The 72089-nt window shown below is 28.6% G+C and overlaps 5 protein-coding genes and 1 pseudogene across 6 annotated transcripts; 4 read left to right on the forward strand and 2 right to left on the reverse strand.

Moving 5' to 3' along the window:
- Positions 1-7621: 7621 nt before the first annotated feature.
- On the reverse strand, positions 7622-12348 carry LOC145945646 (aminopeptidase Q-like). Of its 2 annotated transcripts, none has more exons than XM_083054716.1 (4): positions 12296-12348; positions 9147-9599; positions 8121-8316; positions 7622-7767 (listed from the first exon to the last, which is right to left on the reverse strand). In XM_083054716.1, the coding sequence occupies exons 2-3, from the start codon at positions 9593-9595 to the stop codon at positions 8232-8234; spliced, it is 534 nt and encodes a 177-aa protein (XP_082910842.1). In that variant the 5' UTR covers positions 9596-9599; positions 12296-12348; the 3' UTR covers positions 7622-7767; positions 8121-8231. The 2 variants fall into 2 exon arrangements, with proteins under 2 accessions (XP_082910842.1, XP_082910841.1); XM_083054715.1 differs by lacking the exon at positions 12296-12348 and adding an exon at positions 10190-10553.
- Positions 12349-19683: 7335 nt separating this feature from the next.
- Positions 19684-23664, forward strand: LOC145945072 (cytochrome P450 4C1-like). The gene is made up of 10 exons (XM_083053904.1): positions 19684-19891; positions 20145-20251; positions 20476-20566; positions 20840-21025; positions 21647-21719; positions 21955-22081; positions 22153-22216; positions 22576-22670; positions 22746-22814; positions 23470-23664. Exons 1-10 carry the CDS (start codon positions 19717-19719, stop codon positions 23662-23664), a joined length of 1182 nt encoding a protein of 393 aa, XP_082910030.1. The 5' UTR covers positions 19684-19716.
- Positions 23665-24031: 367 nt separating this feature from the next.
- LOC145945384 (cytochrome P450 4g1-like) lies at positions 24032-25166 on the forward strand. Its single transcript, XM_083054348.1, has 2 exons — positions 24032-24204; positions 24283-25166. The coding sequence occupies exons 1-2, from the start codon at positions 24072-24074 to the stop codon at positions 24381-24383; spliced, it is 234 nt and encodes a 77-aa protein (XP_082910474.1). The 5' UTR covers positions 24032-24071; the 3' UTR covers positions 24384-25166.
- Positions 25167-29012: 3846 nt separating this feature from the next.
- Positions 29013-31872, reverse strand: LOC145945383 (juvenile hormone acid O-methyltransferase-like). The gene is made up of 6 exons (XM_083054347.1): positions 31674-31872; positions 30581-30791; positions 30294-30465; positions 29996-30131; positions 29479-29623; positions 29013-29352 (listed from the first exon to the last, which is right to left on the reverse strand). The coding sequence occupies exons 2-6, from the start codon at positions 30765-30767 to the stop codon at positions 29132-29134; spliced, it is 861 nt and encodes a 286-aa protein (XP_082910473.1). The 5' UTR covers positions 30768-30791; positions 31674-31872; the 3' UTR covers positions 29013-29131.
- A 2363-nt stretch (positions 31873-34235) lies between these two features.
- Positions 34236-36344, forward strand: LOC145945324 (juvenile hormone acid O-methyltransferase-like; annotated as a pseudogene).
- Positions 36345-51070: 14726 nt separating this feature from the next.
- Positions 51071-54160, forward strand: LOC145945073 (serine protease inhibitor 88Ea-like). Its single transcript, XM_083053906.1, has 2 exons — positions 51071-51101; positions 53562-54160. The coding sequence occupies exons 1-2, from the start codon at positions 51071-51073 to the stop codon at positions 54158-54160; spliced, it is 630 nt and encodes a 209-aa protein (XP_082910032.1).
- Positions 54161-72089: the final 17929 nt, after the last annotated feature.

Consider the following 72089-nt stretch of genomic DNA (forward strand, 5'->3'; position numbering starts at 1 on the left):
TATATATTAAACGCATAATTTGAGGTCACTAACAGATGGCGCCACTAATACTATAATAATGAAAATAGAGTCCTCCGCGTGGGAACGATGCAGAATACTCCCTGCTTGTCTTGCAAGAGATGATTAAAATCAAGTTTAGGAAAATTATTTACAAATAATAAAGCATTTAATGTAAGAGAAAGGACTAAGCTATAAGTTGCATAAATGTATGGTCTCAAATGATGCATTTGTCTTATGACCATATAGTATATAAAACATATAGGATTTATTTTGCAACTTGGCATCAACTTGCATACTTTATACGCTGCTTTCAAAGTAGAGATATTGATTTTGTTTTTTTTTAAACATATATAAAACGTTTTTGCTTATCTTCAATAATACAGAAATATGAAGAACATAATAAATAGTAAAGAAATAATTGTAGATGATATTAATGATCCCTACATGGATATAACAGCCTGTTCCGAATTAAAAGAGTCAATAAGCTAGTTCTCACGGCTATTTTCTTTATATTTTCTTCTATATTTATATTTATTTTTTATTGTCAATAAAAAACATATAATGTGACTTCAAATTATGCTTTACATATACACTAAAATATTTATACTCATATATAAAATATCAATTTTGACATTCAAAAACTAAAATTTTCTGTTTAAGTTTCAAAAGTATTCTACATGTAACATTTGCATATTTTGGAGTCATAACATGTATCAAATATACATATAATTTGATACCATAAATTGTATTATTGAAGATAAGCAAAAACATAACATGTTTAAAAAAAAATCATTAGATCAATATTGTCCCTTTCTTTAAAAATAGCGTATAAAGTATGCAGTTGATAAAATAAATCCGTAAAAAAATGTATTGCATACTGTACGGTCATAACATAAGGCAAATGTATAATTTGAGACCATATATTTTATTATAGTAAATGTTAAAATATTTAAGGCAATCTGAAACAAATTAAAAAATCTATTTATTTATATTTGAATAATATTCTAAAGTCTTTTATTGCCGGTTTATAATCATGTTGTACGCTGACCGGCAGGAATAGTGTCCGTCGCTCCTTGATCTTCGCCGCGCTTGCTATAAGGGGAACAAAATCTCAAGCGTATGCATGCTTTGGGTACATTTGTATACTTTGGGGACAGGCTTCAAACGACACGTTCAGTCGCGTTACGTATGTGTGCGTGTGACTTTCGGTTGCATACACGAATACACATATCTAACGCCGGACATCATTCCTGTCGTTGCGTGTTACGTGTACACGCACCGGCAGGAATGGTGTCCGGCGTTAGATGGGCGAATACGTGTATGACAGCCGAAAGTTATACGCACACATACGTAACGCGACGTACGTGTCGCTTGAAGCGCGGCGGAGATCAAGGAGCAAAGGAGAAAATAGTAGGGGGTACTCCAATTTTGCATCTCTTTCATACATCGCACGATTGAGAGAGAAAGCAATGCAAGACGTGATAACCGCTAGTGGTGTCCAATAGCTGTCTCACTCACTCGACTGTCGAACGGAGGGAGTGCGAGTGAGACAGCTATACGGACACCGCGGATTGCGCTGTCATTCGGCTGTCATACACGTATACACACATCTTAACGCCGGACACAATTCCTGCCGGTGCGCGTACACCGAGTGCCGGCATTCATCCTCAATATTAAAATTAATAATTATTGATTTATTATTTATTATTATTATATATAATTTATTATTCTTATACTTATTATATATACAGGGTGTCCGGTAATAGTCGCATCAACCGTCGTATGCAGGTAGAGCTAGTTAAACCGAGTAGAAAAGTCCTCTACCATTTTGCGATATTCTCAATAATAAGAGAGAAATAAATTAAAGAAAATCAGCCAATTCGCGCGATGATAAGCGTGCGGCGAGAAGAGACAGCCCACTCGGAGGTCCAGAGTTAGCGCTACTCGTATGGAGTTACTGTGTTTTGTAAAGTGCTCCTCCCCGCTTCATCGCGCGCTTAGCAACCGTGTAACATTATACTGTTTCTTTTCGCCGCATGCTTGGTAACGACATAAAACTGGGCTGTCTCTTCTCGCCGTCGTCACGCGAATTGGCCGATCTTTATTAATTATTATCTCTCTTATTATTGAGAATATCGCAAAATGGTAGAGGACTTTTCTACTCGGTTTAACTAGCTCTACCTGCACATGACGGTTGATGCGACTATTACCGGACACCCTGTATATGTCGTGAGCATATAAGGGGAACAAAATCTCAAGCGTATGCATGCTTTGGGTACATTTGTATACTTTGGGGACAGGCTTCAAACTACACACATATCAAACACGCGTGATTCGGAAACAATCTCTTATATATATTAAACTTATAGTTTGAACACCTATCAATTACTAATGATGACTTCACTGAATAAATTTGAAGTTATAAAAATATTTCAAATATTTATATTAAAGTGACCTCAATGTATGTTGTGTGATTATTATAGATAATTTGTCTGATAGATTCAATAGTTAAGAGATACGGAGGTAGCCAAAAATCACACAAAAAGAATATTAATTTTCTACAAAGACTATGATAACAACTATATTTTTGCTTGCCGGGCTTTAACAAACTATACACTGTTCATGTCATATTATATATAATTTTAAAAATAATTATATTTTTATATTAACATGCGCTTATTATTTTAGATTATTTTCTTAATATTAATTATATTTTCAAAATTATATTGTTTATTAATTTTATATGCATTTTTATTGAGTTTGTTGCCGTCGGCTACCGGTATTCGACACGGCGCCAAACAAAATGTATTCAAATTCATTCAGTGAAGTCATCCATTAGTTGATAAAATTCAAGGTGTTCAAACTACGAGTGTAACATATATAGGAGATTGTCTCCGAACCACGCGTGTTTGATATGTGTATAGTTTGAGGCCTGTCCCCAAAGTATACAAATGTCCCCAAAGCATGCATACGCTTGAGATTTTGTCCTCGTTACATTCTCACGATATATATACATATATGACTTTTTATTCAGTTTAACCCGTTTTATTTCTATGACGGATAGAGCGATTAACTTGAGACATCCTTTATAATAATAAGATTTATGAAATGAATTTATTTCTTCAATTATCAGTTATATGTCAAGCTGACCTCCACCTCCGCCACCAGTGACCAACACCGTACATTCCAATTTGGTACCGTGTCGAATATACCGGTGGCCGACGGCAACAAACTCAAGAAAAATGCATAAAATCAATAAACAATATAATTAATATTAAGATAATACTCTAAAATAATAAATTATCTATGAATTATACAACGCATACATTGAGGTCACTTTGGTCACAAACCCTGTATAGAGTGTCCCAAGTCAATTGCTTTATCCGTCATAGAAATAGAACGGGTTAAACTGCATAAAAAGTCCTCCATTTTGCTACTTTCACAATAATTAACGAGAAATTAATTTAAAAAGATCGGTCAATCCGCGAATAGAAGCGCGCGGCAAGAAGAAACAGTCCGCTGTAACTTGATACACGGCGCACGGTGAAGCAAAGGAGCGCTCTACGGAAAACAATAGCTATGTACGAGCGATTTCGTTGCAGTTCCAAAATGGACTTTTTTACTCATGTTTACCCATTCTATCTCCATATAACGGATGAGGCGGATTGGCTTGGGATGCCTTGAAGAACTTTTTATCTATATACATATATCCATAATTTTTTTTATAAATATAAGAAATGAAAAAATCCGAATAAAGCTTTCTTTCTTTTTAATTTCGATTATTTATTTCATTTGAATCAGTCAATATTTTTTGTCAACTGCTCTTAAGAAATAGAATAACTAACTATTATAATATTACAATGTTACAATAAATTTATTATTTTTATTATATTTTTTAATAAATAATTAAATAATAAATTAAATATATGCATCGCATATTTTGAGGATATATACTTAATAAAAATATTCGGATTTTATTTCATATATTTATAAAAAAGGAATTGCGGATATGTATAGATAAAAAATTCTACAGGGCATTCCAAGTCAATCCTTCTCATCTGTTATATGGAGATAGAATGAATTAAACGTGAGTAAGAAAGTCCGTTTTGACTGCAACGAAATCGCTCGTACATAGCTATTGTTTTCCGTAGAGCGCTCCTTTGCTTCACCGTGCGCCGTGTATCAAGTTACAGCGGACTGTTTCTTCTTGCCGCGCGCTTCTATTCGCGGATTGACCGATCTTTTTAAATTAATTTCTCGTTAATTATTGTGAAAGTAACAAAATGGAGGACTTTTTATGCAGTTTAAACCGTTCTATTTCTATCACGGATAGAGCAATTGACTTGGGACACTCTATACAGGGTTTGTGACCAAAGTGATCTCAATGTATGCGTTGTATAATTTATAGATAATTTATTATTTTAAATAAATATGATTTTTTTTTTTTAAACGACCAATAGAGCCAAGCACGAAAATTAATTCTAATTTTTAGAACTGTATCTCTTGGTTTGAGATTACTAAGTTCCATCAATTCATAATCCTCGAACTTTACAACGGGAAAATAGGCGAGAAAAATATAGGTCCGAAAAGTCGCTGAAGCGGGAATTGAACCCGCGTCTTTCGCTTGCCGGGCGATTGCTCTTACCACTAAGCTATTCAGACCCTTTCGATCCTATATTTTTCATTTGCCTTATAATGGATGTTAGTAAATAGCGCCATGAATTAGGCCCAGACGCAAATAAATGAATTTAAGAAATATTTTTATCGGCTCTCAGTATTTAATAAATATAATAAATAAATATGATTTTTTTTAAAAAACGACCAATAGAGCCAAGCACGAAAATTAATTCTAATTTTTAGAACTTTATCTCTTGGTTTAAGATTACTAAGTTCCATCAATTCATAATCCTCGAACTTTACAACGGGAAAATAGGCGAGAAAAATATAGGTCCGAAAAGTCGCTGAAGCGGGAATTGAACCCGCGTCTTTCGCTTGCCGGGCGACTGCTCTTAGCACTAAGCTATTCAGACCCTTTCGATCCTATATTTTTCATTTGCCTTATAATGGATGTTAGTAAATAGCGCCATGAATTAGGCCCAGACGCAAATAAATAAATTTAAGAAATATTTTTATCGGTTCTCAGTATTTAATAAATATAATAAATAAATATGATTTTTCTTTTTAAAAAACGACCAATAGAGCCAAGCACGAAAATTAATTCTAATTTTTAGAACTGTATCTCTTGGTTTGAGATTACTAAGTTCCATCAATTCATAATCCTCGAACTTTACAACGGGAAAATAGGCCAGAAAAATATAGGTCCGAAAAGTGAATTGATGGAACTTAGTAATCTCAAACCAAGAGATACAGTTCTAAAAATTAGAATTAATTTTCGTGCTTGGCTCTATTGGTCGTTTTAAAAAAAAAAATCATATTTATTTATTATATTTATTAAATACTGAGAGCCGATAAAAATATTTCTTAAATTTATTTATTATTTTAAAGTATTATTTTAATATTAATTATATTTTTAAAATTATATTATTTATTTATTTTATGCATTTTTCTTAAGTTTGTTGCCGTCGGCCACCGGTATATTCGACACGGTACCAAATTGGAATGTATGGTGTTGGTCACTGGAGGCGGAGGTGGAGGTCAACTTGACATATAACTAATAATTGAAGAAATAAATTCATTTTTCATAAATCTTATTATTATACAGGATGTCTCAAGTCAATCGCTCTATCCGTCATAGAAATAAAACGGGTTAAACTGAATAAAAAGTCATATATATGTTTATATATATCGTGAGCATGTAACGAGGACAAAATCTCAAGCGTATGCATGCTTTGGGGACATTTGTATACTTTAGGGACAGGCCTCAAACTACACATATCAAACACGCGTGGTTCGGAGACAATCTCCTATACATATTACACTCATAGTTTGCCAACACCTTAAATTTTATCAATTACTAATGGATGACTTCACTGAATAAATTTGAAGTTATAAAATTATTTCAAATATTTATATTAAAGTGACCTCAATGTATGCGTTGTATAATTTATAGATAATTTGTCTGATAGATCCGATAGTTAAGAGATACGGAGGTAGCCAAAAATCACACAAAAAGAATATTAACTTTCTACGAAGATTAAAATAACCACATTTTTTAGTATAATATATATAGGAGATTGTCTCCGAACCACGCGTGTTTGATATGTGTATAGTTTGAGGCCTGTCCCCAAAGTATACAAATGTACCCAAAGCATGCATACGCTTGAGATTTTGTCCCTGTTATATGCTCACGACATATACATATATACACACATATCGCAGGACATCATTCCTGCCGGTCATGTACTTCATGATTTAGCCACGCAAAATGTGTGCTCATTTTCACCCCTTTAATTAATATTCCAATAATTATTTCAAAAGTTGCATAATAAAAGATTTCTGTTTAGTTTACTGCGATCTACACATTCACGAGCGTTGGTCCAATCTTTATCAGATACCTCGTACATAATAAACGAATATTTCGGGAAGAGTTCCTGAATTATATATTTCACATATACAATAGAAATTTTTATCTTGTCCTCGAAGCATGCCTGAAATTTAAGATCTTTCTTATAATAATCATATACTTATTGTTAGAGGACTTTTCTTTTTATACCATTAAAATTATTTATATTTGTTAGTTTGATGTTTTATTATAAACAGCAAATGAATTATTATATTTTGCATTTACATAAAAAAGGAATATGTGCAACTTGCACTTCATTAATCCTTGATTTTTAAATAAAATAAAGTATTATTCAAAATATTTTATTTGTTCAAAGAATCTAAAACGATACTCAAAACATATTCCTTATTTATAAATGCAAAATATAATAATTCATCATTTGTTATTTATAATATAATATTAAACTAACATATATGGATAATTTAGTTTTAATAATATAAAAAAAGTTTTCAAGATATGCGATTATTATAAAGAAAATCTCAAATTTAACGCATGCTTTGAGGACAAGGTAAAAATTTCCATCTTATATGTAAAATGTATAATTCAAGAACTCCTCCCAAAATGTATTCGTTTATTATATACTATATATATATATATAATAGTCCTCAAAGTATGCGGTTACTATAAAGTATACCTTTTTAAACGCATGTTTTGGGGACAATGTAAATATTTTATCATATGTATGTAAATTGTATATTTCGGGAACTGTCCCCAAAGTATTCGTTTATTATATACACGTATATATATAATAGTCCTCAAAGTATGCGGTTAACATAAGGAAGACCTCAAATTTAAACGCATGCTTTAAGGACAGGATAAAAATGACCGTCGTATATGTGAATTGTATGATTCAAGGACTGTCCTTGAAATATTCGTTTATTATATATATATTAAGGTCCCCAAAGTATGCATTGTATACTAAAAAGTTATGTAATTTTAAAATTATTGCCTTATAAAAAATTTAATAACTTTGGACATGTTACTGTGACAATATTACACACATTAACGCAAAAAAAATGGGGTGTTTCAAACTATGCGCTTGACATATATATATATATATATGTATATATATATACATACATACCTATGTGAGGAAAAGTTAAAAATGGATTAATTTGAAGCATATCTCTTGCATGTTTCATATCATTATTTATAGCAGATTTAGCATAATAATTGTTTAGACGACGAAATTCATATGTAGCTTGGACTACGAACAAATCCATCATCCGGGAATCTGGAAAAGCCTGCAGACAGATTGGTTTAAGCAAATTAATATATAATATGTAACTTTTTGACTTAAAAAATATTATTAAAATTATTCAAAATATATACTTGCAAAATTTTTTAAAATTATATTACAAAAATTATATTAAAATATATATGTTATCGCTCTTTAAAGGTTTTTTTTATTTTCTAATGTTTTTCTAATGCTTCTTCTAAATAGTTAAGTAATTATTGTAAGATATTAAAAAGAAAAATAATATATCGATATTTCTTCTATTCTAAACAAATGGAAGAAAATTTCAAAATTTTTTATATCATCACGGATAACATTAAAAAAATTTTCCTATAATTAACGTTAGAAATGTAATACAACCTTGTCGACGATATATATTTCGAGGAACTTAATAAAGCCTTTGTTTAACCACTCGTTACAACGACATGACGGATTGAAGAGCTCACCAAACCATTCATATATTATATCTAGTTATCTCTGAGCTATTGAGAGCCTGAATGTAGTTTCATATGTAACAGAATAGAAATTATCTTCCTTGTAGATAAGATCTGTTTCACTGAAAATTGTAAATATTACTGTAATTCTTCTTTTTGTTGTAGGCTTGTATAATTTATTTAAAGAAAAATTAAATATATTGTACATATATTAGTGTAAAATAATTCAAAAATTATCAAGTAAAAACAAAATTTTAATTATAAGAATAGATTAGTCAAACTTTGATAAATAAAAAAAATAGTTTTCTGTAATAATTTATTAAATATATTATGTTAATTATATGTAATTATTTTGTTTAACTTTATGTGCACATCTCTTTCTCGTTCTTTCTCAAATATAAAATAAGCGATAATTTTACTTTCCAATATTCTCTTCACATTTTTCTTTCGATGTGATAAAATAAATCTTTTAACAATTGATTAAACAAAAATGTAAAATTTATATTCATATAATGAATTCAATAATAACGGCATACTAAACATATGTTCTTAACATTATAATTTAAAATTGCTAAAGCAAGTTAAAAATTATTTTAAATCTTGATTTGATAATATAATAACAAAATAGTTTTTGAACGTATAAATCTAACTACTACACAATATATAAATGTAAATTATGCTGTAATTTTATTATAATATTACACATGTGTCATCGTGATTTATTAAAATCACTTAATTATAGAAATTACTATAAGCATAAATATAAGTCTATATTTTTGAATTATAAAACTCCCTCTATATATGTAAATGCTATTATAAATCTTTCTTTAATTAAGCCAATTCTCACAATAAGCGTAGAGAATGCACATTCTTTGTACTTTGAAATTCTAATAGCTATAAATAATATTACATTTTAATTAATTATAATTATAATTATTTCTCAAATGTATACTTGTAAAATACGAATCCCCAAGTCTGCCAGATTTTGTCCTCAAAATTGGGAATAGCGATGTAATCAACTTTTTGAACGCTTTTTATAATATCCCAATTCTTCATTAAATATATAGTTACATTTTCAGCAACACTTTGCATGAATTTCATGTGTGATGTCAAATGCTTTCTACACCAGGTTCTGATCACAGTCGAATCAAGAACCGGATACATTTGGCCAATCTCATATATTATAATTGTTACATCGTTTGGAGAAATCGAAGGTGTCGTATGGAAATAAATAATTATTGTCGTATTCAAATCTTCAAATTCTTGTATCAACATATTCGACATAGCTCTATATATTCTCTCATGTTCTACAGTAATGTTAAAAGTGGCACTTAATTCCGGCTCGTCCAAACATGGAAATAATTCTCGAGCTCTTTTCGGCTGGTTTAGTGTCGCGATCATCCACCTACGACATTTTAATGGCATACTTTAGACAACTTTTTAGCAATTTTTGTGTTAACATCACAAAGTACATAATACTTTAGACAACTTTTTAGCAATTTTTGTGTTAACATCACAAAGTACATAATTTAAAAAAAACAATTATTTTCAGAAAAAAAATTTTTTTAAATAGCCTTCCTTTTTAACCCTTACACAAATTTCTCTCTTAAAGAAAATACGTTTAAAGCAATTATTTATTTAATTCGATTATTAATATTTATTATATGTAAAGTATAATCATAACTTAGAGATAAAGAAGTTTTACGTTTTTTACATTGTAAAATAATATATTTTATTATAAAACTCACAACAAAAGTATGCATATTAAAATTTTCAATGATAATATAAATAATTTGTAAAATATAATAAATAATATTTACAAAAATAATAATATACAAATTATAATTAATATAAATATTAATATATGATTAATGTATAAATATATGTATACGTATAATGTATTGTTATTATATATATTTATATACTTTTATATATTATTTTTATACATATATATATATATATATATATAATTTATTTTTATACTTTTTTATTTACCCACTTTTCATCTTCATTTTTGTTTATGTACCAAGTTCGTGAAAACTTATTCGAGATGTGTTGATCGGTTATAAAATTTAAAAATTCTATATTCACAATATAAGCTTCATATTCGAAATTATTTACAAGCCATAGTTGATCGGCGAAATTAAGAACAACAGTTCCATCTTCAAAATTTTTTATATACTTTGGTGTATAGATCTTTCCACTCTCAACCGATATTAAATTTATTTTCATTATAGTTATATAAGTTGATACATGAAAAGTTATGTTCTGTGTTGCACAATTAATGGAAACTGTGATATTGGATTCGCCCTTTAACATGTGTCTTGATTCCAGTTTTAGCTTCAAATCATAATGAAATGGTACCAGACAGTTTGACGAAAAAGCTATTGCCATTACAACAATGTGTAATAAAATACTTAATGACAATTTTAGGAACATGTCAGTTTTTGTTTCCAATATCTGTAAAATATTTTTATTAAGAGTAGAATAAAAAACAAAAATGGACCACAAGTTATTATACAGAAAATGCAAAACTGTCAACTTCTGTTCGAGGAAAAGGAAACATATCAAAAAATTGCAACAATTTAGAAAAATATACAATCTATTTAAACAGTTGTAAACTTTTATGAAAATTTTTTTATATACATTGCGTTTAATATGCTTGTATTACACAATGTATGTTAATCTTAAATCGATAAATTTATGTTTTCTATAAATTTAATTTTTTAGAAAGTAAAGAATATTGATATATACGTCTTATAAAAACACAATGTAAATTCTTTGGGAAAAAATTGTAAAATTCAATATCTTATAGTAATATTTTTTTCTATTAGTCATATCTCACAATACGGTTTATACTTTATCTTTATGTTGTATTAAAATTTTTTTCTACTTTTTGTAATTATCATACTAAAAACGCTAAACATTATTTGATTCATTATGTGATAAAAGCAATATTTGATTTTTTTTACTTGAGTTACTAAAAACCTTGTATAGCTTTCTTGTATGTCTAACAATAAGTATGTATATCGATTTCGAAAATTGACGATACTTTAATGTGTATTTGTGTAGAACAATATGTATGTTTCTAAGAGTGATCTCGATGTCAACACAGAAAAATTAGCACGAGCACATGTTGTGTCCAAAGCCATTCAAGAAGCGATAATACAAATGATCGGAAATGAATGAGTTAGATTTTTCCTAGAAATTACATGGTAACGAAAAGGCAAAAATTATTATTAATTAATATGGAATTTTGCCCAATAAATAGAAATCCATGTATTCAAATTATTAGTTATAATTCCAGCTAGTAAATTATATTGTGTATGTACACTTCTCAAATTCTCTTCAAATTAAAGAAACTAAACATGTTTTAATTCGCAAGCTTATTTTTTTTAATTATCAAGTTTATGAAATGTGTTTCTTTTTATATTTTTTTAATGCAATTATGTACATATATATATATTTTTTTATGCATATTGTAATATCGTACAAAACAATTGATTGAGAGACACAGTATAAAAAAATCTTAAATTAAATAAAATATATATATATAAAAGCACAAATAATTATAAAATATCTCAAATATGAATGATGAAAATTACATTGGCTATGCGAGCCAAACGTGGATGTCAGTACGTATGCTTCCAATGAAATTAATTTTTTCGTTGGAATTTAATTCATTGTGCACGAGGCACGAATTTTGCTTGGTACTTATGCCAAGACTTTATTTGGGAATAATCTCAATTCGAGATTTAATTTCCCGAATCCCCTCTAACCCCCCTACAGAATTATAGGCGAGAAAAATATAGATCCGAAAGTCGCTGAATCGGGAATCGAACCCGAGACCTTTCGCTTGCCGGGCGACTGCTCTCACCATCTGAGCTATTCTGAATTAAATGTTTTCATGTTAACTGCAATATGCAGAAAATAAAGACAACAGTTAAAATAGAGAAAGGAATATGTGTAAATACTTTCTTCGAAACTAAGTAAAATTGTATTTAAAAAAAAAAAAAAAAACTATAAATAATCAATGCCTTCTCTACATATTTTTACATTCATATGTAATAAAAAAATCTAAATGTTCAGTATTTTACTTACACTGTTAGTTGAATCACAAGCTGTTATTTTATATAGCTCTAAAAGTATATCGCTCAATCTTGCCTCTTCGAACGACAATCGAAAACTGACGACAATATCATAACATATGAAGTACATAATGTTATGTAAATATCTTCTTAAAGCCCATGTTTACACTACGAATCGTCGATACTACCTAATCAGAACGAAGTAGCCTAAGGATCTGGATTACAAATCCTTTCATATGTTCAAGAAGTGAATATATGTATATAGTTTATTTTATTATAGGGGGGATATTTTATACTTCAATTTAATATAATTTTACATAAACTATGATCTCGCAAAATATTTATTGTCTTCGATAATGTTATTTCTATACTTTTATATATAAAAAATATAAGAGATGTAAAAAAAATCAATCGATTTAAAAAAAAATACATAGTCGTTTTTAATAAACAATATATAACTGCGAGTTGCAAATGAAATATACTAAACTGTAAAATGATATATAAACATTTATTTAAATCCGTTCAGCCTGAAAATTGTTTGGATAATGAAAATGAAATCTTACTATCGAGCTTAACATAATGCTGTTTAACAAATGCTAAATTTGCGATTAGTTTAATTTATATTAATGATAATTAATTAAACTGATGATAATCAAACTATTAGTTATTTCTTTTATATATAAAGAGTCTTCTATATATCAGAACTATTTTATTGATAAACGGAACAAACGTTACAAAAAAAGGTGAAGTCGCTTAGTGAGAGAAAAGGAACGAACTAACTAACAAAGTTTCTTAGCGCAATCACATGCAAAAGAAAAATATATCTAGCGCTGAAGCGCCGCCAATCACTGTCGTCAACTTAGTTACATTAACTCAATTGGTTGCGCGGGCTATTTGAACTCGCTAGATTATACATATATCCAACACTCCCGCTTAATCTAGTGAGCAAAAAAAATTATTGTGTAACATTTGGCATGCTTAAGCCTAGACCTTTAAGACAAAATGCGTGTTTTGTACCATTTAAAGGCTTGGTAAAAATATCAGCTATCATTCTGTCAGTGGACATATATTTAAGTGTAATCTCATTCCTTTCAAGAGTTTCTCTGACAAAATGATACCTAATATCAATATGTTTGGTTCTATTATGAAATACTGGATTGCACGCTAGTTTTTGAGCACTTTGATTATCATTATATAAAGTTATGGGTTTATTAAGTTTGATTAGCTCATTTAACAATCCTTTCAAATGAATAGCTTCTTTGGCAGATTCAGAGAGGGCAATATATTCTGCCTCTGTACTTGATAGAGCTACCGAACGCTGTTTTCGAGCTTCCCAGGATATCGGTCCATTTGCAAACATAAATACATAGCCTGTGTATGACCTGCGATCAATTACATCATTCGCCCAATCTGCATCTGCATAGCCTGTTATTTTAATGTCACCAATCCCTTTATAAACTAATGAATGGTCGAGGGAACCTTTTAAATATCTTAGAATTCTTTTTGCTGATTTCCAATTCTGATCAGTATGATCTCTATTAAATTGACTTAAAAAACTGGTTACAAATGCAATGTCAGGCCTAGAGTTGACAGCTAAATACATTAACGCACCTATCAATTGCTGGTATGGTACATTATTAATACTTTGTTTGTCATTACAATCAATTTTGAAACCTGCCTCCATGGGAGTTGAAGTACATTTTGCTTCTGACATACCGAATCTAACAAGCAGTTCTAGAATATAATCCTTCTGATTTATGCTTATTATTTTTGACTTTCTATCTCTGTCAATATTTAGTCCTAAACATCTTTTGGCTTGTCCTAAGTCTTTGATCTTAAAATTCTTCTTTAATTGTTCTTTTAATTTTACTTTTTCAGTTTTATCATTAGAAAATATTTAAAAATCATCGACATATAACGCAATAATTATAATAAACTTATTGCTTATTTTGAAAAATATACATGCTTCAAACTTTGATTTTTGAAAGCCTAACCTGAGCAATACTTCTTCTACCTTTTTATTCCAAACTCTAGAGGATTGCTTAAGGCCATAGATTGCCTTTTTTAATAGACATACCTTATCTTTATTATTGGGATCAATAAAACCCTCGGGCTGATTCATATAAATTTCTTCTGATAGCTCACCATTTAAGAAGGCTGTGTCTACGTCTAGATGATCTATGTCTAGGTCTAATTCTGCGGAAAGAGCAATTAATAGTCTTATACTAAAATGTCTTACAACAGGCGAGAATGTTTCGTAATAGTCACTGCCAAATTCTTGGGTGAAGCCCTTTGCCACTAGACGTGCTTTATATTTTATTGTGTCACCGGCTGAGTTTCTTTTTGTGCGAAACACCCACTTATTTTTGACTATCTTCTTACTTTCTGGACAGTCCACCAGGGTCCAAGCTTTATTGATCGCCATTGATTGAAGTTCTGCTTTCATTGCCTCCTTCCATCGAGCACTATCCCCCTGTTTGACAGCTTCTTCAAAATTCATCGGGTCATTCGGTTCATACATGGTTTGATATAGCATGTGGTCCGGATACTCCTTAGGATTTCTGTTTCTTTTTGGGTATCTTCTGTTTTTCTCTTCAGTTTCCAGGACCGCAGGAGATTCATCCGCCGCCTCTTCTTCTGTTTCTGTGAGACTTCCATATTTCTCTTTCTCTTCTTCTTCTTCCGAATCATCTCCAATTTCATTCGATTGTGTTGATTTTGAATCCTCTGTCTCTGGGAGATCTTCTGACTCTTCCTTATCGCTTAATAATTTAGTATGAGCAATACTTTTATTTTTTTCTTCTATATCATTTATCGAAAAAATATTCTCCAGAAAAGTTACATCTCTTGCTCTGATTATCTTTCCTTTTTCTTCGAGATCAAATAGTCTGTATCCTTTCGTGTCTTCGCAGTATCCGACGAATATACACGGTTTTCCTTTTGCGTCCCATTTGCTTCTCAAATTCTTCGGAATGTGTACGTATGCCACGCAACCGAATACTTTCAAGTGACTTAGGTCAATTTTTTTGCCTGTCCATACTTCTTCTGGTGTCCTTCCTTTTATTGCTTTGTGAGGAGAACGATTCTTCAAGTACACTGCAGTGTTCACTGCTTCTGCCCAAAATTTCTGATCGCAATTTGCATCCTGCATCATGCACCGAGCTCTTTCAACGATTGTCCGATTTGTCCTCTCTGCCACGCCATTTTGTTCTGGCGTGTACGGAACCGTGAGTTGATGTCTGATGCCCTTTGACTTGAGATATTCTTCAAATTCTCTGTTTATGTACTCTCGACCATTGTCCGAACGGAGAACTTTTATGGTGTAATCGGTTTCGTTCTCTACTAGACGTTGATAATCTTTGAAGGTCGAGTACACTTCACTTTTTGACGCAAGGAAGAATACATGGATTTTTCTAGAAAAATCGTCAATGAAGGTTAGTATATATCTTTTTCCACTCCACGAATACTCTGGCATCGGACCACATAAATCTGAGTGTACTATACCTAATAGTTTATTAGCTCTTCTTGCATTTTTATTCCCGAAGGGCTTTCTAGTTTGTTTGCCTTTTAAGCAGGCAACACATTGCTCACCTCTTTCTTCGGCAAAGTTGACTCCTGTTGCTAAACCTTGTTTGAGTAGATTCATGCTTACTCTATTAAGATATCCTAGTCTTCTGTGCCATATATCCTCGCTGTCAACGTGCTTTGCAAGATTTGCCTCCTGAGAGATAGTGTCCAAGCGATATAAGCCTTTGTGATTGGAGGCTGTGACAACAACTTCTCCCTTTATCGAGCAGTCTTCAGCGTCATAGACTTGACAACCTGTTGAATTGAATACTATGACATGACTATTTTTTATCATTTTACTTACAGAAAGCAGGTTAGTCTTCAAGCCCGGAACGTAAACTACACTGGAAATGTTCTTCGGGCCATCTCTTGTGGAAACAACTACTTTTCCAGTTCCATGTGCACTCAGTGCCTGACCACTTGCAACAGTTACGTTGTGATTTCTGTCTTCATTGTAGTCTTGTAACCAATCCTTCCTATTGGATATGTGTGTAGTTGCACCCGAGTCTACGTACCATTCTTCAGTTGCTGAGTCCTTTGCGTTTGATACAAACAACGCTTTGTCCTTCTTGCAGGCGTCACCCGCTGCTTTGTCCTTCATTTTATTAGCCTTTTTGTTGGTAGGACATTCACTCTTAAAGTGACCTTCTTTATTGCACTTGTAGCACACTACTGTCTTTCTTTTATAGTGTGTTTTATTTCCTTTCGAGTAAAAGGCTTTGTCATCAGAATTTGAACTATTTGAATGCTTCGTGTCCTGCAGAAGTTTAGCCTTTACAAAGTCACTTGTTAGTCTTACATTTGCACTTTCCAGGGCCATTACCATTGGATTATAATCTTCTGTGAGTCCACTCAACATAATAACCGCAATGAACTCATCATCTAAGAGAGCATCCATGTCAGCTAGTTTTTGTGAAACCGATATTATTTCATTTACGTACGATTCCATATTTTTGAAACTTTGCAACTTAATTCCAGCAAGTGTACGTAATAAGGTTAACCTTCGTGACAGTCCTTTGTCTTCGTATGCCTTTTGCAAATTTAGCCATGCCTCTCTCGCACTTTCTGCCGATCGAACATGGGCGTACGCACATGGCTTGATCATCAAGCAAATCTTTGCTAGAGCCTTCTGGTCCTTGCGTTGTCTTTCTGGCTCCGACGTTGAATCTTTCTCTGGATAACCTTCAATTGTATGCCATAAATTTTCGTGGATCAAAGCCATCTTCATGCCGAATTTCCAGTTATTGTAACTCTCTCGACCGTCCAGCTTCTCGAAAGCCAAATGTACTGCTGAGTCGGCCATATTTACTTCCTTTTATGGCTAGCACTGACGAACCTTTTTGTAAGTCCGATTTCAATATTCCAATATAACAGGTACCTGGCTTATTTATTTTATTCTCCTTAAACCTGAGGCGCCTGGGCCCATAACCTATTAGTTATTTCTTTTATATATAAAGAGTCTTCTATATATCAGAACTATTTTATTGATAAACGGAACAAACGTTACAAAAAAAGGTGAAGTCGCTTAGTGAGAGAAAAGGAACGAACTAACTAACAAAGTTTCTTAGCGCAATCACATGCAAAAGAAAAATATATCTAGCGCTGAAGCGCCGCCAATCACTGTCGTCAACTTAGTTACATTAACTCAATTGGTTGCGCGGGCTATTTGAACTCGCTAGATTATACATATATCCAACACAAACTAATAATAATTAAGAATTATTTATTAATGTTAACTGTTAAAAATTTATGTAATTTGTAATATGCAACTGCGTACTTTTTCTTAAAAGCAACTATGTGTTTTCTTTAGACAAATTGATTGGTCTTATTATTCCGTGCATAAAAGTATTAAGGTGACATTACCGAAAACTGAATATTTTACAAGATATTTTCCATTTTATGTAAAAAAATTGTTAACTTCAAATCTTATAACTCACAAAAAGTAATTTTAAAAAAATTACTTTATTATAGTTTTGGAGAGCTCTCGAGATAAGCTACAAGAATATGCAATGAAAAATAATAGGTTCCATTTAAGAAATTGAAGATGACCTTTATGTGATCTTCAAACGACTATCTTATGTTTCTCTCGAAGTCAAAAAATTTTTGTATAAAACATTTTTTTCTACGATCGCTTCCTGCAAAGTTACGAGGGGTGATAGATTAAAATTGGACACCCTGTATATATATATATATATATATAATATTATTACTTAATAATAATTATTATTATTATTGTTATTAACAATATAATATATTTTACATTAATAATGATTATGTAATTGTTTAACTATGCATTGTTTAACTGTATGTACTTTACATTAAAATATATGATGTATTATTATCAAATATAAATTAAATATTGTATAAAATATTAAAATAATACCTTTTCTAATATTATCTTCATAATCAAGATCGGCGGCGATGCGAACGGAAGCAGTAACATTGGTGACGACAGAAACAGTACGAAACCGACAATAATAGAAATTTGAGCGTCTGAACGATTACTTAATTCTAATGTCAATTATAATAATAATAATGATGATGATGATGAAATATGATAAAATAAAAATAATAATATGACACTTACGTTGCGTCAATAATGTCATTTAATAATATCCATTTCATGGTTATACCTTTTTCTTATAAGAGGCTTTCTTATAATCAATGTGAAGCACCGATATATAAAAAATGGCTGTTTGAAGGACATCTCCAATTGGCTAAACAGTCATACATTAGGGACAAACTCGCTTTGCGTGTATGCGTGCGAAGTTATGTATGTGAGATCTGAAGACTGAAAGTCTTAAATATTACTTTTTTAAGTACGAATTTTCGAGTTCTCGGGATTGACTGCACCAATCATCTTTAAACTGATCGCAATCGAAAGCTTATATTCACATTATATAAGCAAAATGCTTTAGTTCTGGAAATATTTTGACAGAAAGATCATTTGACAGGAAAACTCCGGATAAGCTACTTGGTAGCAACGCGATATCTCTGACGTTAATCGAATTTTTTTATACATTTGGCGTCGCGTCGCTTGATAATATCTCCATTTATAAAACACATAGAGCAAAAATAAAGACGCTTTTTATATAATTCGAACTCAATCTATTGATTGATGAGCGTAGTAAGAACTCGATTGCTTTAGCCGTTATTGCGTAACTGCGAAATCTATGATACTCTCAACTGTCCGATTTACGTAAAGAGACACGGAGTGCCTCTTGATGTGATGCATATTGTTCATCTTGACACAAAAAAGTGAACAAAATACTTGATGCAAGTAATTATGGACTAGCTCAAGATCTATTAAATTACGCAATTAACAAAAAAATGTTATGGAATTACTTGAAAACAAAAAGTGCGAGATCACATAGCATACAAAACATATATTAATAAATACGGATAAGGACATTATAATATATGCATATATGCCAATGTTAGATTGAATTCTTTTATATCTTCATTCTTTTGTAAAGATGATAGCTAATATTACATTAAAATAATTTAAACAAGAATAGAAAAGTGGAATTTTTTGTGGCGCATAACATCAAAATTATGATTTTGCTATATCCTTATCGATGATGATTTTAAACTAGAATTTATTTATATAATTTTTAATTTTATTTAAATGTTTAAGAAATTCTTGCAATCTTCCACGTATTACACTTGACCTTTTAAGAATGATTAACGACTTTTCAATCTAAAAACTGTAGGTATTGATTATTGCGTAAGATACATTTTTATTCGCATTTGTTTGAGTGGGGAAAACATAATAAAAGCAATAATGAGTCAAAGATATCGGCACATTTGTGTAGTAAGATAAATATAAAATTATATTATTATTTTGTTGTTATCGTTGTTTGTACAATGACATTTATAAGTGTTGTACTAATTATTCTGGCATGTATTGCTACAATAAGTTACTTTATCTTAAATTACCATCGCCGACAGTCTTCTATTAAAACAGTAAACACTCTACCTGGTCCAAAAACATTTCCGCTTATTGGAAGTGCCTACTATTTTCTGCAGCGGAGTTCTGATGGTAATATTAAAAATATGCTTACTTATAGAAAAATGCTTATAATTTATAGAAAAAGGAAGAAGGAATTAATAAAATTTTTAATATATTAATAGGAAGAAGGAATTAATAAAATTTTTAATATATTAATATTCTATCAATAGAATAACAATAAATTATTGTTAACTTTGCATTAATATGTAATAAATATAATGAATATAATGAAATATAGATAAATTATTTCTTTCACATAATATAGCATAAATTATTTTTTTAGAAATTTTGGATACTATAGTTAATTTAGCAAGAGATTATTCATCTCCATTTCAATTTTGGATGGGCAACAAGTTATTCCTTATAATATACGAATCAGATCAGATACAGGTAGAAAGATAACATATGTTTTACTGTTATAAATTACTTACATCTTTTATAAATAAATTAGTATCTATATTTTTTATAGAAAGAAAATCTATTTAAAATAAATAACTTTTATATTTATAATATCTAATCAAAGTGATTTTCTGAAGTGTATGTTAATTGTTTGAAATGACACAAATAAATGTGTATTGGAAAAATATTTTTAAAAATTTTATATAACATTGTAGACAATTTTACAAAACAGTCGATGCTTGGATAAAAGTACAATATATAAATTATTTGAACCAATATGTGGCAAAGGAATATTGACAGCTCCTGGTAAGATGTATTTTTAAAAAGATAAAACATAATTAGTTACTTTTAGAAAAATATTTATTTTTAACAGATTTAAAAAGTACAAAATTCTTTAAAGTAATATGACTTATTGTTAGAAGAATTTGTAGCGATTCAAAGTGCGCGTGATTCAAAACTATAATACATGTGAAAATCAGAGTGATCGGTGACTTAATAAATTATTTTTTAATTTATTTTTAATTTTTTCGTAAAATTTATCTTTCTTTCTTTATTATCTTCTTATAAAATTAATTTCAGCACCTATATGGACTGAATATCGAAAAATGATGGCGCCAAGTTTTAATACAAATATGTTACAAAAATATTTTAATATATTTGTCGAACAATCCTTAATATTGACGGACAAATTAGAAAAAGGAATAAACGGGAATGAAGTTTTCTTTCTTCAACCTTTATCAGAATGTACTTCAACTATTGCAAGTGGTAAGGTCATGTATCTACTTTAAATTAATTGTCAAACATCTCATATCATAAATGGCATCATAAAAATTTTTACAAAGTCACGAAATTCGCTAAGGATGAAAAAACTACATATCGTATACAACAGTAATTACATTTTATAAATTGAATAATGTTAAACGCTATTTGTTTAAAAATAAGATTTTAAAGATTATTAAATTATGTACTAATTTTATAACAATAGAATCAGATTTATACATTTTATTCGAGTTAAATATAATTATACGCTTGAAATATGTATAAAATATAATATAAAAGTGTCAATTTATGAGTTTTTGAGTTTATGTTTTCATTTTAGACATTCAATTCTAATAATAAAATATGCTGTAAAAGATTCCCCAATATTTGAGACACTAATATAAATTAATGTTGCAAAAATTACAATAAACTACAATGACATAAATACAGTCTTTTACAGCTGATTGTTATTTTCAAATACTTGTTAAAGAAGCATCCATCTGCTATTTTAAAATTACATATCACATTTATTTGGTAAATTTAATGTTTAATAAGTAACTCAATATAATTAGTCAATAACTATAGCTATTTTGAATAATGAGTTCACTTTTATTTGACATTATAAAGTTGCAATGACGGACCTCAAAGAGGAATATATAACGGATCAAATAGTAAACCAATATTTCAAAGCAACAGAAAGGTAAGATAAGGTTTGATATAAATAAAGATAATTAAATTTCTTTTAAGAGAATATTTTATAAAGGAAACACTTGAATTCTAAATAAAATTTTTGTTATATAAATAGATTTATTGACATATAAATTTATAGAAATTAATATTTATTTTTAATTTTATTGTTGGAACTTAATAAACACGATTAGTTAAATATGCTTCTATATTTTACAAAATATTATTTAAACAAAAACATTTTTCAGCTTCAAAGAAACTTTCAAATTACGATTAAAAAATATACTTCTATTCCCTAATTTTATATTCAATCTCACTGCTGTGGGACGAAAACAGCGAGAAACTATAAACATCGCAAATTCAGCTATGGATAAAGTAAATATTGCAAATATTATTACTCTTGCTTGCATAGCATATTATATACTACACAATTTATTATTACATAGGTAATACAGCAGCAAATGTATATATTAAATGAAATGAATACCAAGACTAAAGATAAAACAAGTCGTAAGTTTGTTGGTATTTTATTTGTACGTTTTGAGCTCTTTGCATTTTGATATTGCACAGATAACAAAATGAGTTTCTTTTATGTATAGCTTTAGATAAAATATTATTATAATGTGTTTTATTATTAAAATATTTAATATTTTTCATTGTTGTAAATTCATTGTAGCGTCTTTTTTTCATTCTTGCTTTATTTATTTATTTCTTTTTTATTAATTTTTAAATAATTATAAAATCTTCATCATAAAATTGAGAAAATAATGAACATACTTACATATACATATATACATATATACTTATAAATGTACATACGCATGCACTTAAACATTCACAAAAAAGCTTATATTCCTTAAATTATATAGATAGGTCACTTCTTCATGTTTTATTGGAAGCATTTTATAAAAATAAGTTGACACGAAAGATGGTACGCGATAACTTAATTAATATGCTACTTGGGGTATGTAAAGTATTTTTACATATATGATTATAATTGTATATAAAAAATAAATATATATAATTATTTATTTATCAGGCCGCCGACACAACTGCTGTTACTTTAAATTTTGTGATCTTAATGTTAGCAAATTTTCCAGATATACAAGTATGTACAAATTAAAATTTACTCAATAATAATTTATTCACTTGTTTTAAAAAGTATTACAAATGATATAGTTTTAGGATACAGAAAAAAAATTTTTTTTCTAAAACAATACTAAAGGAAAATTAAATTTTTTATTGTGACAGTTCAGATTAGAATTTTGTTTTGCATAAAAATTTATTATTTGTTAATACTTTTGAATAAATAATGGTCGACAGTTAAAACTTTTTGAAGATTATTTAGGATGATTTTGACAACATATATATTAAAATCAAGATCTCCTTTATGCTTCATCTAAATTTCAAGTAATAACGCGCTTATTGTTAGAGTATCTTTTCATATAAAAATAACTTAATTTGTTATAAAATTATAAATTTATTTAAATAAAAACTTTGTGTATAATGTTTTAATAAAATTAAGAATCTTAATAAAGCCGTAGAAAAATGTATACATTAATATTTATCACTGTCAGTATTTATATTCCAGAATGATATATAAATAAATGTAATTAATAAGATTGCATAATAACTCATAAATATAATTAATATGATTGCATAATAAGATTACATTTCTCTTACGATAGATATTTCATATGTTTATATTTATATAATATTAAGTATCTTATATAATTTTATAATATAGAATAATATATATATAGGAAAACGTATATAAGGAATTATGGAAAATTTATGGGACGAAAACTCTAAAATCTGTCCCAGTTAAATACGAAGATTTACAACATATGGATTATTTAAATCGTGTTATAAAAGAAACTATGAGAATATTTCCTACTATTCCTATAATTGCGCGATATCTAACGGAAGACGTACAAATGGTTTACATTCAAAAATAAATAGTTTTATATGCATATTATTATTGTATGTATATAGCTTAAATGTAAAAAAATTTACTTTTAAAGAAACTATATTTTATAAATAATGTATCTTCAAAAAATTATTAAATCGAAAAAGTCGAATATAATAAATCAAATATAAAAAAGATCACAAGAAATTGTGCTCATTAAGTTTAATACAAAAGAAATTTGAAAAAATTATTTCTAATTTTAACAACAAATATTGTTTTGTAAATCAAATATACACGCTTGTAGAATAAAACAAAAATAGATTTTATATTACTATTTCCTATTGTTTTATTTCATAAGCTATTTGTTATGCGTCTATTATAATAACATTAAAAACAAAAATATATGTTTCAGGAGAGGTTATTTTACCAAAAGATTCTAATGTCGTTATAAGTATTATGACATTACATCGAAGCGAAAAATATTGGCCCAATCCGTTGGTATTTGACCCGGACAGATTTCTCCCTGAGAAAATAGGAACATCTTATAAGAATTACATGCCATTTAGCATAGGAACCAGAAATTGTATAGGTAAATATGGACAAATCATAAAACAGCAGCATGTATGACAATAAAATTGAATTGCATATAACTTCTAAACTTTTGCAGGTACAAGATATGCAATGATTTCGATGAAAGTTATCCTAGCAACTTTGATACGAACATTTGTGTTCAAAATAGATAAAAGTAATGAGGCGCAGATTATTTAAGGTGGAAGGCGGTACAAAGGGAATCAGTAAAAGCAACTGTAAATTACGTATATTTAAAGCGTGAGCTGAACTCTTAGTACAGTACAGTGAAGTGGTAAAAACGGAAGTGTAGTACTTTCTACACGTGTATATAGAGAGCAGAGTGTAGATGCGCGGTGTGTGAAAGAGCGTGTATATTGTAGTTAAAATTGACCGTGTATTGTGACCTCTAACAAAAAGTATCCCGATAGATAAATTAAAATTAAGTATGGACCTGCTACTATCTACTGTGGAGCCTATAAAATTCAAAATTGAAAAACGAAATCTGTATTAAAACGGAGCAAAATTATTGGAAGATAATACAATATTTTTTACAAACACATATATATAAATATACATATATAATATTTTATATATGGTATACGGATACGAAGGGAAGAAGATAAATCGCAAGTTAGTTACAACACGTTTACAATTAAATTAATATTTTTTTATATATGATTTTTTTATATATAATATAGTATAGTATATGAGCACAAAAGGAAAAAGATGAGTAATTTATTTATGATTAAATAAGTCAACAATAGCGCAAATAGTTGGAAAAAAGAATCTACACCCGTGTTCTATGCAATAGCTGAATGGCATTTAGTAAATGTTATTAAAATGAGCGAGCAAAATGTTTTTCTGTTGCGAATAACGATAATTATAATTCTTCGCTTTCTAATTAATATAATACTTAAATTACAAGAATTATTAAGTACATTTAATGTTCAGTTTAATCATTTTTTGTTTAATTTAAATGTACGATTAAGTAAAATCTAAACAAAAAATAAACAACTGTGAAAAACGAAAATTATTCCCGCAGCCAAACTTTTAAGTTTCTTGCTAAAATTTGAATCAAAGCACGAAAATTTTTATAAGTCTAATTTAATTTTTAAATTATTCGAGAAAAATTAAGTCAGAAATAAATTATATCAAGTCATTCTATTAGAATATGGAGAGATTATATAAAAAATATATTCAATTATTGTAATTTATTTTTAGAAATAAACTTATTAATAATAAAAAATTATTTTTTGCACTATTTATCACACTTATTTATTAATGTGTGCATACACACACACGTATATACTTATATAGAGTGTTTAAGAAAAAAAATAATTCTATATTTCTCCGCCAATTTCCGCTAATTTTGCTTTTGCTAAGAATACATGATAAAAATATAATTATTAAAATATAATTATTAAAATTACTTTTATTAATTACTATAAGTACATCTATTTTTCAAAATTGTTTTAGATAATTATTTTAGTACTTTATAAATTTTCATAAAATATTTATTGATGTATATAATTATTTCTATAGTTTTGCTATTATTTTAATAATTTTATTTCAATTATTTTAGTAATTATCATTATAATTATCTAATTTATAATACAGCATTAATAAATTATATTTTGTCATTTTCCATTATTGTGATGAGTACACCTTCCACAAAATCAATTTTTTCTCCACTTTCAATAATTTAAAAAAAAATTTCTATATAAGAAACATATTTTAAAGTATGTTAAAACTAATAAAATAGTTAACGATCTAGTCAAATTTACCTTGTGTAGACTATATAAGCTTGACGTAATCTATTTTTCTAGAATTATAATTATTATTTTATACAATAAAATTATATTCTATAAAGTTAAAATGACATTATTTTTTAGACCAGTTTTTTACAGTAATTTAAAGCACACTGTTTTTTTTTGTATAACACTTTTTCACGTGGCGCGTGAACTTGGCGCCTTTTTTTTACCTTTTTTTTAAAAAATAGTAAGTTTTTAAGAATTATTCTACTCACACCATTGTTCTTAAAAAGAGAGAAAATCAGATGATGGTGGGTTCAGAAACTTACGCTTGTTACTTTTTGCTTCGATATTATTTTTTATTCAGCTTTTACACAATTCTTTGCGTCTCTTTAGCCAGACTTATTAGTGGCTATATAAAGAATTATTTTTGCCAATAAAATGACATAATTGTAAGAACTTACTAAAATTATTTTTAATTGATAAAGTTAATTTTTCTGTTTTTTTTTTTCAAAATCTGATTCGCTATTTTATACAGTTTTCTTCCTATTGTCACCAATTACCCAAAACATAGAATTACAATTTCAATAAATTGATATATTTTTGATTGTATATTATCAAGAAAGAGAGAAAAGAAAGAGGCGACGTCAGAGCTAACATAAAAAACCACTCCACATTAACTATAAAATTCGTATTATTTTTAATATAATCAAAGTTTGAGACAAATATTTAATTCTAATATTTTTCAGAATGACGCCGCTTAATTCGTAGAACGTAATAATGTTACTCTATATAATTTTCACTGCTTTAAACCTTCCACAAAGTCCAATAACTTTGAAAGAAGTAGAAGTAAAAGAAAAATTTAATAATATACTGCAGAGGAAATACAAAACGAAAAAGTTCAATTAGAAGACGAAAAAACTTTTGATTTTTACATATAAAGTTCCAGAAGCGGAAAGAGTTGATCTATTAACACAGATGATGATAATGTATATCTTCCGGAGAAAGTTATTCGTAGTTCTATTGATAAAGCCAAATCAGATGATTATTAAAAATAAGCACTATGTGAACGATTTTATTTTAGGCGTAAAAAGAAACAGAAAATATATTCGTGAACATTGCTTAATGATTTATTTCGACGCACTGTTTGATTCTGTTTTGTGCACACGGCACTTCGGATATCTTTTTCTTTATGTACTTCCATCGCATATTATGTTATATATTAACAGATCAGCGCAACTGAAGAAAAATAATGCAACAGCGTGGCTCCTATATCACGACGTTGTCATTTCATTTTCCCAAAAATTGAATCATGGAAACAATATTAATATATATGGATGGATTTGGCATTCGATGCTCTTCAATTTTTGTTTGAACAAAATTCTTAAATTTCGTAAAATAATAAGGAGGGGGAAAGAGTGTAAATTAAAAAATTTGACGTTTTCAAAAAATATGATTAAGCCATTCTAAAGAATATAAAATATTACAAAACTTTTGTATAAAACATTTTCTTATATTCCTTATATTATTACAGATATTCGCTGAAAATATATAAAAATCCGTTATTTTCAAAGGGTTGTTTCAGCCCTTAAACGTTGAGATAAGTACCTAAAAAAAATATAGATCAAATATTTTTTTATGCTCTACAACATATCCAAAGTGTATCAAAATTGGTGAGGGACACTTCCCTTGTAAGAAAAATTATGAAAACGTGAAACATGAATATAAATCTAAACTTATTTTTATGTATATTTATTAATCTTATTTTCAATCAATCAGATTGCTCTATACGTGTTACTGAAAAGGCATTATTAATACACTAGTTATTTAATCATATGTTCAATAGACTCATCGTCCACGTATATATAAACAATATATATAAATATATAAATTATTTGTTGGATTTACAAAAGTAACAATGTGTGACAAAATATCGATTTATATTATTAAAATTAAAGTTTTGTTGTTTGTCTGTTAATATCGCTTTATATCGTGAGAAAGTGCATCCTACCTTAGACGAGACAATGGGTGCATACTTAAAAAGTATCAATTTTTCCGATTTTTAGTGGCACAACAACTGGCTGTTCATTTTCAGAAATGTTAATTAAAATATAAAAGCAATTATATTTTTTGTTAATATTGTGGCCATTTTATTTCTTATCCGGAATGTGAGGCTGCTCCATATTTTTTTCGTACTTTTGACAAAATATTAAGAGAATCGCATAACGAAATTCCAGATTATTCTAATTGTTTTATTGGAGATATTATGGAAGTAAAATTGTTTTTAACTATATGCAAATTTTCTTCAAGATTACGGTTAAAACATTATTTTGCAATTTTAATCGAAATAGCAACAACAGGATACATTTTGATAAAATCAATTTTATTGTGAAGTAATAAATATTAAGATAAGATATTAAAATATGATATAGAAATGTGAAATATAGAAATCAAAATATAAAAATATAATCATTTGTTTGATCTAATAATTATGTTTAATTATCATTCAACTACTATTTATTATGAATTTATTATCAGTTCTGAAAATGAACAGCCAGTTGTTGTGCCACTAAAAATCGGAGAAATGGATTCCTCTAAAGTATGCACCCATTGTTTCGTCTAAGGTAGAATGCACTTTCTCACGATATAAAGCGATATTAATATGAGGTACAAACATGTATCATAGATAATTATTAAAGAAAACGCAATAGAAAGTAGTCCATCTTATGAATATATTTACAAATACATTGTTTGTATGCAATAAGAACATACATGATGTTATTTAAAATTGAACTACGTTGTGTGGAGAGTAAAAATAATATTTATTTTACAAAGTACATATATATACAATCGTTATGAAATCTGTCGATCTATATATGTAAATAGAAAATATTTCTTTTTTTCGATACGTACATATTAATGTTAAAAAGAAAATTGTGTATTAAATGATTAATACCATATATTATATACATCTTATATAATATATTTTGTACCATATATGAAATAAATATAAAATATATAATCAACGTACTTTGTAATATAAATTTGTTAATATATATTTTTTAAATTAGTCTATAAAGAAATACAAGTAAATATTATCCAATCGTTTTGTAAGCAAAAGGTAGAAAGAAAAAAATAGGAAAGAAAAAAATTATAATTATTTTTTCCGTAGATCATGGAGAGATATCTATACAACTATGAAACATTCTTTTGTGCATAAATAATCAGTACAGAATATATAGCAGGAATATCCGTTTCTTCACTTCCATCACGTAGCTTAGAATTATTTTGACTTTCTCTATATTCTTTAACTTTTATTTCCGTAAACCTACGTGCTAACTCATTCTTGAATTCCTCCCTTAGATTATGCGGCATCTTGTCCAAGAATGTAAAAGTATATTGTGAAGTAACCATGGCTATCGAATTGAACAAAATAAGATTAATTTATTAATTACAAAATAAGAAAAAGTAATATAAAAAAATTATATTAATCACATAGCCTAGAATTTTATTTCTGCACGCATGACAAGGAAAATACTTACATATAAACTTTTCTGTATTCACACAATTTTTCATCTCCCGAAGACTGCAATGATGAATTTGAAATCCGATATCTTCAAGTATTTCTATTACCTCTTCACGAGGTCGAGCCGAATAATGAAGTGCCCCAACATATTTTTTTTTGTCCTGTATAAAGATAATTGACAATCAATAGTTAAAAAATTGCAATAAAAGTAATACACACACACACATAATATTTATATATAAAAAAAAGTGATTTCATAGATAATGCCATTTGTGCTATATATTTGATATCGATATCTTCGCAGACCGATCAGTGTGTAAAACAAAAAAGTGTATCCAAACTTGATACTGTAATTAATAATGTCGAATAATACAAGTTTTTATGTAAAGAACTGAATCTATTTTATATGTCACTCATCTATAAGTGTGAACTCGAATTATTTTAAAATATTTCTAAAGATTGAAATTTTACAATTACGCAGAAGTTATGCTACAATACAATTTCACATCATAGTTCAATGTAATAATATTCACCTCCATATACGATGCATATTGCACATCTTGTGCCAAACATTCCAAGGTTTCAAAGAGGGCTTTGTCGCGCGTTATATTTAATATCAGCATAGTTTTATCGGGTCGAAGCATACGATAAATATTCTCAAATGTTTGGCTGTTAAACAACAAAAATGTATGTTAACTATTGTAATTTTGAAAATATATATTTATTAGAATTATTTTTCGAAACATATATGTCAAAATATATTAGTAAAATTACAAGTTCTTTTCTACAAAAAAAAATATTAATTTATTTTTATTCAATAATTTTTCTTACCGAATGTCATGGCACCAATGCAAAGCATGAAATGAGAATATGTGATCGAATTTCGAAATATACTCCTCGGGCAATTTTTTCGTTTGAATATCCAACACTTCGAATTTGAGTCGTTCCTTGTCACCGTATGTTTTGTTTGAGTATTCGATCACATTCTTCATAATATCTGTACCTTTATAATATATATTTTAACAATAATTAATATTAATTGTTATTACATTATTGTGTGTATGTTTGTGTGCGCGTGCGAGTGTTATAATCTTTCGTAATTTATTATTTTCTCTTACCAATCATTGTTGCTTTTGGATCAAGTGCCGGAAGAAGAATATCCTTTGTTATATCTCCGGGTCCACAACCAACATCCATACATTTTCCAGATATATTTTTCAGTTCTTTGGCGAACTCGTTGATTATAAGTGATGCATTGTTTTTGCACATATTATCAAATAAAACGTACTGCGCTGGTTGTACCATGGTTTTATGATAATGTTTAAATAACTAGAATATAAAAAAATATATAAAATATGAAAAGATATATAATAAGATTGAAGGAAATGAACTAATAAAAGCCGATGCGTCGGCATTTTAATACGCAAATATTTTGTTTGTAATTATTCTTTATTTATTCAGAACGTTTCTGTCTTTTCTTTGTATCATCTTCAGCTTATCGTTTAATAATACAAGTGTTCGGTATAATGTATAAAAACAACACTCACTTTTAATACAATAAGCTGAGGATGGTACAAAAAAGTACTAAAATATTCTAAATAAATTAAGAATAATTACACACAAATTGCGTAATAAACCATGAGAATTTTTCGTAATTAATTTAAATGAATAAATTTATAATACGTTTTAATTCCGACGCACTAGCTCTTATTAGCTCATTTCCTTCAATTCTTTAATATTAATATATAGAGTTTATTTTCTCTATCATAACTAGAATATAATAAAAAATTCAATATGATATGTAGAGTAAAAAGAATATTTTACAATACTTTATCGGTATACAGTTAGAAATAAAATTTTGTTCTAAATAATAGTATTCTCTCACTTAAAAGCAAAAATTGATTAGGATTTTTGTTGTCATACGAGGAAGAGGATGTATTTGAGAAAGGAGGGAAAGGTAGATACATAACTTGAATTAAATAGCAGTCGAAATGTCAATGTTATTTTTAGACGTTTGGTTAGTGATTATTCAATCAAAAAAGTGTAAGCGCGAATTATGCAAATCGAAACCTATATCGATCTTCCATCTAGCGTAAGGAATCTATATTATAGCGGCTTGCCGAACTTTCGGAGCAGGGAGCGCAGAACCAGCAGTTAGCGAAGGACTGCCTAGCTCGTCAGACGTATGTGAACGAAGGACAGTTTACCTACCCTGAATATATACCCCAGTGGGCATTCCGAGTTTTCCGTTTTACTTTATTTCTTTTGTAATTGCTATAGTTGTGAAGCCAGATAAATGTGAATCTGTTAATTAAAGACTCACTGAGTGAATATCAAAGAGGAACGAAGGACATACAGTTTAAATTTTAATGCTTTATATCTCCTCCCTGTGACCCCCGTCCCAATTACCGGATACTACAAAAGGATATTAAAAATAAGTCATTTTTGGTTCCTTCGACTAACCTAAACTATTTATTGGAAACTGTTTCTAGAATTTTTTAGAAGCAGAAACTAACAATTATTTGTTTAACAGGTCTGGGAAAAGTTATTAAAATCAAGATTTATTATCGATTATATTATTGGAACAGTCATATATGAAGTGTATTTAAAGTTTAACCCTTGATGTATCTTCAAAATAAAATCAATTGTATATTTATTTATTGAAAAATAAGTAGTAGATGTTGAGAATTTAATGTTTTGATATACATAATTTACATTACACATATACAGTGTGTGCTAAAAGTTTGAAAATGGTTGAATACTTCATAAACTAGGCATTTTAGAAAAAATCTTTCAAACAAAAGTTGTAGTGCTCAAAAATATCTATTTACTATATATAGTCTTGTCAGTCTTATCCAAAAGCTACTGGTTGACTTTCAAATAATGTTGAAAAACGAATAATGCAGAATTATAATTTACTTGAATCTAGATTTATGTGGAACACGAGATAAGTTTAAATAAATGGTCACAAGAATTAGTAGAAAGGAATCGTTACGAGTTACCTGAGTAAACTTGTCTCCGCCGCGATTCGGATGAAAATAATAAAGAACTTGTGAGAACGTGAAAGTCATGTCTTAACCCATTTTTATATGATCCTCGAGATAATCAATTCATTTTGCGCCGAATTTAATATTATAATTATGCAAAAGAACTAGTAATAATTATTACGAGTTATTTGAATAAATTTGCCTACAAATTAATTGCGACTGGGTTAAACATGCACTTTTTTGTAAGAGAGATTACGAAAACGTGAAACATACTTCTAAACTTATTTGTATACATATCAAGCAACATTCCTGACAGGATTGTCCCTACAAAAAAAATATGCTGAGATTGCAATTTCCGCGAAATTATCGTCATACAATTTTTGTGGTGGGGGATCGAAGGCGTCGCTTCAGATATCGGCCCGAAAAGGTCAACTAATTTCGAGCACTGATATAAATCATATTAGCATTTTTTTATATACTTGGCTTCGCACTAATACCGCTTTGCTTGATACGTATACAAATAAGTTTAGAAGTATATGTTTCACGTTTTCGTAATCTCTGTTACAAAAATGTGCATGTTTAACCCAGTCGCAATTACTTTGTAGGCAAATTTAATCAAATAACGTAATAATTATTACTAATTCTTTTGCATAATCATAATATTAAACTCGGCGCAAAATGAATTGATTATCTCGAGTATCATATAAAAATGGGTTAAGACATGTCTTTCACGTTCTCACACAAGTTCTTTATTATTTTCATCCGAATCGCGGCGGAGACAAATTTACTCAGGTAACTCGTAAAGATTCTTTTCTAATTTTTTTCTACTTCTTTTGACCATTTATTTGAACTTATTATCTCGAGTTTCACATAATTTTAGTTTCATGTAAATTATAATTTTGCATTTTTCGTTTTTCAACATTATTTGAAAGTCAACTAGCTTTTAAATGAGACAGTCAAAACTAGTAAATAGATATTTTTAAGCCCTACCACTTTTGTTTGAAAGATTTTTTTCTAAAATGCATAGTTTATGAAATATTCAACCATTTTCAGACTTTCAACACACACTGTATGTGTAATGTAAATTATGTATATCTAAACATTAAATTCTCTACATCTAGTACTTATTTTTTAATAAATAAATATACAATTGATTTTATTTTGAAGATACATTAAGTGTAAAACTTAAAAAACACTCATATATGATTGTTCCAATAATATAATCGATAATAAAACTTGATTTTCATAACATTTCCCGGACATGATAAACAAATAATTCTTAGCTTCAGTTTCTATAAAATTCTAAAAACAGTTTCCAATAAATAGTTTAGGTTCCTCGAAGGACCCAAAAATGACTTATTTTTAATATACTTTATTGATTGAATAATCACTAACCAAACGTCTAAAAATACCACTGACATTTCGACTGTTAATTAATTCAAGTTATGAATCTACCTTTCCCTCCTTTCTCAAATAAATCCTCTTCCTCGTATGACAACAAACAATCTTAATCAATCTTTGCTTTTAAATGAGAGAATACTATTATTTAGAAAAAAATTTTATTTGTAACTAAATATACCGATAAAGTATTGTAAAATATTCTTTTTATTCCCCATATCATATTGAATTTTTTGTTATATTTTAATTATGATAAAGAAAAAAACTATATATATTAATATTAAAGAATTGAAGAAAATGAGCTAATAAAAGCTAGTGTGTCGGAATTAAAACGTAAATTTATTGATTTCAATTAATTACGAAAAACTCTTATGGTTTATTACGCAATTTGTGTGTAATTATTCTTAATTTATTTAGAATATTTTAGTACTTTTTTGTACCATCCTCAGCTTATTGTATTAAAAGTTAAAAGTGAGTGTTGTTTTTATACATTATACCGAACACTTGTATTATTAAACGATAAGCTGAAGATGATCCAAAGAAAAGACAGAAACGTTCTGAATAAATAAAGAATAATTACAAACAAAATATTTGCGTATTAAAATGCCGATATCGGCTCTTATTAGTTCATTTCCTTCAATCTTTTTATATATCTTTTCATATTTTATACATTTTTTAAATTCTAGTTATTTACACATTATCATAACATCATGATACAACCAGCGCAATACGATTCATTTGATAATAACAAAAATATTACAACACTTTTAATGAACGAGTTTGCCAAAGAGCTAAAAAATATATCCGGAAAATGTATGGATGTTGGTTGTGGAGCCGGGGATATAACAAATTAAGAATATTCTTCTTCCGGCGCTTGATCCAAAAGCAACAATGATTGGTAAAAAAATTATAAAATAATAAATCAGATTATTATAACATCTCGCGTACGCGCGCACAAATACACACACATACATTGTGATAATAATTAATATTAATTAATATAACAATTATATATTATAAAGGTACAGATATTATGGAAAATATAATCGAATACGCGAACAATACGTGTGGTGACAAGAAACGACTCAAATTCGAAGTGTTGGATATTCAAACGAAAAAATTGCCCAAGAAATATATTTCGAAATTCGATCACATATTCTCATTTTATGCTTTGCAATGGTGCTATAACATTCGGTAAGTAAGATTATTAAATAAACGTAAATTAACATTTTGTTTTGTAGGAAAGAACTTTTGCATATAATTTTACTAATATATTTTTACATAACTATATTTCAAAAATTAATTCTAATAGATATATATTTTCAAAATTACAATAATTAACATTCATCTTCATTGTTTAACAGCCAAATGTTTGAGAATATTTATCGTATGCTTCGACCTGGTAAAACTATGCTGATATTAAGTATAGCACGTAACACAATTATCTTTGAGGCCTTAGAAATTTTGGCGCAAGATATGCGATATGCATCATATATGGGGGGGAATATTATTACATTGAAATATGATGTAAAATTATATAGTAGCATAAATTCTGATTGTAAAAATATCTTTAGCAATATTTTAAAATCCCCCGAGTGTACATACACTTATAAATGACTGACATATAAAATAGATTTAGTTGCTTTACATTCTTGTATTATTTAACATTTAATTTTGGATACACTTTTTTGTTTTACTTACTGATCGATCTGCGAAGATATCAATATCAAATATATAACAGATGGCATTATCTATAAAATCCCTTTCTTTATATATAAATATTTAAATATTACATGTGTGTGTGTATTGCTTCTATTGCAATGTTTTAACTGTAGACTGTCAATTATCTTTATACAGGACAAAAAAAAGTATGTTGGAGCATTTCATTATTCGGCCCGACCTCGCGAAGAGCTAATAGAAATACTTGAAGATATCGGATTTCAAGTTCATCATTGCAGTCATCGGGAGATAACACTTATAAGAATACAGAAAAGTTTCTACGTAAGTATTTTCCTTGACATGCATGCAAAAATTAAATTCCAGAATATGTGATTAATATAATTTTTTTAATATTATTTCTTCTTATTTATTTGATTTGTAATTGTAAATTAATTATATTTTTTTAAATTCAATAGCCATACTTACTTCACAATATACTTTTACATTTTTGGACAATATGTCGTATAATCTAAGAGAGGAGTTCATGAATGAGTTTGCACGTAGATATACGGAAATAAAAGTTAAAAAATACAGAGATAGTCAAGGTAATTCTAAGCTGCATAATGGAAAAGAAGAGACGGATATTCCTACTTTATATTCTGTACTAATAGTTTATGCACAAAGAAATGTTTCATAGGCCGGTATTCATAGTCCGTTCTTATTTCAAGACCGTCTTAAGTAATGTCTTAAGATGCAAATACGGCTCTGTGATTGGTTAATCACATCTTAAGATTGTACTTAAGACATTCTTAAATATAAGAACCGACTATGAATACCGGCCATAGTTGTACAGATATTTCTCCATGATCTACGGCAAAAATGGGTATAATTTTTTTCTTTCCTATTTTTTTCTTGAAACCCCCTTTTTACAAAACGATTGTATTAATAATATTTACTTGTATTTCTTTATAGACTAATCTAAAATAATAATATTAACAAATTTATTTTACAAGTATATTGAAGTATGTATTGAGGTAAGTATATTGTGTGTGTGAACTAAATATTTTATATTTTATTTATATTACATAAGGTACAAATTATATTATATAGGATATATAATATAGTAAAAAATACTTAATACAGTTTTTTTTTTAATTGATGGAACGTATCTAAATAAAAGAAAAAATATTTTTTATAGATTGACAGATTCCATAAACAATGTATATACTTTATAAATTTGTAAATATTATTTTTACTCTCCAACATGGTTACAATTCTAAATAACACCAAGTATGTTTTTATTGCATATAAACAATATATTGTTTTGACCATTTTCTATTGCGTTTTTATATTTAATAATTATCTATGATACATGTTTGTACTTGATCTTAGAACTGATAATAAATTCATAATAAATAGTAATTGAATGATAATTAAACATAATTATTAGAACAAATAAATGATTTTTTTTTTTTCTTTGACTTCTATATTTTATTTCTATATCATATTTCAATATCTCATTTAATATTTATTACTTAAAAATTGATTATCCAAGTGTATCCTGTTGATGCCATTTCGATTAAAATTGCAAAATATTGCATAATTATTGTAATTTTGAAAATATATATCTATTAGAATTAATTTTTGAAATATAGTTATGTCAAAATATATTAGTAAAATTATATGCAAAAGTTATTTTCTACGAAAAAAAATATTAATTTATTTTTATTCAATAATTTTTCTTACCGAATGTCATGGCACCAATGCAAAGCATGAAATGAGAATATGTGATCGAATTACGAAATATACTCCTCGGGCAATTTTTTCGTTTGAATATCCAACACTTCGAATTTGAGTCGTTTTTTGTCACCGTATGTTTTGTTTGCGTATTCGATCACATTCTTCATAATATCTATACCTTTTGTAGCACAAGAAATAACTCAAGGTCCCTAAGGATCTTATTTTATTATTACAAAATAAACAGAGCTTTCGTCACATGCTTGACGCGTGTCGTCGCTACGCTTTTTTTTTCGCCTGCGCCGCCGCACTACGCTGGCCCGCAGGGCTCCGCGCACGATAAATAGGGCTCTGCGTGCTACAATTCGGCCATTCTGATAAAGGTTTGGCCCCTCAAACTTAAGGTGCGGCGTAACAGAACAGTGGCGTGTGAAATCAAAATACGCTTCGGCGCACCGAAAAAAATTATAATAATATAAACGAACAAATAAGACTTAAATCGAAAACTAAACTTAGATCTAGATTAGATTGCACGTTTCAAAATACAGGTGTATAACTAAGTACAATATGATATAATGATAGGCTAAATGAATCATGGTAACAATGCCTGAGTAATATAGTAAAATAATTATTTTCGTTTAAGGATCTTTATCAGCCATCCAGGGACGCATGTTACTAACATCCCATGTGCCGAAATATGGTCGTTGAGTGTTTTGGCACCCCGGGGGATCAGAAATAATATATCGATTGTTCCGCAGTATTTTCGAAATTTTGTATGGACCACGGAATTACGGTATCAGTTTTTTGTTACTACCGGGCGTACTATCAAAGTTACGGATCATAACTAGGTCATCCTCCTCATATTTTCTAGGTGTTTTATGCCGACGATCATAATCTAATTTTTGGCGCTGCTGTGAAAGACGAGTGCGAGTAGCCGCCTGATCACGAATAACGTCGAGATTTCTAGCCGGGGAATCCATAGTGATTTCTAAGAAATCTTTGAGGCGGTCCGTACAAGGGCCACGTTGCTCGATGCCAAAGATTAACTGACTAGGACTTTTCCTAGTGGACCGGTTGATGGTATTATTAATAGCGTATTCTACTTCAGGCAATATCTTATACCATTGTCGGTTCTCTTTATTATTCGATAACTTAGCTATGCAGGGGGCTATAATCCTATTGATGCGCTCGGCCTGACCATTGGCTTGGGGTGATCCTACCGCAATCTTAATGTGTTGAATATCCTTTTCTTTCAGGAAATCTTCAAAGTCTCGCGAGGTGAAGGCACTACCGCGATCGGAAATAACTACTTTGGGTTTATTATAACTTTGGAAAAACTGTTGTAAGCAACAAATAGTTTCTTTTGTATTGGTGGTTTTAGTGGCAAATAGTCTAACGAATTTAGAAAAAGCATCTACGATCAGTAAAATATGCTTCTTTATCGACACTTGGTTGTCGACTGGTCCAAAATGATCGATGTGTATGGTCTCGAATGGAAGATTTCCTTTCGGAATTGGATGTAAATATCCTTCAGGTTTACCAGATACAGGCGAAAATGATATACACTTTAGACAATATCGTACATGTTCCTCGCATTTTTCGCGGATTCGGGGGAACCAGTACGTATGTCGAATAGCGTTGATCATCTTACCAGGCCCAACATGGCCCATCTCGTTATGGTAGCGAAACAAAACATGTTTTTCCATCTGTTCGGGTACAAGAAATAAAAGGTTTACGCCGTGCTTCTTATAAATCAATCCGTTACGCATTTCATATTGTTAATCCTCCGCTGATTCGAGTCTTTTTGCAATATCCTTGATTTTGGAATCTCGGCTCTGTAGGACGACGAGGTTCCACTCAAAGGGATTGTCATCAATCACTAAAACTCCGAAAGATCTACTCAATGCATCAACGTGAGCCATTTTAGAGCCTGATCTATGTATCACCTTAAAATCAAAGTTTTGGAGTTCGAGGCTCCATCTCGCTATACGAGCATTAATATCGCGTTTTTCTAATGTCTGAGTGACGGCACTGCAGTCTGAAACAATTACAAAAGGTATATCTTGCAAATAAATATGGAACCTACGCAAAGCGTACACAATAGCTAGGGTCTCCAGCTCAAAGCTGTGGTATCGCGCTTCGACTTCAGTAGTCCGTCGACTGAAGTAAAACACGGGATGCATCATATTGTCGCTCTGCTTTTGCATCAGAATTGCTCCGAACCCATGAATACTTGCGTCGCAGTGTAACTCCGTACTGGCTTTTGGATTATATACGGCTAAAATTGGTGCTTCTACTAGTTTATTTTTTAACGTTACGAATGCGTTTCTCTCACATTCTCCAAATTTGAAAGCGGTATCCTTTTTAAGAAGGCCATATAGTGGTCGCGCGATAATAGAGAAATCTTTGATGAATCTCCGAAAATACGATGCCAATCCAACAAAAGAATGGGCTTCCTTAATTGTCTTGGGTTCGGGGAAATTCTGCACTGCCATAACACCCCTGTCTGTGGGTTGTATCCCCTCTTTCGACACCTTATATCCTAAATATTCCACCTCTGTATACATAAAAGCACACTTCTCTAGTTTCAGCTCGAGCTTGTTGTTAACTAAAACGGTAAAAACTTTTTTTAAAATTTCAATGTGTGACTCCAATGTTTCGGTGGCGACTAGAATATCGTCTATATAAATAACAATATTGCCATCCCTCATTAATTCCGACATAACTTCATTCACAAATCGTTGAAATAATTGAGGTCCTATCTTAAGGCCGAATGGCATTCTCAAAAACTCGAACTGACCCAAAGGAGTTACAAATGACGTGTACTTTACCGATTCCGGTGCCATCGCAATGATAAAAACCATCTTTGAGGTCCAGTGAGCTATAAAAACGTTTGCCTCGCAGCGCATCCAGCTGGTCGTCGATCAAAGGTAGTGGATAATTATCGCGTACTAAAACCTTGTTCAGCGCTCGATAATCTACGCACATCCTAATATCTCCTGTCTTTTTCCGAGTTAGCACAATTGGGGAAGCATACTCTGAAACACTTTTCCTTATTATATTTCTGTGCAACAGATCATCTAAAATCTGCCGGACTTTTTCTTTTTCTGAAAAACCTAGCCTTCGCGGACCGAATGGCACAGGTTTATCATCTTTCAGAACTAGGGTAGCTTTTATTTGTACCTCGGGAACCTCTGGTCTGGCGGGTTTTACATAATAATCGCGAAATGTATCCTCAAACAATTTACGAGTACTCACCGGGACATTGCAACTTACATTAATATCAATGCAATTTGACTCATTACAAACAAGTAATATTTCGCTCACCGCTTTATCAAAATCTGGGTTATTTGTCAAACGGTAATTAAAAGACTTTAACGCGTCTCTACCTACCAGTAACGGAACAGACATCGTATTATCTGATACTACGCCAATAGTTATCGGTTTGCTACATTCATCCATAGTAATATTGGCTTTGACTATTCCTTTTACCTTGAGTTTAGAGTTATTGATGCCACGATATCTATTCCATTCCTGTCCCGGGGGTTGCAAATCTTTACTATTTATTAAACTTTCCTGAATGAGAGTAATCGGGGCATCCTGTGTCAACCCTGGCTGTGCATGAAAGTGATGCACCTCCTTGGACCCGTAGATCAGCCATCCTCTGGAATTCGTCTCGATGTTCTCCATATACATCCACGAAATGGATTTCGTCGTCCTCCTCGGGATGGTCGTCACCGTCGGATTTGCTTTCCTCTGATGTCAATTGTTCGCCTTCATTGACTAGACCCACCTGCCGGTCGGCCTTTCTAGTACTCGGACTAATCTTCTTGGTCACGTTCGACTCCTTGAGTTTATTGTTTCCAGCAGGGCAGTCCTTCGCGTAATGACCCGCCTCACCACACTGATAACACCTTATAATACCTCTGGTGCTTGGCTTTGGACTATCTTTCAAGGCCGACTTCGGAGAGGCAGTGCTGGGCGTGAAGCTCTTGAAACCTGAGCCTTCACGACGAGTCTGAAAGGTGTCCTCTAAAGAAATTCGTTGAAACGCTTTCGTCAACTCCTGCACTGTAGAGAAAGAGTGCATCCTCGCCTGATTTTTTAAAGCCTTCGATGGTATCCCCTCGATGATATAATCGACTATTTCTTCTTCTGCAATAGGAACTTTATTTCCCTTGATCACTTTATCGTGACAGTAGTCGCTAAATGATTCCTTCTTCTCCCATACTCGATTCTCAAACTGACGTTTCCTTTCCAATCTGCTCAGGGGCTGGTTAAACATCGTGCCCATTTTCTCCAACAGCCTATCCACTCTCATTGACAAATGCTCGACTAAAGAAAAATACTAGTCGGCTGCTTTCCCCCGCAGTTTCGAACCGACCAGTACCTTCGCGGCATTTTCGTCAAGCTCATACGTATCCCTCAGTAAATTGACCTGAGCCTTCCATCGTTCGAAATCATCGCCTGAGCCATTGTACTCGCTGAGAAGATCACTGACGTTCTTAATATTTAATGTAGTTCGAGAAACCGTAGACAAACTATTCCTTGGAGACGCTCGTAGCAAGTCATTTTCCCGACGTAAAAGTTCGATCTCTCTTTGCATTATATCGCGTTCTCTAGATAACAATTCCATTTCTCGTTGAGATAAATTTTCACCTACCGGCGGTATAACCTCTCTTGTCTGCGCCGCCTCCTCTTCCTGGCCGCCGTCCTCAAGGTCATCTTCAACCGGTTGTTGCTGGGCCGCCTCGGTAATCCAAGCCTCGGAAGGATCCGCCTGCTGTAGCCTTGCAATTAATTCAACTTTACGTCCATATGTAGGCAATTTATGTTGCCGCAGAATATTTTTTAGCTGTGCCACGCTAAGTGCTTCCGGATCCATCCTAAATACAATAGTTCGCAAATGAGCGTATTTCTTTTTATCGCGCGCACCTAGCTGCGTTAAGAAAACTATTATTTCTATTGCACGGATACGCCCTTCTCACGCTCCTCCTCGTGTCACCTCGATGGACCACGCACACGGCAGTTCTAACCTCAATGGGTCCTTTGTCCCGCACGCACACAGCAGTGCTAATCTCGATGGATCATTTTCCCGCACGCACACAGCAGTACTAGATTCTTGATCCCACTTCTGAATTTGTAGCACAAGAAATAACTCAAGGTCCCTAAGGATCTTATTTTATTATTACAAAATAAACAGAGCTTTCGTCACATGCTTGACGCGTGTCGTCGCTACGCTTTTTTCTGTCGCCTGCGCCGCCGCACTACGCTGGCCCGCAGGGCTCCGCGCACGATAAATAGGGCCCTGCGTGCTACACTTTATAATATATATTTTAACATTAATTAATATTAATTGTTATTACATTATTGTGTGTTTGTTTGTGTGCGCGTGCGAGTGTTATAATCTTTCGTAATTTATTATTCTCTCTTACCAATCATTGTTGCTTTTGGATCAAGTGCCGGAAGAAGAGTATCCTTTGTTATATCTCCGGGTCCACACCAACATCCATACATTTTTCAGATATATTTTTTAGCTCTTTGGCGAACTCGTTGATTATAAGTGATGCATTGTTTCTGCACATATTATCAAATAAATCGTACTGCGCTGGTTGTACCATGGTTTTGTGATAATGTTTAAATAACTAGAATATAAAAAAATATATAAAATATGAAAAGATATATAATATAATAAGATTGAAGGAAATGAACTAATAAGAGCCGATGCGTCGGCATTTTAATACACAAATATTTTGTGTGTAATTATTCTTTATTTATTCAGAACGTTTCTGTCCTTTCCCCATGGAAAAATATATATGTAAAAATATATGTAATATATTATATATATTTTGAAATATATGTATAATATAAATACATATTTGCATAATGTAATTTATATATATATTTAAAAAATATATGTAAGTAAAAATATAGTTTTATTATATTGAATTTGAATATAATCTATAACAAATAAATATTATATGCATATATATATATATATGCTCTATATTTTGAATAATAATTTGTATATATTATTATAATTGGATTTTTCCATATATGTGTGATATCACTTAAACTGTATAAAGATATATATATATATATATATACAGGGTGTCCGGTAATAGTCGCATCAACCGTCGTGTGCAGGTAGAGCTAGTTAAACCGAGTAGAAAAGTCCTCTACCATTTTGCGATATTCTCAATAATAAGAGAGAAATAAATTAAAGAAAATCAGCCAATTCGCGCGATGATAAGCGTGAAAGACAGCCCAGTTTCATATCGTTACTAGCATGCGGCGAAAAGAAACAGTATAATGTTACACGGTTGCTAAGCGCGCGATGAAGCGGGGTGGAGCGCTTTATAAAAGACAGTAACTACATACGAGTAGCGCTAACTCTGGACCCTCGAGTGGGCTGTCTCTTCTCGCTGCACGCTTATCATCGCTCGAATTGGCTGATTTTCTTTAATTTATTAGTACTCTGCGTTGATACCACTGCTTATATCGCAAAATGGTAGAGGACTTTTCTACTCGGTTTAACTAGCTCTACCTGCACACGACGGTTGATGCGACTATTACCGGACACCCTGTATACATAAATATACAGGGTGTCCCATAATTCGCGAACCACCCGTCAGTTGCAGGTAGAGCATGTTGAACTGAATAGAAAAGTCCTCTACCATTTTGCGATTTTCGCAATAATTAATGAGAAATAAATTAAAGAAGATCAGCCAATTCGCGTGACGACGCCGAGAAAAGACAGCCCAGTTTCATATCGTTACTAAGCATGCGGCGAAAAGAAACAGTATAATGTTACACGGTTGCTAAGCGCGCGATGAAGCGGGGTGGAGCGCTTTATAAAAGACAGTAACTACATACGAGTAGCGCTAACTCTGGACCCTCGAGTGGGCTGTCTCTTCTCGCTGCACGCTTATCATCGCTCGAATTGGCTGATTTTCTTTAATTTATTTCTCATTAATTATTGAGAAAATCGCAAAATGGTAGGACTTTTTTATTCAGTTTAACCTACTCTACCTGCAACTGACGGGTGGTTCGCGAATTATGGGACACCCTGTATACTATTTATATTTTTTAATAACAAAAAATTATATAATTTTGTATATGCAGACTTATATTTCATATATACTTTTGCATATATTATAAATATATTATAAGCGGCAAAAAATGATTTAATTTCTTATATGCACTTATATATTTTATATATGTATTAATATATATTTATATATGTATAAAATATATTTTAGAATATATTTTTGAATATAGATTTTTCCATGGGCGTTTCTTTGGATCATCTTTAGCTTATCGTTTAATAATACGTGTTCGGTATGATGTATAAAAAACAACATTCACTATTTATACAATAAGCTGAGGATGGTCCAAAGAAAGTACTAAAATGTTTTGAATAAATTAAGAATAATTACACACAAATTGCGTAATAAACCATAAGAATCTTTCGTAATTAATTTAAATTAATAAATTTACGTTTTAATTCCGACTGACTGATTGAGTTAACGGACGATCTTTGTTAAAACAGTTTGGAATAATTTAACATTCTTTCTTGCGACCGTTTTATCATACCGAATTATATACATTAATCATACATCTAACAAACTGCGTTTAATTGGATCGCCTGTTCGATGAATTTTAAAATCGGACACTAATGAATATGATGGACGTACATGAATCGAAAGTTAACGAAAGAATATCGTAAATGTATGATTGATTCTCTAGCGTTTCCTTTCGTAAGTATCCTATTAATATGTTATCGTTTCTTATTATTTCTTTTCGCTAACCCATACAGCATTGAATGATTGTAGAAACATATTGCATAGATCTAACATTATAATATTGCATGTGAGTTGTGAAATATTCATGCAATATTACTGCAAGAATGTGGCAACAGTAAAATTTCCGCTTTTAAAAAAATTACAATGTAATACTATGGTATTATTACGGTGCAATATATTAAAAATAATATTAAATAAAACTTTTTATTTCGATATATTACGCGCTTTCATCATTATGTTTACTTATAGTAATTTAATGTAGTAAAATATATATATTTCTATAATTATTAACTTTAAATTAAGTAAATTCTAGTTTATGCTGATGTTATAAAACATTGATGTTATAACATCAAGCGTTAAATCTAGCATTTACTCGACATTTTAAAGTTAAGAGACAATTGTACCTTTAGTCTTAGAGCTAATTTCATCAACTTTATATAATTCTCCTGACTATAACTTAAGTACGAGATAGATAGTGAATCGCGCGTCGCATAGCGGTAAATGAAGGAACTAACGATTTGACTGAATACTATTTTTTTATAATATTTTTGGAATGTTGCTGTAAGATTTTTCATAAAATATTACAGTTATATGTTTCTATAATGTCCCTACAGTATTACAATGCAACTTGCAAGATTGTAATATTACTGCAATGTAATTGCAATGTACTGTTTTTGCAAATCGTATCGGTTCCTATTGTTTTCTATCGATTTTTTATCAGGGATGTTTTCTGTTGTAACTTTACGATAATACATTTATAAAATACGTTTTCAATTGTTTATGGTTGATGCATGATTAAAAATTATAGGTTTTTTCGTAATTGTACGTTAAAAAACTTAAAACTTTTTTATTCTAAATATACAATTGATTACGAATAGATTTTCAATCATTTTTGATAAATTCCAATAAAACAATAAAACAAGTGTGCAAATTGGAAACTTGCACATTGCTTCCTCACCATTCTATTTCGCTCATTAATCTTTCTCTATGAGCAAGCTAGTTTTTCAATTTTGGCTTCCTCATAGAGGAAGCTTAATGAGCGAAATAGAATGGTGAGGAAGCACTCACTTGTTTCATATAAAATAACATTTTTTGTCACGTATATATATGTGTGTATGTATGTATGTACTTCCTTTTGTATATTCCTTTCGTATGTTTCTTTCGTAAAATTTTCATTTTTTGAAAAATTTAAAATTTCATAAAAAATAAATCCCTTTACCGATTTTCGTCAAATTCAATACCAACCAACCTTTAATGATAATCTATTCGTATAAAAAAATTTAAACCGATATCTCAAAATTTACGAAAATTAGAGCAATCACGCCCTTTTTATAAAAAATTCAAAATTTTATAAAAAAAGAACCACTTAGCCGATTCAAGCCAAATTCAATACCAACCAACCTTTAATGATAATTTATTTGTATAAAAAAATTTAACCCGATATCTCAAAATTTACGGAAGTTAGAGAAATCACGCCATTTTTAAAAAAAATTAAAATTGTATTAAAATCTAAAACACTTTATGAATTTTTCTAAAAATTACAGTAAATAAAAGTGTTGTACTACTTTACTTGTGTGCAAAATTAAAGCGCTGTAGCTCAAGCAGTTCTTGAGTTATGGACGTTTGAAAAATTCGTAGATGGATACATACATACATACATACATACAGACATTTTGTAAAAATGTGATTTTTCGATGTTTTGGAACATTCTAAACACATTGGTATAGAAATCCGAAAAAAAAAAATTTTTTACGAAAACAAAGCTTCCTCTATGAGGAAGCAAAACAATATATCACAATAAGAATTTTATCGTATTCTAACGACTAAATCCGCTTTTTACAGAGAATGAAAGAAAACGATAAAAAACGATAACATTTCTTTCGAAATCTAAAAAGTAAAACAATAAGAAACGATAAGATTTTCTACAGATCGTATCGGTTCCTATTGTTTTCTATCGATTTTTTTTATCAGAGGGGTATCACGCATTCATTCTGTCTAGTCGTTTCTTGGCTCATGAACCTTGGAACAATGTGCCTAGAGACCCATTATGGATGATCTTAATTTAACTTAAGAACGGAAAGCTTTTCTCGGACAAGACGATGAAAGAAAGTATCTCGATGTGTAACTTTACAGTAATCGTTTTTTCGTTTATTTTTTATGTTATAACTTTCTTCGAATTATGTCATTTGCGCTGAAGATGGCCCAAAAATGGGTCCGAAACGTCCGCTAATATGTAAATTAGTCTGTACACATTATCTAATATAAGTTAAGTAAGAATTTTAATTTTCTTTTTGTTTTTTATTTTTGCGTTCGACCGTCTACGCCAGGCTCAAAATTGCTAATTAATTTTGTATTTAAAATAATTGTGCAATCTGCTTAACTCATCTGCTTCAATTTTGCTATAATATTGCTATAGCATTATAGTTAATTTTTTTTTTATATTATATTATATTTACAACCTTCCTATTTATGATCCAGCAATAATTGATATTTGACTCCTCTTTCATTTGAAAGAGTTTGTACGCTATATATATATATATATCGTACGAATATAGGTGTCTCTCTATTTTTCACATTTTCATAATTGTATCACGATGTACGAGATGACATATATTTATATAATTATAAATAAATTAAAATTCTTTGGCATTAAAATTCAATGAAATGTTTCGTTTATGTGTATATGAATGTGTTTGTATTTGTGTGTATATGTGCATAATAATTATACGAATCTGATAGAATTGTTGTATTCAGTACAGAATCGAGAATCAAGCGAGAGGACGGTTTTAGATTTGAGAATTGTAGAAAAAAATATCAGGTCAGGATATACAAGAAAAACAACAATATTTCACATTTAGCTCAACTACGCATAAATTACACTCGACACACACATTAACATTACCGTAATAATATTAATTTATTTTGTTAATAATGTCAGCTTTTTTTACGAATTGCTTTATACATATAATTAACGCGATGATACTCAATTTAAGATCGAATTGTGTTTTTTTCAACCATCGACATATATTATTTTGTTATATATATATTTCTGTTTTATATAAAATTAATTGTAGAATATAATTTCTTCATTACGATTATTTTCTTCATTTATCAATCACATAATTATTAAAAAATATTATTAAAAAAATATTAATACTTTATTAATATATTAAAAATTTATTATTGTAAAAACAATATTAATACTATTAATTAAATCCAAACTTTTCATAAACGATAAGACAAAGTTTTGAATCTTTCAACGATTTTAAAAAGACAGCTCACAAGTAATCCTACTCAAGAACTAATAACTACTGATAACTCTTAAATATGTTATAAAAATATGTTATGAAATATTTCATAAAAATTAAAATAATAATATGTTTTAAATAATATGTTATACACTATAAACTCGATTAATATTTTTCGACAGACATCAGTTGATAACTGCGTAATAAATATTAATCGAGTTTATAATATTATAACATTATTTGAAACATATTATTATTTTAACTTTTATGAAATGTTTTATAACATATTTTTATAATATATGTATTTAACAGTTATCAGTTGATTTCTATCAAAAAATATTGGAGTTTATTATAACATATTATTTATAAAATTATTATACTTTAACTCTTATAATATATTATTATTTTAAAAATTAATTATCAAATTAACGCTTTTATCAGCTAATTTTTGTCAAAAAATATTAATAAAGCATAAATTTGATAATTAAATTTTATCGTAATAATATGTTATAAAAATTAAAACAGTAATATGTTGTAAATAATATGCTATAATACTTTATCCACCACCTCCACGCTGCATATCTCGCGTGAGACTGAGTGCAAGATTCTGGTAAGCAGCGGTATCGCCAAGCGCAGCCTGTACGTCCACCATGGTGCGCGTCTCGCGCCAGACTGATTCTCGATTCTCGATTCTCGAGATGTTGCGATTGCGAGACTGATGCTCAGTACCTATGGGGTGCGCTTGGCGACACCGCTTCTCAGAGTCTTGCGGTCAATCTTGCGCGAGACGTTGAGCGTGGTAGATGTGTACAGACGCACGAATCTAATGGAAGCGCAGATATTTTGATCGAAAGATTCTTGTAGAAAATTCTATTTTTTTTGTTCTCTGTTAAGATTTAAATAAAGAATTTTTATGCATTGCATAATTAATTCACATATTTTTATGCATGCATTGCAATCACAATGCATAAAAAATAATATATAATAATTAATTATGCAATGCATAAAAATTCAGTATTTAAATCTAAAACAGAAAATGCGAACAAAAAAATAGAATTTTCTACAAGAATCTTTTGATAATCGTGATAATCACAACATCGAGACTAATTACGATTTTATTGATGAAAAAATTTGTTAATATTTTTTTATAGAAATTAGCTACTTAAACTCGGTTACTATTTTTGACAGTTATCAGTTGAATTCTGTCAAAAAATATTAATCGAGAACAAAGAATTATAATATATTATTTACAACATATATATTACTATTTTAATTTTTATAATATATTATTACTTTGAGATTTAATTACAACACTAGAACAACACAAGTGCGCGCTACCAGCTGCGCCATTCTTCTATTTTATATTTATAAAAATTTTATATTTAAAAAAATAATATAAATTTTTAATTACAAATAATATAAATTTTGTTTAAACTAGATTAATATTTTTCAGAATCAGCTGAAATCAGCTAAAGCGTCAATTTGCTAATTAAATTTTTAATTAATAATATATATTGTAAAAATTAAAATAATGAAATATTTTAAATAATATAAAACTTATTTATTCGTTAGAAAATATAACTACTATAAAACGTTTACGAATAATTATTTAAAAGTATTTTAATTCTTGAAACTATTTGTTTCAAGTCAATGTTTTGTCGATTCGAGTTAAGATACATTATATTTCAAACGCGAGATAAACTCAATGATCAACTACTGTTAAAAATTCCGAGACAGATGAAATAAATCAATCTTTTGGGTTACATAAATTTATGTTTCCTTGCTAAATTTATGATTTTATTTGAAGAGTTGGAGTAAAACAGAAGATCTCGTATCCTTCAAAGTTTTTCGGAAATATAGCCTGTTTTATGTTTCTCATTAATTTATTCTTGCATTTGAATTTCATTGCTTTACAATTTTATTTTATTTTAATTATCTATAGAGAAAAACATATAACTAACATTAAAAAGCGTTGATATTATTGTCTGATGATATGTAAATGTTAAATTTCGATAAACTAATAAAACTAATAATGTTATTAAATTATATTTTTCGAATTCTATATAAGAAACATTTGGAAGCGATAAAATAATATATGTAGTCGAAATTTAACATTATATATTATTGCGTACATATTTAAATAACATATTTAATAATCTACAAAATTTGTAGAAATGTCAATTGTGCTGTTATAATGTAATAAAAAAAACTTTAATTGATTCCCTCTCTTTGTGTAACCATGCGATAAACTTAACTCTATTTCAATTTTGCTAAAATATTGCTATAGGTAATAGCATTATACTTTATATTTTTGATAATTTATATTAATTCTAAATCTTCTTTTCTATGGTTCAACATTAACAGAATCGATAGATTTTAGACTTTTTTTTTACATGACGTTTGCAATATAAATAGGTGTCTATTTATTTCTTTATATTTTCATATATGTATCATGATGTATGAGATAACAAATATTTATATAATTATAGATAAATTTTATATGTTAATATAATAAATTTTGAATTTTGCACATTAATTTCAAATGATTTGTTTTGATATTCCGTTTATATGTATATGTGAATATGTGTGTTGATATTCGTGTGTCTCTATATGTTACGATTCTGATAGTCATAATGGATAAGACCAAAATTTTTCGCACGTATCCGACAATTTACGCGTGCGCAGCGTAATATAAATACATATATAAAAGCAGTGGTTACATCGAGGCACAAATACACAAAGAAAGTTTGCCACGGTTTTATGTACAGCCAAAAATGGAACTGGAAAATGAACAGGAGGAATTTGGTGAGTCGAAAGATATTTTACAAAATTAAATAATTTTGATTGCCGATTTCATAAACAGATAATTAAGATATAGAGCGCTAATATTTCTTTTGTGCTAATATTATTATTTTTTAACAAATTATTCTTAGGTAATTTATATTCCCATGTAATAGCGCGAGCATCGCATAGCAAGTCTCGCAATTCTTTAGATTCAAGTAGAGTCGCGTATATTATTTTGATGTTTACCGGTATTAACAATATTTTAGCGAATCGTTTTGCATACTAGATATGCACGAAATAAGTTTAATATTAAGGTTACAACTTTCACTTCGTATTAAAAATATATTTGAATAAATGTCAGATGTTTAGATATATAGAATTATTGCAGAATATATAATTTCTTCTATACATATATTTTTAAGTATTAAATATTACTATTAAATTTCATCAATAATAATCGACCGATTTTGAATTTTGCGTTTATTTTACTTGCTGGAAATATAATCAACATACTATTCAAAATGTTCGTTACATTTAACAAAATAGATATGTTAGTAAACATATGTAAAAATCCATTCCTTTTTTAATTATCATTATATGTATATTGATTTTATCGTATTTTGAGTCAAATATTTAATTATTAAAATATTATAAATATTTTTCTATATACATATTCAAAATAAATGTCGAAAAAATTTTAGTTTATTACATACTGTATTTACATCCATTTAATTTCAAATATTGCTAATTGTTATAATTAATTTATAAATTTTAATTATAATTTATTCAGAATTTGTATTTCTAATATAATTTTTTAATCAATTTTATTTGATCTTTCTCTATATTCTTTTTTTTTCTATTTGCCAGAGAATATAATGAGCACTTTTTAAGTTTGCAATCACAAATCTGAATAAATATATAAAGCTCAAGCCGAAGAACGATTTTGTTTTTATCCCATATAACATATACGAGGGACTTCTGTCGTTTTACCTTATCTCCAGTGGTGACATTGGAAATTGTCTAAAACAAATTCTTCATTTGGAGAACGTCTCGAAATATGACTTGATATATAATATTAATTTTAATAAATACGTAAGAAATATTTATCGCACAAAAACAGATGTAAATGCTTTTGACGCATTCTTGCATTAAATAATGGAAATAATAATAAAAAAAGAGTCAAAATTTTTATTCTACATTGTATAAAACAACATGTAAAGATATTTATTAAATATAAACTTTGCAACTCTGACAAATATATTAAGCAGTATAATAGCGATAATAACTAAAAAAATTTCTTTTATCAGACAAATATGATTTCAAAACTTTGATACATTTTAAATATATTATCGAGCACAATCTTTTAATAAATAATTTTTTAGTAAAATTCAAAGACCTTGCTTCTCCTAATATCTAATTTTGACTCTTTTTTATATAGATTAGTTTGATTGAAATAACTTGTGTGATTTTAAAATATAATATAAAGAATCAACCTAAATAAACGTGTAAACGAAACAGTTTAGAGAAATGACATAAGTCTTTTATTTAAAAATGAATAGGGATCTTACAGACATTTTCTTTGATGTTCTAGAAAACATATCGAAATTCCGATTACGAGACTCTAAATAGATGTGTTATTATAAACAGTAAGTCTTCTGTAAATCTTTCACCGATGAACAAAATTTTCAACAGTGAATTCGTATCCTTAAACAGCAATAATATCGAGAATACAGATAAAATTATCAATAAAGATATACAACGTCTGACAGAGAATCACATTCGTAATCCGGTAAAATTAAGGGCAACAAATAAAAATATGAACATCGTTTTGATGAGCACATTATTTCTATGGTCGAAGACTCGAAACTTCCTCGACTTGTCAATCATCAAGCGTATCGACTGATGCATCAAGAGTATCGACTATTCCTGCCGAATTGATGTGTACAACCGGTGAGCATGCCATCTTTTCTTTTCACATGTTTTTACATACCGTAAATTTTATTATATTGTTAAATTTTTTAAATTAATTGTAAACAAAACATATTTTGTCGACTTAATTTATTTCGTACAAAACACCGTCTTATCCCTTTCGTCAATTAACGGATAACCATATATATTATATGTTAAAAATGAGTCGAAATTTTCCATCGCCAGAAACAATGGTCCTTTATATTTAAAAAATTTCTAAAATATAACGGGAAATAATGTGCGAATGCTCAACAGCTGCTAAAAAGAATTTGTCGCAGTGTAATGTATCAAAGACAGTTGGTCCATATGTTGACGAAAAGGCGCATGAAAAAATTATGCATTGACATTAAATTTTAGTATAAAAATTTTTCATAAATGTTTGAAATTGTTAAGAATAAAATAATAATTTTTATCGCATTTTATTGCCACTTATTTTATTCTTACTTTTTTGGAATTAAGACAAAATAATTTCTAATTTTTGAAAATATAAAATGTTATATGGATTTTTTTTAGTTTTTAATAATGAATTTGGAATGAACGTAAGCGAGGTCCCTATCAATGATGGTTGCACGTCGCTGTATATGTTGTCACCTTCTTTATCTGAATCGTACACCAACGGCAGACTGGATTACGGCAGCACTATTAACCTTTGGGAATTGATTGAACGATTGTCGACTGACGAGGGAATTTGCAAACTTCGGGAAATACTAAAACATGATATGAATTCACATGCTACGCGTTATTCGTCAGAATTGATTTTCGAAATGGAGAAAAATTTGAATATGAATGATCTGCTGCGAGCACTAGACGCCAAACAATTATTTATGCCCGACGCGATTCGTGTGGATCATTTCTTCACGAGAGACGATGAAAGTGTGCACTTCGGTAATGTCGTGCATCGTGCTCACATCAAGGTCACGAAGGAGAACGTCAACGCAGCTGCGATCACCTTGATCACCGGACAAAAGCCCTCTTCGAGCAACACGATAACCGACGTGAATCACGAAGTGCCGTTTGTTTGGCTGATTTATGACAAACTGCACAAAGACATCCTCTTTGTCGGCGTTTTTAATGAACTTAACGAGATCAATTCCGAGATTTTGGAGAGTTAAATGCAGATTAACTGCAGAGGTACACAAATCGGACGTAGACTATGGAACGGCTACTAGTAACAGATCTGTATAGTTATTGGAAGATGTTGTAATTATTCTAACTATATTTTGTTTTTTATGAGTCAATTTTTTGTCAATTTCAGTTAATATCAGAGTTGTATATAATTAATTACTTTTTCAATTAATTACCATGTTTAATTATCAATTGAAGTGTACCATTATAATTAAAATTTTTTAAATTAACGATTAATTTAAAAAAAGTTAATCGCAGTTCATTCGATGACGATTGATATAAGCGAGATTAATCTAAGGTTGTTTAATTAACGATTGATATGAACGGAATCAATTGAAGGTCATCCGATTAACAATTAATATAAACGAAATTAATCGAAGAGTTCGATTAACGATTAGTATGAGCGAATTCAATTAAAAGTCATTCGATGGACGATTGAACCGAGCAAATTTAATCGAAGACTGCTCGATTGACAATTAATTTGGAAAAATTCAATCAAAAATTATTTAATTAATAATTAAACATAACAAATTTAATGCAAATTTCTTTGATTAATGATTGATTTAAGCAAACGTAATCGAACATTTCCCTTCTATTCAAGGTTGAAAAAATATTAATTACTTTTTGAAAATTAAATAATTGATAAACAATTTTAATTAAAATATTTTGAATTAACGATTGATTTAAAAAAAAGTTAATCGCAGTTCATTCGATGACGATTGATATAAGCGAGATTGATATAAGCGAGATTAATCTAAGGTTGTTTAATTAACGATTGATATGAACGGAATCAATTGAAGGTCATCCGATTAACAATTAATATGAACGAAATTAATCGAAGAGTTCGATTAACGATTAGTATGAGCGAATTCAATTAAAAGTCATTCGATGGACGATTGAACCGAGCAAATTTAATCGAAGACTGCTCGATTGACAATTAATTAGGGAAAATTTAATCGAAAATTATTTAATTAATGATTAATCATAACAAATTTGATGCGAATCTCTTCGATTAATGATTGATTTAAGCAAATGTAATCAAAGACTTCCCTTCCTTCTACGACGAAGTGAATCAATTTAATTGAAGTCCATTCGATTGACGATTAATATGAGTGAACGCAATCATTCCCCTTCGTTCTAACAATTTTCTCGTATGCAGTAGCCACTGTGAAAATCTTCTTGTACGTAGTAGACATTTTAAATGCGAAGAAAACATATGTATAAATGTGTGTAAGATAAGACTAAGCATTTAATATATATTTTTCCATTTGTTTAATATTCTTCCATGTTTTAAATAAATGTATAATTAAAAATATTTTCAATAAAAATATAACTAAAAAAAATGAATTATTTATTATTATGAATTGTAATATAGAAAATGTCTACTACGTACAAGAAGATTTTCACAGTGGCTACTGCATACGAGAAAATTGTTAGAACGAAGGGGAATGATTGCGTTCACTCATATTAATCGTCAATCGAATGGACTTCAATTAAATTGATTCACTTCGTCGTAGAAGGAATGGAAGTCTTTGATTACATTTGCTTAAATCAATCATTAATCGAAGAGATTCGCATCAAATTTGTTATGATTAATCATTAATTAAATAATTTTCGATTAAATTTTCTCTAATTAATTGTCAATCGAGCAGTCTTCGATTAAATTTGCTCGGTTCAATCGTCCATCGAATGACTTTTAATTGAATTCGCTCATACTAATCGTTAATCGAACTCTTCGATTAATTTCGTTTATATTAATTGTTAATCGGATGACCTTCAATTGATTCCGTTCATATCAATCGTTAATTAAACAACCTTAGATTAATCTCGCTTATATCAATCGTCATCGAATGAACTGCGATTAACTTTTTTTTAAATCAATCGTTAATTCAAAATATTTTAATTAAAATTGTTTTATCAATTATTTAATTTTCAAAAAGTAATTAATATTTTTTCAACCTTGAATAGAAGGGAAATGTTCGATTACGTTTGCTTAAATCAATCATTAATCAAAGAAATTTGCATTAAATTTGTTATGTTTAATTATTAATTAAATAATTTTTGATTGAATTTTTCCAAATTAATTGTCAATCGAGCAGTCTTCGATTAAATTTGCTCGGTTCAATCGTCCATCGAATGACTTTTAATTGAATTCGCTCATACTAATCGTTAATCGAACTCTTCGATTAATTTCGTTTATATTAATTGTTAATCGGATGACCTTCAATTGATTCCGTTCATATCAATCGTTAATTAAACAACCTTAGATTAATCTCGCTTATATCAATCGTCATCGAATGAACTGCGATTAACTTTTTTTTAATTAATCGTTAATTCAAAAAATTTTAATTATAATTGTTTTATCAATTATTTAATTGAAAAAAATTTAATTAATATTTTTCCAACCCTGGTTAATATGCATTATCGCTCGTGCGCGATATACTCTATGAACAATTTATGTTTAAAATTTGGAGACCGAAGAAATACTATTCAAGTGTATCATACAAATTTATATTCGCTTGGCATTTATATCATTTATCTGAAAATTGAAAAAAAAAGAAAATTTGTATTCTCCAAAATATTTTGGACATATAATCTGTTAGATGATTTGCATTAATCTATACTTGTATTTGAATTTCATTGTTTCAAAATTTTTTTTAATTAACTAAACTAAAAAACATGTAACTAACATTAAATAGCCTTGATATTATGATCTTATAATATGTAAATGCTAAATTTCGATGAACCAGTAAATATATGTATGAATGTATATATATGTATATTTATATACACACACACCACGTACATATTCATGTACATACATATACATACATGTACATTCATGTACATATATATATACATATATATATGTATACATATTCATATTTATATGTGTGTATACATATATACACGTATACATGTATATGAATAAAATTTCTGTCATAAATGTACATCATTGAATTACTTTTTCCGGATTTTATGGAAAAAACATTTGGAAGCCAAAAGATAATTATCTGTCGAAATTCAGTATTATTTATAGAATATATATTAAAATATTACATACAAAATTTGTAAAACGTTAAATGTGCTATCGTAATGTAAAAGAAAAAAGTTAAAATTATTTTTCTTTTATAAATATGTGCTGTGCTTAACTCTATTTGAATTATGTTATAGTATTGCTATAGTTAGTAAATATAATTATATCTTATATCTTTGATAACATATTATATATATTATATTTACATAAATCATTTTTTTTTCTAGCGTTCAACATTATCAGAATCGATAAATTTTTGATTCTTTTTTCATTTGACGTACACTATATATATAGAGATGCTATGTATTTCTTTAGATTCATAATTGTATCACAATGTATGAGATAACGAATACTAATATAAGTATAAATAAATTGAAATTTTTTATACATTAATATCAAATGATATGTTTTAATGTTTTGCTTGTGGACAGTAAGTGAATGTGTTTTGTATTCGTGTATATGTGTATGTTATAATTTGTTATAATTTGTGATGTTATGATAGCACGCTTGTCTTCAATCCGAAACGAAGAATCAAACGAGAGAACGATTTCAGATTTGAAAATAGTAAAAGAATTTCGGGCCAAGATACATATATTAAGAGGAGAAAGATATCTCACATTCGGCTTTAGTGCAAAAATTCCTTCCGATAGCAATTAACGCAAATAAACTAGCTCTACTAAAACAAGATTACAGTTGCTAAGTAATATTGCGATCAAAGTTTTCAAATAAAATACTTGTGCACTTCACGTGGGCCATACTTTCGTCCCTGTAATTTTATCATCGATTTATGGATTTTTCTGTTATTATTTTATGTATTGTCGTAAAGTGTGAATTTTTATTTTGATATAATTTATTGGCCAAGTCTTCCAATTTGTTACATTTAAATACTCTAGTTTCACGTATATATATATTCTCGCGTTTTAGATATATATACTCAATAAATTTAATTTAAAATTATGACTTTTTCAGCTTTCACGTTAGAAAGTATACTTTGTAATTTATTATAATTAACACTTATCTCTTATCTAACATTTCTTTTTGTCAATTTGATTTTTTTTTTATTTATCTTTTCTGATCATCAGGAAACCTAATAAAGAAGGGACGTTTCCAGTTCGCGATCAAATATCTTTATGGGTTAGAATAATTTACCAGAAAAAGAATTTTGCCTTCAGTCCGCGTTGCATATATGACGGACTTCTCATTATATATTTAGTTTTTAGTGGTGCTATTGAAAAGCATTTAAAGAACATCCTTCAATTATCGTAGATCAGCAAATTTGACTTGATAGATTGTAGTAATTTATAGATAAATTTAGATGTAAATATTTCTGACGCATTTTTGCATTACATGATGGCTACTATAATGGAAAGAGTTAACGTTTGCACGACAGACTGTATAAAATGTATAAGCAATTATGAAACGAAATCTTTCCCAATCTGAAAGATTGATGAAGAGATAATATAGCGATGACAAAAAGGAAATATATATATTTTTCAACGAAATAATGATTCAAGCTTCAACACGTCTTAAATTTGTTAGTAAACAGACTTTTAATAATAGATAACTTATAATGCAGAACTCCCCCTTTTTTTATCAAAATATTACTGTAATTTAGATTAATTTAAGTAAAGTAACATGATGATATTTAAGAATATAGAAAACACACATAAATGTTTGCAAAAATATTCAATTTAAAAAATATAAAAATGATAAATAATTACGAGTTATCAATAACATAATTATTAAGAAATATTATTTAAAAAAATATTATGCTTTATTACTATATTTAAAAATTTTACGACAAAATTTTGAATTTGTCAACAATTTTAACAAGACAGCTCACAAGTAATCCTGATAACTACTGATAACTGTTAAAAATGTTAGAAAAATATGTTATAAAATATTTTATAAAAATAAAAATGATAACATGTTTTAAATAATATGTTATAATACTATTTAAAAAACATATTATTATTTTAATTTTTATGAAATATTTTATAGCATATTTTTCTAACATATTCAACAGTCATTAGTTGAATTCTGTCAGAAAATATTAATCGAGAACAAAGAATTATAATATATTATTTACAACATATTACTATTTTCATTTTTATAATATATTATTACTTTGAGATTTAATTACAACACTAGAACAACACAAATGCGCGTTACCAGCCGCGCCATTCTTCTATTTTATATTTATAAAATGTTATTTTAAAAAAAATAATATAAAGTTTTTAAACTCGTTTAATATTTTTGACAGTTATCAGCTGATTTCTGTCAAAAAATATTAATCGCAGATAAGACATTATAACATATTAATATATTATAATTTTCATAATCTAAGTAAATTTATGTTTTGATACATAAGTATTTTTTTAGATATATTTAATTGTAAAGTATTATTTTTTCAGCTTTTATTTAAAAAAGTAGACTCGAATAAACGTAAGAATTAGATAATACCACACTGCAGATTATAATTTCTTTTTGTTAAACATAATATATTAAACGACATTTTAACATAGTCATTGAATAAATATTATAAGACATATTTAGGTTAGTTTTAACATAATTTTGCATTATATGATAAAAATGAGTCAAAATTTATAGATTTGTATTAGATATGACCCTAAAAATGTAAAAAAAATTTTAGATGAAAATGTACAAACGCTTTAAATCATATTCCATTTAATTTCTCGCGCTCAAATTAAATTCGACGACAATATATACACGTGCGCTACATAATATACATACTTAAAAACGGCTATATGATATCGAGACACAGCCAAAGCAAGTTTGTCACTGTTTTGCTACCGTAGAGCTAAAATGGAGCAACAAATGTCAAAGGAGAAAATTGGTGAGTCGAAATATCTTTCACAAGTTCAAACAATTTTGATTCCGTTTTCACACAAATAAATAGTTAAGGCCCTGCGCACAATAGAAAAAATATTAGGAATAAATATTAAATATTAGGAATAAGAATTATTTTAAAATAGTAAAATCGGAAAAACTCTAATATAAAAATACAAATTGGAGTATAAAGGACTAATAAGGGCTAATAAACTACTAAGAGTCTTTTATACTCGAATTTGTATTTTTATATTAGTTTTTCCGATTTTATTATTTTAAAATAATTCTTATTCCTACTATTTAATATTTATTCCTAATATTTTTTCTATTGTGCGCAGGGCCTTAGATATACAATGCTAATATTTCCTTTGTTATATTATTCCTCTGTTATATTACTTTATAACACACTTTTCTTAGTTAATTTTATACATTTCGATATAATTTAGTGAACATTGCATAGCGAGTCTCGTGTTTCATTACATTAAAGTAATAAAATAAGTTCAATTTTAACGTACGACTTTTACTGCATAGACAGAAAGTATATGTGAATAAAATTTAGATTTTTCGATATATAGAATAATTGCACAATGTCATATCATTATTGTTAAGTATTAAATATTATTATTAAATTTAATCAATAATTCACCGATTTCAAATTATTCGTTTATTCTATTTATTGGAAATATAAGCAAAATAATGTTTTTAGAATTATTTATGTATTTAACGTAGTTTTTATGTAGACTTGTTAGTAAACATAGATAACAATATATTTGCGAATCTCTTCTTTTTTTTCTCTTTTGATTATCTCCATACATATGTTGTTTTAACGTATTTCATGTCATTACAGAAAAATTCAAACACGTTATATTATTTAATAATATGTAATTATTAATTACTTTTAGATTTTAAGTATTATTATAAAACATTGTTATAATTGATTTAATAATTTTAATTATAATGTAATAATATAATTTTAATTTTATTATGATTATATCACTTTAATAAATATCTTTTGTCAGTTTTGACCTTTTTTAGAATATTAATTTTTCTTTATTTGGCAGATAAAATAATGTCGGCAGCGCTTTTCAAGTTCTCGATTAAATGTCTGCGTGTATATATGAACATCAAGCCGAAAGGCAATTACGTCTTCAGTCCCTATAACATATATGAAGCACTATTTTCGGTTTATCTTACGTCCAGCGGTATCATTGAACAGCGTCTAAAACATATCCTTTATTTAACGGATATCTCGAAATATGACTTGATAGATACTGTTAATTTTGATAAATATTTCTCAAATTCAACAAATTCAGCATCAACCTCCCATGATGTACCATTAGAGGTAAATAATTCTGATGCTTTTTGCATTAAATGATGAAAATTATATAGGAAAATAAGTCGAAATTTTCAAGTCACAATTAAATGACATAACATGTAAAAGTACATTTAAATAAAAATTTTGAGACTCTAAAATACTTATTAAGCGGTAAGAAAGAATATATATATTTATAAGCGAAATAGAGATTTGAAAATTTGATACTTTAAATATGTCATTGAGCAATCTATTAAAGAATGGATTCTTTAATAAAATTCAGAAATCTTGCTTATCGAGTAATATAACTTTGTTTCTTTTTCATATAAATTAATTTGAATGAAAGTAACTTGACGCGATTTTAGAATATAATAAAGATTCAGCCCGCATAAATAAAAATATGTATAAAATAATTTAAAGAAATAACCCAAGTTTTTTTATTAAGAATAAATAGAGATCTCACAAACATTTGATGTTCTTGACTCTAGGCAACCGAATCTTTGGCTGCACACGATTTCGAGAATGAAAGTATACTTTCGATTGAAGATAATATTACTGCATCACTTGAAAATCTACATTTAGAGGTAAATAAATTTGATACATTTTTGCATTGAATGATGGAAGTCATATAGGAAAATAAGTCGAAATTTTCAGGTCACATTGTATGACATGTCACGAGAAGATACTTATTAAATAAAAACTTTGCGATTTTAAATTATCAATTAAGCGGTAACAAAAATTATGTATATTTTTATGCAAATTAAAGATTCGAAACTTATAGGCACAGGACCTTGCAGCAATATTGCAATCTTGCATATTGCAATGCAATATTGCAGCAACATTATTGAAATATAAATATGGAACGTTGCTGCAATAATGCGATAATGATGTTGCAGCAACATTGTAAAGTTATTTATATATATATATATATATATATATATAAAATTTGAATATTATTAAAAAATATTTTCAAAAAATCAGTTTATTAATTGCATATATGTATAATATTATGTATGTGCAAATTAGAATACCTTCATAAAAAAAAGTATTATATACAAGTATTTTAAATTATAAAATATTGCCAACAGTCATACATGTAAAAACTTGTTTATTATATAGTTTTGTAAAAATTGTTACTCAAATTGGCATAATAAACAACTTAAACAGCTTCAACAACAGCACCAGTTCTCGTCCGATCACTGAAGGTAAGCAGCGTTTGGCACGGTTAATACTTGGATGGGTGGTGACCGCCCAGTAAACACAAAGTAAAAGTAACATAACATTAATGTTATAATTTCCCACTCAACAATGTAACTGCAATATAACATGCCTTGTACGTAACAGTTACATTGTTGAGTGGGAAATTATAACATTGATGTTATGTTACTGTTACTTTGTGTTTACTGGGCGCTTGTGAATTATAAAATATTAAAATAAGGAATTATTATCAACTTACACACACACACACACACACACACACACACACACATATATATATATATATATAGTTACTATACACGTTTTTGAAATGTTTTTTATTTTATTTTAGTTGGAACAATAAAATATTTGGTTAATCATATATTAACCAAATTATTTGGAACGGTTTACCAAATTTTGGTTATGTCAACAAAATTGTTTTTTCAGTGTTATTAGGTGTAGATAGAACAATAGATCGTTAGAATGTAAAAATACCAATTATTATGTCATTACAAAGCACATTAAAATACATATATTACATTGCAATATTGCTGCAATATTGTATTACAATATTGCTGAAAGCGGACATTTTACCGTTGCTGCAATATTGCAGCAATGTTGCAGCAACATTTCGCAACATTTCTGCAATGTTGCAATCTTGCAAAGAAATATTTCTGCAATGCTGCTGCAATATTTTTGTGCCGTATGGGTATATACTTATTAAATTTGTCATTGAGCAATCTTTTAAGAATAGATTTTTTTATGAAATCCAGAAATCTTGCTTATCGTGTTATATAACTTTGCATCTTTTTCATATAAATTAGTTTGAATGAAGCAACTTGACGCGATTTTAGAATATAATATAAGGACTACATAAATACAAATATGTATAGAACAATTTAGAGAAATAACCGAAGTCTCTTATTTACGAATGAGATCTCACAAACATTTGATGGTTTCGGTTTTAGATGAATGAGGCTGCATGCGATTACGAAGGTAAAAGTATGTGTTGGATTAGAGGAAGTAAGTTTTCCGCAAGCCCTGAACGTATGAAAAAAATTTTCAAAGATGAATTCATAGTCTTAGAAGGCGAAACTAGAGTTAATGTATTTGGAATAAATCTTAAAATAGAAGAGGAGCTATGGAAGTTGATAAAGTATATTTATTATCCGCTACAATTAACCCCGAGAAATTACAATATTGATATTGTTATGACGTCTTTACTTCGTTTCAATAAACAAGATTTTCAAAGATCAACGACACCTGAATCAGACGCATCAAGCGAATCGATTGTTTCTGACAAAAGAAAACGTAAAAACTGTGAGTACCTTTTCATTTCATATGCTTTTACATACAAACAATTTTTTCATAGTTATATTTTTTAAATTAATTATAAACAAAACATATTTGATAGATTTATTTTATTTTGCAAAAAGCACATCACTTTATTTTTTAAATGAACGGATACCCTCAAAGATGTATTAAATGTTAAAAATGTGTCGTAACTTTGCCCTCCAGAAACAAAATTTAAAAGATCTTTGTATTCGGAAATTTCCTAAAATATAATGTAAAATAATTTTCGAAGCTTTTACAAAAAATGTGCGAGGAAAAATTATACATTAATAGAACAATTAAATTTAATAAAATAAAAATTCTTTCTAATTAAAATTTTTAACGAAAAGATTTTTATTTTCAATGAAAATGTGAAATATTATATGGATTCTCATAAATGCTCGTTATTTTATACACAAAGAACAAATTTTTACGATTTTATTCATTCATTTATCTTCACCGCCATTTTTTTTTTTTAGTTTTCTGTGACGAATTAGACGCACTCATAAGCGAATTCCCCTATGAAAATGGTAATGCGTCGCTGTTCATGTTGATACCTGCTTCATGGACCTCACGTCATATCAAAATACACTGTACTAACTCTAAACTTTGCAACTTGGTCGAACAATTGTCGAGCGACGTCGGAATGCGCAAATTACGCGAATTGCTAAATAATAATAAGAATAAAAATAATATTGATAATTTCTCGTATTGGCCAGTCTTCGAGATGGAGAAAAATCTGAAATTCCGTAAACTGCTACAAGCTCTAGGCGTCGGGCAATTATTGACCTCCAACGCAATCAATCTGGATACTTACTTCACGAGAGACGAACAGTTTGTGCGCTATGGCAATGTTGCGCATCGTACTCACGCCAAGATCACGAAGAAGAACACTTGGGCGGGTGCGATGACTTTGTTCACCGGACAAGAATTTGATTCAAAGGTTTCGAAGGTGGTCAGAACGAATTCCAAGTTTCCGTTCGTCTGGCTAATTTATGACAAACGACAACGAGACATCCTCTTTATCGGCGCTTGCAGAGGATCTGTTTTTCGGACTGGAAATAGTCCGTCAAAAAAATTTAGTTCAGAATTATTTAAAATGATACAACTTAAGAAACGGCCACGAAAAACAGATGGGATAAGGATGAGAAGGAAATTAAGTTCAGAGTCAAATACATCGAACACGCGCCCTGCGAAACGGCTACTAGAAACAGATTTGTAGGTATTGGAAAATGTTGTAATTATCGAAGCTATATTTTTTTCTCAGTCAATCTTTTGTCGATTTGTATTAATTTGAATTGTATTTCAAACGCGAAATATACTATAATATCTGTTAAAAATTTTAAGACCGATGAAATAAGTCAGTTCTCTGTGTCGTACAAATTTATCTTCGCTATTTTTATAAATTTTTTCAAAGTTGAAAAAAAAAGAAAATTATAATATTTCTCAAAGTGTTTCGGAAATGTAATCCTATTGTATTTTCACATTTTAATTTAATTGTTTTACAGTTATTTATCGTTTTATTAAATTGAATAGAAAGCCATATAATGAGCATTAGAAAGTATTGATATTATTATCTCATAATATGTAAATGTTAAATTTCGATAAACTAGTTAATATATATACACACATATAGATACATATAGATACATATACATACATATAGATGCATATATTTTACATATACTTTTACGTTACATTTACGTATTTATATTATATATACATATATATATATATATATATATATATATATATATATGTATGCATGTATGCATAATATTTCTGCCATAAATGACATAAAGTTATTTGTATCGGATTCTATGGTCAGTAGAAATTTTGGAAGTGAGAAAATGGTTTGTTTCCGAAATTCAACATTATATATTACTGTGTACATATACTTTAAGTAATGCTTACAACATTTGTAAAAATATTTTTTGTTCTATATTATTGTATAAGGACAAAAATGGAATTGTTTTTTTCTCTCAAATATGTAATCGTAAAATGTGCTTAACTGTGTTTAATTTGCTTCAGCATTAAACATAATTTTTTTTGTTAATATATTATATCCATATCCTTTTTTTTATGGTACAGCAATAAGACGAGCAATATCGATGAATCTTTGACTTTTTTCATTTGACGTACGCTATTTATATATATAGATGTCTATCTATTTCTTTATGTTTTCATTTTGCATCGTGATGTATGAGACAATGTATATATTTATAAGAATAAATATTTTTTGAATTTTTGGCATTAATATCAAATTATATGTTTGTTTAATTTGCATCTGTGAGTGTGTTTGTATTTGTGTGTATATGTGCATGTTATGATTCCAATAGAATGGTTAAATTCAATCTAGAATGAAGAATCAAGAGAGATGACGATTTCAGATTCGAAAATTATACAAAAAGATTTTAGGCATAGATATACCAAGTGCCAAGTGGACAAAATTATTTCAACTATCAGTGCAGAAATTACATCCGACAGCAATAACGCTTATTAACACTACGCAGGCGAGATTACGGTTGCTAAATAATATTGCGATCAAAATTTTTCAATAAAAAAATTGTGCATTTTACGTAGACCATTTGTTTGTTCCTGTTTTTGCTATTTTATAAACAGAATGTAATTAAATATGTAAACGGGCAATATTATATTTAACGGGCTCTAATTGGTAAATTCAAAAATTCTTGTATAAACTTTTGAAATTTTGCAATCAATTTATCGAATAGATAATATATGATCTAAAATATATGTTGCTAAAAATAATATTTTATGTTATTAATTTATATATTCTTGTCAAATAAATTTATATTTCCATATAAGTATGATCTATATTTTCGCGAAATTTTTAATTATACCTCTATAAGTTTAATTTTAAATAAGTAAGACTTTACTCAGCTTACACGATAGTAAGTATACTTGAATCTCAGAATTTGGCAGAATAATTGCAGAATATAAATTTTTTATTATTAAACATTAAATATTGTTTTTAAGTTTGATCAATAATAATCCGTCGAGATCTCAAATTTTGCATTAATTTTATTTGTTAAAAATATAAGTGTAATACCGTTTGAATTCGTTAGATATTAAACAAAGTTTCAACGTAGTCGTTAAATATTATAAGATATTAAAAGTTAAATATAATAATATAGATAAGATATAATAAATCTTATAAGATATACATATATTTAGATATAATTATTTTTGACGCATTTTTGCATTACATGATAAAAATGATTCAAAATTTAGCATGTCAGGCTGTATAAAATGAAATGTAAGTATAATTATATAACGAAAATTTTGCTAATTAGATAGATTTATAAGAGATGACAAAGATAATAGCGGTGACAAAGAAGAAAGATATGTAGTTTTGACACATCTCTTTTCAGTGAACAGTGTTTTAATGATAGATTCTTTAATAAAATTCAGAAACCTTCCTTATCGAAATATTTCTATAATTTTGATTCTTTTTTCATTTAGATTAATTTAAATAAAGTACCGGAACAATTCTGAAAAATATTGCAGACAAATGTAATGCTTGCGAAAATACGAGCTTGAATGAAGCAATTTAGAAATAATAGGAATCGGTTATCATGGAAGGAATAAAATCTTACAAATATTGATTTGATATTTTCACTTCCAGAATTTTTCTGTGTTTTCTTACGATTACAGTCATGACATTAAATATTGGATTAGACGTCATATATGTGTTTTATATAAACTATTAATTTAAACAATAGTACAGATGTACAGTAGCAAAGAATAATACAGATATAGACATATTCACCATCGACATCTCATTCAGCTATATTTCTGTTATATTGTATAAAGTTTATGGAGTATATTAATTTATAATTATTTTATTGTGAGTTGTCGAAAACTTCATTATTAAATACTATTTAAAAAATTTTTAAATGCTTAATTAGCATTAAAAATATATTATAAAATAGAATTTATACACACATAATTATATAATATAAAATATAAGATTATCTATAAACAATAAGACAAAACTGCGAATTTTTCAACGATTTTAAAAAGACAGCTGAGAAAAATAATTAATCTTGAGTTAAATTATTCATGAATAAGGAATAAAAAAAAAGTTAATTATTTTTTACAGTTTTCTTTACGCTGACGATTCTAGTCGACAACTTGTTCTATTACAATATTTATGTCGGGTAATGAAATCAAGTCAAAAGGCATTCCTAGATTTGTACAGATAAATTTTAAACGACGATAATGTACAAAAAACTTAAGTTACATCCGATTCAACTGTTCGCGCACAAATTATATTTGACGATAATATACACGTGTGCCTTATCATAATATAAATAAATAAAAGTAGCAGCTACATAATATCGAGATAGAGACGAAGCAAGTTTGCCATTGTTTTGTTACCATACAGCTAAAATGGAGCAGCGATTTCTAAAGGAAATTGGTGAGTCGAGAATTTTTACAAAATCAAATAATTTTGATGCCGATTTAACAAACAGATAATTAAGACATACAACGCTAATATTTTTTTTTCGTGCCACATATTATTTTTTAATATACCTACTATTCTAATTTTATTTTGATGTAATGTAGTAACCATTGCATAGCGAGTCTCGTGATTCCTTAGATTCGAGTAAAATCGCGTACATTATTTCGAATTTGATGCTATTAACTATATTCTAGCGTATATTTTCGCGTTTTAGGTATACAAGAATTAAGTTCAATTTTTACGTACGTCTTTCACAGGGTAGACGACAGAAAGTATATTTAAATAATTATCAGAATTTCTTGGATAAATAGGATTATTGCAGAATACAATTTCTTTATTGTTAAGTATTAAATATTATTATTAAATATCATCAATAATCCACCGATCTCAAATTATGCGTTTATTCCACACACACACACACACACACACACACACACACACACACACACACACACACACACACACATTTGCGGAAAATATAACCAAAATACTGTTCTTACAATTAGAGATCGTTATGTACAGATAGATAATAGAAGAATAATATAATAGAAGTTAAAATGTAGACATGTCAGTAAACATATATAATAATACATTTGCGAATTTTTTTTCTTTATTTCTCTTTCGATTAGATCATTAAACTTATATTTTTGAATTTAAAGAGTATTTTGAATTTAATATTAAATTTGAGATATAATAAATATTTATCTATACACACGCAAAATAATTGTAGAAAAATTTTAATATATTATATTATTTAATGCTTTGTAATTATTAATATTTTTTTTATTTTAAATAATGTTCAAATTGTTATGAAATATTATTATAATTAATTCATTAATTTTAATAATAATTTATTATGATTTTCTATTTAATATCTCTATATATATCTCTTGTCAATTTTGCTTGACCTTTTCATCATATTGGTTTTTTTTTTCGCCAGATAATATAATGACAGAAGCGCTTTTCAAGTTCTCGATAAAATGTTTGCATATAAATATATGAAGATCAAGCCGAAGAGCAATTATGCCATCAGTCCGTATAACTTATATGAAGCACTATTTTTGATTTATCTTACGTCCCAGTGGTGCCATTGAACATCGCCTAAAACAAATCCTTTATTTAACGGCAGTCTCGAAAGATGACTTGAGAGGTACTGTTAATTTTGATAAACATTTTGCAAATTTAATCAACAAAGCATCAACCTCCCGTGATCTACAATTAGAGGTAAATAATTTTTGAGCATTTTTGCATTAAATTAAATGATGGAAATTATATAGGAAAATAAGTCAAAATTTTCAGGTCACATTGTGTTAAATGACACACATAACATGTAAAGATACTTATTAAATAAAAACTCTGAGACTCTAAAATATTTATTAAGCGGTAACAAAAAATATATATTTTTAAGCAAAATAAAGATTCAAAACTTGATACTTTAAATATGTCACTGAGTAATCTTTTGCTTATCGAGTTATATAACTTTGTTTCTTTTTTATATAAACTAAAACAACAACTACACGCGCGCCATTCTTCGGTTTTATATTAAAAAGAATGATATTATTAAACAAATAATATTTTTTAACAGAATCAGCTGATAACTGTCAAAAAATATTAATCGAGTTTAAAGTACCATAATATATTATTTAAAACATATTATTATTTTAATTTTTAAAACATAGTATTATTTAAGAATTTAATTAGCAAATTGACGGTTTAATCAACTGATATCTGTCAAAAAATATTACTAAAGCGTTAATTTGCTAATTAAATTTTAAAGTAATAACACACACACACATGTTATAAAAATTAAAATAGTAATATGTTGTAAATAATATCTTGATACTTTATCCTTGAATAATATTTTTTGACAAAAATCACCTGATAACTGTCAAAAATATTAACCGAGCTAATAAATTTAACCGATTTAAAGTAGCTAATTCCTATCAAAAAATATAAATAAATCCTTTCGTCAATAAAATTTTAATTAATCTCGACGTTGTGATTATCTCGATTATCAAAAGATTCTTATAAAAAATTCTATTTTTTGTTTGCACTTTCTGTTTTAGATTCAAAGACTAAATTTTTATGCATTATTGCATAATTAATTATTATATATTATTTTTTATGCATTGATTGCAATGCATGCATAAAAATATGTGAATTAATTATGCAATGCATAAAAATTTATTATTTAAACCCTTAACAGAGAACAAAAAAATATATAATTTTCTACAAGAATCTTTCGATCAAAATATCTGCGCTTTCATTAGATTCGTGCGTCTGTACGCATCCACCACGCTGAACGTCTCGCGCGAGATTGACCGCAAGACTCTGAGAAGCGGTGTTGCCAAGTGCACCCCCTTCGTCCTTCACGCTGCGCGTTTCGCGCGAGACTGATCGTCAGTCTCGCAATCGCAACATCTCGAGAATCGAGAATTGAGAATCAGTCTGGCGCGAGACGCGCAGCGTGAAGGATGTGTGGGGTGCGCTTGGCGACACCGCTTCTCAGAATCTTGCGATCAGTCTCGCGCGAGACGTTTGGTGGATGCGTACAGACGCACGAATCTAATGAAAGCGCAGATATTTTGGTCGAAAGATTCTTGTAGAAAATTATATTTTATTTTGTTCTCTGTTAAGGGTTTAAATAATAAATTTTTTTGTCTTTTGTTATATATATATTATATATATGAAACATACCTAAGTCGATTTAGATGATTTACGGAAAAAGGGCACAAAGGCCTATGTGCCCTTTTTCCATCCATGGCCTTAATTATATTGGTTAAAATTTTCTTGACGTTTTAAATAACTGAACAAAAGAACATATAATTATAACATTAAAAAGCGCTGATATTATTGTCCCATAATATATCAATGTTAAATTTCGATGATAAATATATGTATATACACATACATATACATTATATGTATACATATATATATATATATATATATATATATACATATATATACATTTTTACATTTTTTAAATTCTTGGTAATGTTTACCAAATTTGTAAAAATGTTATTTATGCTGAGATAATGTATAAAAAAAAATGAAACTGTCTTTTTCTCATATATGTGTAATGTGCGCTGTGCTTAATTCTGTTTTAATTTTGCTATAATATTGTTATTACATTATACATTATTTTTTAATAATATATTATATCTACATTATTTTTTTAAAAGTCCAGCAATAACAGAATTGTATTTTTGACTCATCCTTTCACTTGGCGTACGCTATATACATATAATAGGTGTCTATCTATTCTTTTAAATTTTTATAATTGTATCTCGATGTATGAGATAATGTATATTTATATAATAATAAATATTGAATTTTTGATAATAATATTAAATAATACGTTTTGATGTTTTGTTAATGTGCATTTATCAGTATGTTTGTATAAGTGCATGATATTATTTTGATAGAAACGGTTACCTTCAGACTAGAATGAAGAATCACCCTAAAGAATAGTTTCAAACTTGAAAATTGTACAAATAAAAATCTTAGAAAAAAAAATTTACTACCAGAGCAAAAATTACATCTGATAGCAATGTTAATTAACAATAATGCGAGCAAAATTATAGTTGCTAAATAATATTGCGATCAAAACTTCTGAAAAAATACTTGTGAATTTCACGTGGGCCACATGTTTGTTCCTACTTTTGCTATTTTATAAACACATTGGAAATTAATCGGGAA

Source organism: Prenolepis imparis, unplaced genomic scaffold (genome assembly GCF_030444845.1).
Source record: "Prenolepis imparis isolate NDT839.2.m4 unplaced genomic scaffold, iyPreImpa1.0 SCAF_14, whole genome shotgun sequence".
Taxonomy (NCBI): Eukaryota; Metazoa; Arthropoda; class Insecta; order Hymenoptera; family Formicidae; genus Prenolepis; species Prenolepis imparis.

Bases quoted from the DNA above. Each gene is read 5' to 3' on its own strand.
- LOC145945646 (XM_083054715.1), bottom strand. The intron at 8,317-9,146 runs GTATACATTTGA...TACAATTTTCAG, and splicing joins TGGGGATTCGTATTTTACAA to TGAAACAGATCTTATCTACA.
- LOC145945072 (XM_083053904.1), top strand. From the start codon at position 19,717: ATGACATTTATAAGTGTTGTACTAATTATTCTGGCATGTATTGCTACA. The intron at 20,567-20,839 runs GTAAGATGTATT...AATTAATTTCAG, and splicing joins AGGAATATTGACAGCTCCTG to CACCTATATGGACTGAATAT. The intron at 22,217-22,575 runs GTAAGTTTGTTG...TAAATTATATAG, and splicing joins GACTAAAGATAAAACAAGTC to ATAGGTCACTTCTTCATGTT.
- LOC145945384 (XM_083054348.1), top strand. From the start codon at position 24,072: ATGACATTACATCGAAGCGAAAAATATTGGCCCAATCCGTTGGTATTT. The intron at 24,205-24,282 runs GTAAATATGGAC...AAACTTTTGCAG, and splicing joins AGGAACCAGAAATTGTATAG to GTACAAGATATGCAATGATT.
- LOC145945383 (XM_083054347.1), bottom strand. From the start codon at position 30,767: ATGGTACAACCAGCGCAGTACGTTTTATTTGATAATATGTGCAAAAAC. The intron at 30,466-30,580 runs GTAAGAGAAAAT...TATATTATAAAG, and splicing joins TCCAAAAGCAACAATGATTG to GTACAGATATTATGAAGAAT. The intron at 29,624-29,995 runs GTGAATATTATT...ATCTTTATACAG, and splicing joins AATATGCATCGTATATGGAG to GACAAAAAAAAATATGTTGG.
- LOC145945073 (XM_083053906.1), top strand. From the start codon at position 51,071: ATGGAACTGGAAAATGAACAGGAGGAATTTG. The intron at 51,102-53,561 runs GTGAGTCGAAAG...GATTTTTTTTAG, and splicing joins AAATGAACAGGAGGAATTTG to TTTTTAATAATGAATTTGGA.